We start from the raw sequence: 65326 nt of genomic DNA, 5'->3' as shown, positions 1-65326 counted from the left end.
TATAGCAGAATGACTGAGGTCTTTTACATGCCAAAGTGGTGACACAGGGGTGGTACATGGATACAGTCTCTGAGTCTGCACATAAAGTTAACCGGCGTGTACATCTTGGCCCACATAAGGTGTCATCCCCATACACTCCATTTAATTTTGCAATTGCTCCAGGATGACAAAATCAGGATGACATCACAAACTGAAAGTTGACCAGCTGTTTTGATGCTTTGCGGTTTAATGATGTATTTACACTCGTTGGGTTTTTTTTGACAAGTTATTCATTTGTTCACCTTTTGTTACAGTATCCGCTCTGCCAGGTAAAAAAGAACAGGTGAAGAACGAAGAACCCCCAGAAGACACCAAAACTACAATTCCTGCCCCTGCTGATTCGAAACAAGAGGGAGGCGATGACGATGATGATGATGACGACGATCCAACTAACGCTGCAGGTTCCTCTCGCAGCACCCACATCATCTCTGCCTGCACCGCTCTCGTCTACGTCTTTGCCAGTCTGACTCTGCCACTAGTGTAGAATGTCAACATCTTACCCCCACCCCCACTATCCCCAACCCCCCCCCCCCCCCTCAGCGTCCATCTGGTAGACTTTGGAATTAACCTCATTGAAGTGTCATCACAAACTGAAAGCTGATCCAGCTATCTTGAAGCTTTGTGGTTTAATGATGCATTTACATCAGATTAATTCCAGAGACTGCCAGAAAATTTAGTAGCAAAAAGATAATTCAGAAACAAACAAAGAAAAATCTATGACTGAAATTGCTTTGATTATGACAACAACATTAAAAAACTTAGAACACACACACAGTGTGATGTATTTCATATGACCATGACATTCTTTTTTCAAACTGTGCCTTGTAAAATAAAATTCATTTAGATAGAGTTACATGTACTTATACTTGTCTATACTATCCTTTTTTTTTTCTCTCTAATAAATGAATTTGATATCCATGTTCACATTTTTTTTTATGTGCTGTAAATGTACTCATTTTTGATCAATTTGCTCTCACATGTTTGCTCAGAAATCAAGAGATCAATCTGAACACAGCACATTATGTTCAAAACAGGCATTAGATCACCTTTGTGTGTCTTCAGTGTTTGACCAGGTTTTGCATTTCATGTACAGAGGGTCGCTAGCGCGACAGTAGAATCTGCAGTGAGCAGGCTGGGCGATGAACTACAGGTGGTTATAAAACAAGCTGATGTTTTTATAAAGTGCCAAAAACAAGGGGTCTCCCACTTTTCTGCAAACAAAATGACTGAAAATAAAATGATTTCAAGCTTTACATATATATTCAGTAACCATTCAAGTCTAATTATCACTGTTTTGCTTTAGGGCTTGGTTTTTTTTTCTTCCTTTAGCATATCACCCTTTTTGGCTCACGTAAGTGTAGCCTATGCGATGCTAACTTTTTGTCTGTCTGTGCGTGCGTGCGTGCGTGCGTATGTATGTATGTCTGTGGTAGAAACTTTAACATTTGACTGAACACCGAAATACTAATTTTATCTGGTTATTATTTAAGCAACAGCTTCAAAGTATTGAAGCAATGATCAACATTTCGTCGGCACGTATGTAGTTAAAGTGCCACTGTATCCAAAGAAAACGGGTGGTGGGGGGTTTTGGGGGCTACAGACAGACAGATCTAGAGTCTCGCACTCTTGCACCGTGTCACCTATGCTTACTGTGTGTGTGCATGTGTGACTGAGTGATTGAGTTTGTGTTACTGTTTGTTGATTTCTTACGTGAGCCTTGAAGGCTTCGCCTCTTGTCTGTTTTGAAGTCTCATTGTATTCTGCAATGTTTGAAATTCATAAAAATAAAAGTTTTTCTGATGACCAAAAGGAGGAGAAAGCTTGAAAAAAAACCAAGATTCAAGAAGCTCAGTACAGGTTCTACTGTACCACAAGTATTAATTATTTTGCTAGTCCTGCGTTTGTGGTGTCATTGTCTCAAGTCCAAATGTAAATATTTTGTGTTACTTATTTTGAAAGGGCTGTGCAACATCAACACAAACAAATTGTACAAATTCTCTTTCTTTAAAAAAAACCACAACAACAAATCATTATTAATTCTTTGTTTACCTTAAAAAAAAAACAAATCGCGTAAGGCGAAAATACAACATTTAGTCAAGTAGCTGTCGAACTCACAGAATGAAACTAAACGCAATGCAACGCAGCAAGACCGTATACTCGTAACATCGTCAGTCCACCGCTCACGGCAAAGGCAGTGAAATTGACAAGAAGAGCGGGGTAGTAGTTGCGCTCAGAACGATAGCACGCTTTTCTGTACCTCTCTTCGTTTTAACTTTCTGAGCGTGTTTTTAATCCAAACATATCATATCTATATGTTTTTGGAATCAGGAACCGACAAGGAATAAGATGAAAGTGTTTTTAAATTGATTTCGACAATTTAATTTTGATAATAATTTTTATATATTTAATTTTCAGAGCTTGTTTTTAATCCAAATATAACATATTTATATGTTTTTGGAATCAGCAAATGATGGAGAATAAGATGAACGTAAATTTGGATCGTTTTATAAAAGAAATATTTTTTTTACAATTTTCAGATTTTTAATGACCAAAGTCATTAATTAATTTTTAAGCCACCACGCTGAAATGCAATACCGAAGTCCCGGCTTCGTCGAACAATACTTGACCAAAATTTCAACCAATTTGGTTGAAAAATGAGGGCGTGACAGTGCCGCCTCAACTTTCACGAAAAGCTGGATATGACGTCATCAAAGACATTTATCAAAAAAATGAAAAAAACGTATGGGGATATCATACTCAGGAACTTTCATGTCAAATTTCATAAAGATCGGTCCAGTAGTTTGGTCTGAATCGCTCTACACGCACGCACACACACACACACACACACACACACATACACACACACATACACACACACATACACCACGACCCTCGTCTCGATTCCCCCCTCGATGTTAAAACATTTAGTCATAACTTGACTAAATATAAAAAAAGGAACTACTCTTTCAATGGAAAACCAAACAGCCAGTTGATGGTGTTGATGTTGCACGGTCTAATGTCCTGTGAAAACCTGCTTTACAGGTTGGAGGATAGCACTGAGAGCCTGTAAAATATCTCATTGTACAAATCTCTGTGTGTCCATTTCTTTGCTAAAATCATCTTCAGATAAAACCCTGCATCACAAACAGGTACTGTTTCTCAATCAGCCACCCGATGGAATCCAAAATCTTACAAAGAATCTCCCGGTGAATATTTCTTCATGGAAGCTTTCAACATATCAAGTGCAACATTTAAAAAATTTAAATCCTTCTCATCTGTTTAAAAAAACCCTGCCATTTGGAAAGTTGTTTCCCTGTTTTCCAGAACAAAAACTGTACCATACTGTATTGAGTACACTGTAAAAGTCTTAGTATTTAATTTCCAATAAAAACAGTTCTGCTAAGTCAATGTCTCTCACCAATTAACTATTCCAAATGAAAGGTGGTCTGAAATCAGGTACATTATCCTTCTAAAATAAAATACTATGCACATGCACTGGCCTTTCATTTTGGAAAATATTCTAATACGCACTGCACAAACAAGAATAAAAAGTACATGCAGAATGCTATGTGTTCATAAATCAAACGTGTTTCTTTTTGTCATGCCGATGTGCCGCACAGCAAAATAAAGTCACCCGCCAAAGAAAGTGTTGATTTTTCAGCGAGAGAGGGAGGAGAGAGAGAGGGGGAGTGGAAGAGAGAGGGGGGGACAGACTGACAGACAGACAGAGACAGACAGACAGACAGAGACAGACTGACAGACAGACAGACAGACAGAGAGACAGACAGACAGACAGACAGACAGAGAGAGAGACAGACAGACAGCACAGCAAAAAAAAGTCACCCTTCAAAAGAAATGTTGGTTTGTCATGGAGAGAGGGAGGAGAGGGGGAGTGGAAGAAGGGAAGAGAGAGAAAGAGAGAGAGAGAGACAGACAGACAGACAGACAGTGAGAGAGACAGACAGACAGCACAGCACAGCAAAATAAAGTCACCCTTCAAAAGAAATGTTGGTTTATCATGGAGAGAGGGAGGAGAGGGGGGGTGGAAGAAGGGAAGAGAGAGAGAGAGAGAGAGAGAGAGAGAGAGAGAGAGAGAGAGAGAGAGAGAGAGTGAGAAAGAGAGATGGAGAGAGAAAAAGATAGAGAGAGGGAGAGACAGACAAAGAGACAGACCGACAGACAGACACAGAGAGAGAGAGAAAAAACAGACAGACAAACAGACAGACAGACAGACAGACAGACAAAGAGGGTCCACCTGAATGTGGTAGTACACTGTTTGCATTAAGGTGGTCTTCAACCCAGTGTTTGAGACTGTTCACTCAGTCATGCAACCAGTCTGTGTTAGCATTATAGCGTACGAAATATCTTTCAAACTGAATACGAATTGATACAACCAGTGCTGGGGTATGCTTATAGTGTCTGTAGGCTGTAAACTAATAAAATGAGAAAAGCAAGGTTACATACACAACAAAGCAACCAGGAAAAATCAACCTGAAAATGACAGTCTGCCTCTCCAACACTTTCAGTTTTAGTTATAACCACTTAACACACACAGACACAGACACAGACAGACACAGACAGACACACATAGACACAGACACAGACACACACACAGACACAGACACAAAACCATCTATCTAGCAATCGTTCATTCAGAGTAGACCACCACACTGTAAAGGGATTACGTTTTAGATTCATTGTCTGCTTACAAAATTGATCAGATTTTACACCAGGATCACCTATGTCCCAAGCAATTTCTCTGTACGAAACAAATATGCCACCGAAAGCAATTTTTGTCCCATGACACTAACAGTCACACCCTGTAGCCAGATACTTTAGTGTCAGTTTTATCTTTTTATGCCTCAAAAATAATTTAACTGCTACCAGTCACTAGCTTTGCATGGTTAATCATTAGCCTCAGGCTAACCAGGTTTCACACCTGTGATCCATACAGTTTTATGTGAAATGACCTAGAGTCACATGTCTCACTTTGACACCTAGAATGTTTAAGGTAAGAGTGCACTAGCCCACATGCCAAAAGTGTGAACTGAATTTCAATATCATTTGCTATTTGGTATACCGTATATATATAAAAATCTTATTGTCCTTGGGGAATTCCTACAAGGAAATTTTGGCTGCTTTCGCTAGGGATAGCCTGCAGTGCCAGAATCGCGCTACCCATTTTTTATCTTTTTCTGCATGCGGATATTCGTGTTTTCCCCAAGGCATGAGACTTTCGCTGTGACCTTGGAATCTGTACTGTGCACATTCGTGCATATTGGGGTGTTCGGAAACCGAGAAGAGTCTGTGCAACGCTGACTCTGGGGAATAAATCCCTTGCCTAACTTTGGGGTCAAACCCATTCTGATAGCGACAACTGGTTTCAAAGCCAGCAACACTATTGACTGAGCTATCTCGTGAGTCTATGCCCACATGGCACGCTAATCGAAACAATCATTTTTTCTTTTCATGTTATCGTGATCAAACTCTTGGCATAAGCAGACCATGTTAAACTGTCATTATCACAACCTACTGTTCCAAAGACTGAATCTTATTGGGAGTATAACCACTCAAGCCATAGCAAATGTCTTCCGAATCACATCCACTTGCTTCCATTAAACTGACTTGTTCGTCTGTGCACTCTCTTTCCCTTTCAACGAATAGGTATATCATGTCATAGCTTTGGCATTGTAAACACAAAGCGACTTCATTCACTACCTGACTAAATGACTGGCCGGATCATTCACCTGAGCATAGACAGTGAATGCTGGAGGTTTTGCAAAGTAGTAAATGTATTAATTACCTAACAAGTGATATCAAAACATTTAGACAATCTGTCGGCCCAACCATCACAACAGAACTAAAAAGTCTTCACTGAGACTATCCTGGCTGATTGAAACCTGTTGTCTGTGACAGGATTGTCTTGGTATCACGTACACACAGGACCTAATTTGCATAAACAGATTTTCATTGTTTTTGGGCTTAACATTAATTCAAACATCACATATCTTTACATTTTTGGATTTTGAAAAAAATGAATTTTTTTATTAACAGTCAATTATCTGAACAGATAGCTGCTATCTGAACAGAGCTGGTACTATCTTTTTTTCTCTGAATTAATTCCGACGCGGACACCTCCAGCAGAGCGCATATGACCGATTTGATCATGTCACAAGTCATTGGGCTTCAGTAAAGGTAACAAACAACAGTGAAGTCTTGTGAAAATTTGACTTGTTGTCACACTGCCCAGCTCATAATGCTCTATGTCATCAACCCTGACCAGCGGCAAAGTTACAGCAGCAGCTATGGGTTACACGTCACCACCTGAAAAAAACCCTGGGATTCGTCTTAGCGACTGGACTGTAGATGTTACGCATTACTATTACCAGTTATATCAACCGCAGAAGAAGACATGAAAGACTTGTTGTCATACAATCTTCAGCTAATGAAATAACAGACAAAAAATGTGTTTTTTTGAGGATGAAAGTGGCATGTTCATTTCAATGCTTGTTATTCTCTCAGGTTCGGGCAGGGATGTAGCTCAGTCGGTTGCACGCTGGATTTGTATCCAGTTGGCCGCTGTCAGCGTGACTTTGTCCCCACGTTCGGCGAGAGATTTATTTCTCAGAGTCAACTTTGTGTGCAGACTTCTCCTCGGTGTCCGAACACCCCCGTGTGTACACGCAAGCACAAGACCAAGTGCGCACGAAAGAGATCCTGTAATCCATGTCAGAGTTCGGTGGGTTATAGAAACACGAAAATACCCAGCATGCTTCCTCCGAAAGCGGCGTATGACTGCCTAAATGGCGGGGTAAAAACGGTCATACACGTAAAAGCTGTGGGAGTTTCAGCCCATGAACAAACAAACAAACAAACAAAAATTCTCTCAGGTGCCAGGAGACTGGTTCCGAATAACTCTCAGTTACTCTACTACTCATGTTGTATGCAGTTAGAGCGCTTAATTCCCTTTGTTTATCAGAAGTTACAGACAGTTTTACCTGACTTGCAACCAGAAGGATAATTTTTGGAACAGGTGAGAAATCAGACACTACGTTATTTCAATCTGCAAAATGAATTCAGGAGTTGTTGTACTCACATTGTGTCTCAGGAGCGTGTTGAAGTGGTTGTTGCGGAAGAAGACACACAACTCCTGTTCTTTGACTGTAGATGACAGCTCGCACAGTCCATGGTACGTCAGTTGTGCTGCCGTTCGGTCCAGAAATTGCTCCGCTATCAAGGCTGAAATGCAACGACAGCTCTTTGTTAACTCTATTAAGCAGCAACTCAAACATGAAGAGTAGTCTGAGATTGAAATCAATCGTCTGAAATTGTACTCGATCGTCTGAAATTGTACTCAATCGTCTGAAATTTTACTCAATCGACAATCAGCACTCCTGTTTACTGTGTTTCATGCTGTTGAAGATGTAAGAACAACCTCACTTATATTCACTTCATCGTAATGGGATGATTACTGTCTTCCTCACCTGTTGGCTTTCCTGTTCTTTTTGTTGTTTTTTTAAGTAAATGAAACACAGCCACACGCACACATGCAAGCACGTACGCACACACACAACACAAACACACAAAGCAAAGCAAACAAGAGAAAATGTCCTGTTATAAAAACCCTAACAAATACTCAGATAGTGATTTTACCTGACTTTTTACAATGCATGTACCTAGATGGTATGCATTGTTGCTCTCACAGAAATCAGTAAGTCTGTTAAAGGCCGAGGGTCGGGTATAAAAGCAGAGCGGCGCGTGGCACTTCAGTCTAATGTCCACCTTTTCAGGAAACGAGCTCTCACTTGAAATATTATTTTCAAAAATACTCTGTCTATACCAAACTCAAAAGCACCATTTTTGTCAAGCAAACATTTGAAGGTGTACACCACACATGCACCCCAAAAAGTGTTTATAATAACCCCTGGATAACGTACTTTCAGAAAAAAAATTCACTCGCCAAATTTGAATTCAAAATCAAACGGCTGTCAGTCGTGGTGGACTGGGCGGAGCTAAAGACACGAGAAAGATAATGTCCACGCACCGCTCATTCCTTTTCGGCAGCACACACCCGCCACATAACGTTTACCAGATGTTGCCTGACCCCAAAGTTCCGGTCACTCCGCGCTATTGCAGCCGCCATGGATGCTACATGACACCACTGGTTAATCTGCCTGAGAGTGAAACACTTTCAATAATCGTTCTGTAATTAATAAATCGTTTCAAAGATAGTCTGCACTTTACGAATGTTAGTTTGGTATTTATTACTTTTTTTTTTTAAAGTGAAACATATTCAACCGAAAAAAAGGTTTTCTTCTTAGGCTGAAAAGGGAAGCTGAAGTTATTTGGTGGATGAATACGATCGTCAGTAAAGTACCAATGTCTTGAATTTATGGCAGACTTTTCCAGAGAAAATAATTGTATACGCGTTGCTTGATGTTTCCGGTAGAACACCGCGTCAGAGACTATAGAGTATACAGAGACGCTTCATCCTTCTTTGCGCTGCGGTGCGAAAGTGAGACCGGCCAGCCAGCGCGCGGGAAAAGAGCCACTCCCTGCCGCACAAGGAAGTTCGCGTATAGCGGCTGCTGTCGGCTGTGTTTATATCACGTTTATATTAACATACTGTCTGTTCTGTCCGGCTGACAGTGCTGCAAAAAGTAACTGAACGAAAAAATATGTTTGTTTGTGAACATCCTTTTTAAATGACCATAAAAACACAGCAGAAAATGGTGTAGTTTAATATTAAATCAAATTTACTTAGGCAATACCCGCTGCATCGCTGTAGTTATGCAAACATGATTCAAGTCAGTGTCTTTTCACGAACTAACCGTCGTTATTTTTGTGTGTTTTAGTCAAATACAAATACATACTGTATACATGGTCACTTAAGCCTGAGAAAATATGTCAGGAATAAATCGTTAACGAAATAGTTCCCGGTCAAATCGGTAACTAAGGCATTTAGTCAACTTGGCGTCGTCCCAGCACCTCTAAAGTGAAATGGGTAGTCAATTGCACGGTGCTAAGAAATTATCATGTAAGGAAAACTGTAAAATACAGCAACTTAAACAACATTATTGTGACCTAGCTGACTTTAATTAAAGAATCTTGATCGATCGATGATTGTCTTATTTCTTATCGGTTGCTTCTTTCTTGTTCAGAAAGCTCTCTCTCTCTCTCTCTCACTCTCACTCTCTCTCTCTCTCTCTCTCTCTCTCTCTCTCTCTCTCTCTCTTTTTTTTTTCCTAGTCATAGTTATAGTAAATTAGTTTAGTCCCTCTTTAGGGCGAGGGCCAGATGCAAAAAAGCATATCTATGCTTATTCTTGTCACTCTCGAAAAATAAAGATTTGTCATTGTCATTGTCTCTCTCTCTCTCTCTCTCTCTCTCTCTCTCTCTCTCTCTCTCTCTCTCTCTCTCTCTCTCTCTCTCTCTCTCTCTCTCTCTCTCTCTCTCTCTGAGTCAGTTACACACACACACACACACACGCACGCACGCACGCACACACACACACACACACACACACACACACACACACACACACACACACACACACACACACACACACACACACACACACACACACACACACACACACACACACACATGAATTGAGATGAATTAACGAGGTACGGACCGACTGGATGACACTTTGAACAGCATCGTCACAAGTATTCTAGTTTGAGAAGTTTTCGACTTTTGCGCTTGGACGAAGAATAGAATCAATTGTTCAGTTGTCCTTCAAAACAAAATTAAGCCTGATGTTAATTAAACAACTGCGCAATCACATTGTTGAGCTTGTGTACAGTGTGTGTTTTCTCTGTTCTGGTAGAATACACGCAGTTCGACGCTACACTTTTTACTGATTTTCCGACATTTAACGAGAGAAAAAAAACAAAAATACAATCCTCACTTGCTCTCTTCCTCAGGAAATTTGAACATCCTGAAGCCTTTGGCATGTGAGTTTGAGCAATTGATGGCCAAAGACCATGCCCCGCTGTGTTTTCTTTTTGGTGCGGCCATGGTGTGCTGCACGATATCGCTACTGCTGTGGAAAGGGAAAGTAGGTTTTTACATGTTTCCGCGTGGTGGCGCCACAGGGCTTCCTGTTTCAATTTTCAGCGCCGAATGAAGCGTCTCTGTGTACTCTACAGTCTCTGACCGCGTATCACAGTCATGCACGTTGGAACCAGGCACTCATGACTCATGAAAGACACTTTCTTCACTTTTTCACACACTAAAACACTATTATTCAGGCGACTCTGCAGCAAATGTTGTAATCCCTGTCCGTCACAGATATCATATTCATCCACATCCAGCAATAGTGATGCTCTGCTATCTAATTAAACATTTATTAGTCACAAAGCTGTTCTCCTCCGGACAGTGACGACGCGAGACCATGCCTTGACTGACTAAATGCAAGTTTTCCCACCAAATTTCTCCTCTTCCCGCAAATTTTGGTAACCTAAGACAAAACCAAACATGTGGGCTCGGGGAGCGAAATGCACGCTCACAGTGCCGTTATGTATCTGGATTTACTGGTCAACCTGAAGCCAACGGTCACATGCGTAATTTTTATTAACAACCGCAAACTATATCTTTTGTTCAAAATAAGGGTGTCTAACAAGTCAGTTTCAACTTGTTAGATTCACAGGCTTTACATTTGGCTTATTATGGCAAAGACAATGGTCAATATATTTTCTTTAGAGAATGCAGTCGGTTTTTTGTAACAAGGGTTCCACTGTTCCAAAAGCCGGTTAGACTGACCTACTCGTCTTGAAAACGGTACCGACCTTGATACCTTGGGAACTGTAAAACCAAGACACAGAGCTACATAGTGGCGCCAATGTCTTGGGTGAAACATTCAAACATGCATGTACAGAAAGCAGTGACACATTTAACTCTGTAGATGGTCCCTCAAGTTCTTGGCATCCGATTGTTGGTGCGAGTTTCCACTCAGCATCAGGTTCTGCACCAAGAGAGAGGGTATTTCTACTCTTCAGTCTACAACACGAAGTCAGGTTGACCGGTTGCGTTAGTGCATGGCACTGCATAACTTTCACCATGTGCTCAGTTGTATTGCACAAGTGTATAAATGCGCGCGCGCATGCGACGGCATGTGCGTGTGTGTGTATGTGTGTGCGTGTTATCTGCATTCAGAGGATTTATTGCTAGTGTGAATAAATTATTGCAACTAATAATGCTTCCAAATAACCGTCAGAAAAAAAGGTGAATACCACACACACACACACACACACACACACACACACATAACGGGACTTTACAGAGGTTCAGAAGAAAGGCACACACACCAAGGCGAGGTATGCAGTCTGCTGTTGGCTTGTTTAATCAAGCGGAATGCCTTGGCCACTGCATCCACCAGACTAGGTAACTTGAGACCTGTCGGTCACTGAAAATAGGCTCCGCCTATACCCATGGGTATTCTGGCCTGTTGGACCTCGGCCTTTAAGGCAAGCATTCTAACCAAGACACAGACACAGTTATTGAGTTAATATCCCAAGTAAGGAGCCCTTGACGGTTGACCAACGTTCGTACCGTCATTATAATACTGATGCATCACTGAGCGCTATGCTGTGTCCAGTGGTAATGTATTAGAGATTTACTGGTTGGAACCAAGCTGTTGAGGAAAAGTAAGCAGTTGTGGTTTTGGGTGGGGATGATCGATCATGTATGAACAGCAGAAGTCCTACGTGGTTCCGTACTGCAGTGGTTACCTCCTCACATGGCAGCCCAATAGTAATACATCCTTCTACCAAGATGCTTCATTTTAAAATCCTCGTAAATTGGAGTACCTGCCTACACATAAAGCGGTCGTGTTCATAATATTCCCATTTGGATGACAGCTAGAGTCACCTTCTCTGTACCACAGGGCCCCGCGAGTGTTAAGCACAAAAACAACAATTTATCACAGTAAAGAGAAGATGAAGTATGACTCCAGGTTTTCCTTTCAGTCTCTTTGTGTACTTAAACATCTAACAATAACCAGGAATTCAAGAAACAAACTGATTTAAGCTGTTCATAAGAGGATGGTAACTTCACTGAACAGCTTTCTGTAAGCAGGCCTGGGAACACCTGTTTTGCACTTGGAGTATTCTCAAGTAAACTTGGTGTATTTTCAGAAAAATGAGCGTACTCCACACAACATTTGAACATCCATGATTAAAATATGCTTCACACGCGTCCGTCACACTGTTAATTACATTTACCTATACATTGAAAACAAATGCTTTTTTCAATGTTTACTGACAAAAACTGTAATCATGTGTCAAAAACTGGATCAGCTTCGGGATGGGCTTGTAAAGAAAAGTAGTGAAGGAATTTTTCTCGTCGTATTGTTTTCCCACTGACCGTACTGATCGTATTCTCGACAATCATGCGTACAAAGTACGGCGAAATCGTATGGGTTCCCAGGTCTGTGTAAGAAGGGAGGTAATCTTGTACATGACCTTGCTCAAAGTGCGTTGTGCTTGTTGTTTTGGTTCAGGGGCTCACATCCACGTCGGACATCGGACAAACACGGATATTTTTTCCAAATGTCCAATACATTTTTCATACAAGAGGACATATGTCCTATTGTTTTTGTCACGAAGTGGTCATTGTCCGATTGTGCTTTTATTTGATCCGGACATTGTCAGTACTTTCCAATTTACAGTTGTTTGATTTGCTATTTTATCGATGTTTTGCGAAACGATGTGTCACTCTAAGCAGACAAAACTTTAGGAGACTTTATGAGCTTTTTATAGAGAAGAGCTTCCAAGGGTTGCAACGCTGAATGCTCCAAGCCGGTTGACAGTTGCATGCCTACCTTCGCGGTTTTTTTCTTCCGAAAAAGCAACATGCCGCCGAAAAAAATGTCCTATTGATTTATTTTTGTTCAGGACAAATGTCCTATCACTTTTGCATTGTCCAGGACATTTGTCCTATGCCACCTCCCATGGATGTGAGCCCCTGTTGGTTTTACTTGGTTTGTTTTTGTTTGGTTTGTTAGTTAGTCGTTGGTGTGTGTGTGCGTGTGTATGTGTCTGTCTGTGTGCGTAAAACAATTTTTTTTAAACGACCAACTGTTACCCTCCGGTGGGGGGGGGAAGAGGCACTGTATACTCAAAACATCTGAACAACACCCTTCAGTCTCACCTTCTCTGACCATCTCTTCTTTGTCAGACTGCTTGTACTGGATGATCTTCTCCACCAGCTGGTTGTAACTGCACTTGCCCACGGCCTTGACCTCTTCCTCGTTCTGCGGGTCAACCAGCCAGCCGTGGTAGAGGGCCAGTTGGAGCAAGTCAAAGATGATGCACTCCGATGTGTATTCAAAGTCAGACACCCTGTAATAATAAGGCAAATGTGATTGCATATATTAATGATATACAATATAATATTCTAATATTCATGCCTAAGAGGATAAAAAAAACACATTACGACCACCCATAAAGATCCTTCATGATTTTTTTGCTATACAATTCACATTTAATGTCTTTAGCTACCTCATTTGATTGGTCCCTCAGGCGGTCATTATCACATGTTCAACTATACTCGTAGACACAAGAAAACATTCACTTATAATGTTTTATTCCTTGTCAATTTTTCATTACTAGCGTAAAATCGACACCAACTAACCAAGATGGAAACACATTTAAAGGAGTTCAAACCCAGTAAACTTGACATTGACATCCAGTCCCGTCTGCAGTTTGTGCATCATGTCCATAGCATCCTGCATGTTCTGTTCATAGTTTGCTCTGTGTGTCTCATCTAGATTCTGAAAAATAAATGACACACCCTTGTTAATGTCACACTTCAAAAAACACAAGTGCAAGCTCCACTTTCAGTACCAAAGCATGTGGGGAATAAGTGAGGAAAAAAACAGCCCACCCGTGAAGTTGGAGACTTGCTTTCATTCAGGGAAAAGTGAAAAAAGGGAGCTAACTGCTCTAAAGCCACTCTGTTAAAACACAAACCCGTTGTGCATGCACTTCTTGAGGCAAAACTACATTCAAGATTATTGTTACTGTAATCATTCAGAAAGCACATTTCTTGCCATCTCAGCTAGCTCAGTCGGTAGTGGTGCTGGTTTTAAAGCCAGTTGTCACTAACGGCGTAGGTTTGATCCCCACGATCGGCGAGGGATTTATTTACCATAGTCAACTTTGTGCAGACTATCCAAGGTGTCCCAACACCTCCGTGTGCACGCATGCGCACGATACAGAACCCAAGTTCAAAGCGAAATTCTCAGGGGTTGGAAACATGAATATACGCACGCAGGACACCTCCCCCCCCCCCCCCCCCCAAAAAAAAAAGGGTAGCACAGTACTGTATGGCAGCTCGCTTTCCCCAGTGAGAAAGCAGCCCGAATTATCCTTATCTTTCAGGCAAATCATTCAAGGAAGAATGAGTTTGAAAGAAAGAAATAACGCCGGGGGTCCAGGCGGCATTTTGGCCTAGTAAATATGAATTGTACCTGCTCTGGTGAAAGATAAATTGTGCACATGTAAAGAAAAAACTTTCTTTTGTTTTTTTTTGTTTTCGCAGAAATCCACGAAATAGTGGAGATTTGGATTGCCCGTCTTTATAGTGTTTCACTCAGCTTGTTCGTACCTTTGGCTTGCTCTCCACCACACACTCGCCCAGGTGCGCCATCAGCTGCTCCGACGTGATCATCTCCACGATGGAGGCCAGCCGCACCTTGCCCTTGAGCAGCAAGACGTTCACGATGGCCAGCAGGGGGCACGGTCCGTTCTCGTTCTGCGTGATGACGGGCACCCGGCCGTTGTTGAAATTAATCCACTTCACGTAGTACACACTCTCCCCGTTTGCGGGGCTGGAATTCTTGCCCCCTACTGCCCCCTCCTCTGCTGCTGCTGAGGCTGCTGCAGTAACACCTTCAGATGCAGGTGCTTCTGCCTCCGCCCCATATTGAGATGTAGAGGGTAACGACTCTGGTGCTTCTGCTCCATCGGCTGCATTCTTCAGGGTGGACTGTGCTGATTCTGCCTCCGTCACAGGAGCGGCGGCTGGCAGTCTCTGAGATTCACTGATTTCCGCCTTTTCTCTTGACTCATCTTTTTTCAGAGATTCTGCAGAAGTGGAGTGTGCTGACTGTTCATCTGGCACCGACTCACTGCTCTTCTTCCCCTCAGGGAGAGAGCTAGCGTGACTGTTGTGGGCCTCTGTCTCAGATGATGCATTTGCCACTTGCTCTGTAATGGAGTCCAGGTCAGTCTTTGGAGTGACCTCTGATTCGTCTGAAAGAACTGGGTACAGGTTTGAGGCTGTGATAGTCTGCTGACTCTCTTGCTCAGTCTCTGCTTTGGTCTCTTCAGTTGGCATAAATGCTGGTGGCTTCTCTTCTGTTGTGTTCTCTGGAGACTTGGCAGGCTCTTCTGAATTCACAGTGTCTGGAAAAGAAGATCAGTTTTGAGGATGGGTGAGATGAGAAAATTAATTGCACCGATCTCAATTCTCATAGTCATGCAATGATGCACACATCATCACATGTGTGAGATAAAAGGCGGGTTCATGTGCTCTCACATGCTTCTATTCTTTTATTTCCTCACATGTTTACATCTATGAACTTTGCGTCCACCTATATAATAGACTCGGAGACATCGATAGATAGCTATGCAAGAACCAGTATAATAACAATGAATAAAAAAAAATTAAATGCTTTTAAAATGGTGTATACATCTTTTACCTTTATAATGCACAGTGTACAAACCGAAACAAGCCAAGAGCAACTTCAGATGCATTCTTTCCATTCCACAACATCATTCGGCAGTTTGCTCTTCTTGTAGACTATTTGAGGTAAAGCTAAAAGGGGAGCATCTCGTTACTCCCCCGTATCGTTACTCCCCCGTATCGCTACTCCCCCGGCTCGTTACTCCCCCGTGCCTTTTTATTACACTTAAGTAATGCAATTATTACTCAATTGAATTTTCAAGAGAGAGAGAGAGCATGTTTAAAGAACTTACAACTGCCAGATCTGCCTGTACATTCATGTACAGTACATCTTTGAAAAAAAAGTATATATATTTTAAGCAGAAGAGATACTATTTCAGAATGCATGACGGGGGAGTAGCGATACGGGGGAGTAACGAGCCGGGGGAGTAACGAGCGGTTACTCCCCCGATACGGTTACTCCCCCGGCTCGTTTCTCCCCCGTACACAGAAAATGACTGGATAACCCTGTGATAGTAAGTTGGCATGAAATATTGCTTTTCCGGAGAAATTTTCTGGATAAACAAACAAAGAAACAAACAAAACAGCGGGACAGGGGTGGGTGGGGGTGGGCGAACAATATTTCATGCCAACTTACTATCACAGGGTTATCCAGTCATTTTCTGTGTACGGGGGAGTAACGAGCCGGGGGAGTAGCGATAGGGGGGAGTAACGAGCTGATCCCAACCAAAAGAACCTCAACTACAACTGAATGTAATACAAAACTTCAACAATAAAGAAATACTCAATAACTTTTGTTTGGCAGATGGATAATCTGAAAAACGGCTGAAAACAGAAACTCGAAAGTAGTAGAATCTATCCCACCATGTCTAAAATTGTTTAAAAAAAATCCTTTGTCATAACGCAGCCAAACATTGGACATTCCATTCATTCCTGTGTAAAAAGGGGTCAATGCTAAAATTATGACAAGTATACATTTCACCAATGGATACGCCATACCTGATTGTGTTTTGGATGCACTTGAGCCATGAGCAGGGTTTTCTTCGCTTGTCTCCATTTGAGAAGACTCAAGTTTAGAGGTTGACTTGGAGTTGTTTTGATCCTGAACCGAGCCACTTGGCGCGGCAACTGGCGAGTTATCCATATTTGACACTTGGAAGACCTTCACCAAAGTGCGGTCATCGTTTCATTCCGTCCAGCTCTAGAAATCTTGTGACTTTTACACCAGAACAGGTCAGATCATTCCGAAAATAAGTCAAAAACCGCTTTCAAGTTGATCTTCATTTGCCAAGCCTCCAGTCCAGCCCACATCAGCTTCAAGAAAGCGGAAGTTACCTTTCTACCAAAACAAGCGCATGTGCAGTTGTTTAGTTCGCCATCTTGGCAACTTTGGGACTCGAGAGTACGGGTAAAGTTTACTTCTTTTGCATTCTTTGCTATTTTGATCAATAAGACTGTTGTGGCATGATCTTACTTTGTTAGTTGATACGCATCTCATTTACTTTCCGCTAATTGTTAACGCATCGTGCATATCTGATCGTTTCTAGCTGCGTCCGTAAAGTCGAAACGACACTCGAGTTTCACATTCGCAGTCCGAGAAAAGTTAGGCATTTTTCACTTTCTTGGTATTTTGATTTGGTATTAGGTACAGAGAGTCAGTATTTTTGCTTATACTGCCTCAACGTGTTCATTGGTTCATCACAAGATGACAGATCATGCAGATGTGCTGCTGGCACAGCTGCTGACTTAGCTATGTCAGCTTTTAGGCGATCGGAGGTGGTTGGGCATTCTTCACAATGGGCAATTTCTGCAGATGAATGAAAGTGCATGGGGGCGATTGGCAGCGGTTTTTGTCTCGCTCAGTCTGTTATTTTATGGATCCAAATCTCAGTAAATAACCCTGGGGCGTTTTGCATGCTGTGCACTTCTGTCGTGTAGTGCTTTTGATTTTTTCTACTTTGACCTCGATAACGCATGCACTGGGCCACAACACATCCCTGACGCCGACTTGTATGCCGTGGGAACACCTGCTTTCCGTATAAGGAAGTCACCAATGGGCTTTGCGAAGAGCTGGGAAAGTGGCTGTTACATTGATTAGACTCCCTATTCATCGCTGTTCCGTGATTACAAGAAAACGGGCATTATCTAATAGAAATTAGATCTTTTCCAATGAATGTAGATGAAATAAACATTTAGAAGCGTTTTTATCTAACTCTTGCACCAGTTGAGATTGATTGTACATGTGTCGTGGGTTATCTTATGTGATTGACGGCCTATTTTGGGTGACCCCACCTAGTGGAACAGCCTGTCCCCATATTGTTCTCACGATGTCGGATGCAAATGTTTTTTCCCACGAGTGTGCATTTCGAAGTGTGAACACTGACTGGTGGTGTGCATACTGAAATCGCTCGCGACTTGTCTAATAACCAAGTACTGTTTAATTCTGAAAGGATTACACGTCCAGCACTATGTGGAACTACTCTGAATAATTCAGTTCACTGTCTCGCGTGTTGTACAACTTTTGATGCTGAGGACAGTGAGGTTGTAACCAAGCGATTTTCACACTGTTTATCATCATGAATGAACAAATGTACACGCCGCAGGTGGGTTTGATTTAAATTTATTTTCTCCTTCGCGCTTAAAAAGAAAAAAGAGTCTTTTGCACAGTTTTGACCATTTATGTTTCATTCTTTTCCATACTACTACTAGGTTGTATGTTAGAACTTGAAGGTTTCTTTGTCGCTTGATTTTTCCCGGATCGTGATGTTGTCAACTGCTGAAGGGTCAGAAGCGTGGGAACTTTTCCCAGGCGCACCAGTGTGTCCTTTGTTTGAACTGCTGGCGGCTGGTGTTGGCTTATCAGCCGGAGATGAAAATTTCATTGTTCCCTTACATCAGTCACCCGTCACCAGGGCCTGACACACTCTAAACCGCCACAGTATTAGTACTGGACGCAAGACTGATAGTGATGGACTTACATTTTGACAACGTGAGATAATCAGGATTGAGATATATAATTATGGTCTCTGGGAATGTACAGACATGCTAAAATTTCTCTTTTTTATTTCTCAATATGTATGTGAATAAGTGAACTATACTTTTTTTTATAACCAGGAATAGTTTGTTCGTTGAATGAAAACAGAAGTTTGTTTAAAATGCTTTTTAAAAACAAGATGTAGACTTTAAACCAACAAATGAATTGACAAGATAAAGATAAATGAAACAGGGCTACCCAAACTGTGTGTATCCCTGCCAACTAAATACACTGGAAGCCAAAAAACTTACCCTGTACGTTGAGCATCTGTAGGGATTGTACGTTGAGCATCTGTAGGGATTGAGCACTGATGAAGACATGAAATTATATCAATTAGCATGCCATTTGTGAGATGTTTCATGAATGATTTAAATTTTCAATGTTAGATTTAATTTTTTTAAACTATTGTGAAGCAAGAAAAAGAAAATGTATTTAAGATTATATTGTTTTTGTATGTATACATGTATGAAAAGCAGAGAAACTTCACATTTGTTTTGAAATAAGCTGACTACGTGGTAGTGGCATGCAGTTGTGTCTAAAAAGTTGTAACCAGCAGTTGAATAATGTAGTCATCAGCTACTTTATGAACTTTAATTTGTCTGTGTTGGCAGGTTTACATAGTGTCATTTCTTTATCAACATCATTGTATATTTCATCATCTTGGAAGCATACATCATTTCATGTCTCCCTTTGTCAGGGTGGGACTATTTTTTTTAGCAGAATTAAGAATTAATCATGCAAAGAAAGCTTGTCTCTGTCATCAACTTATCAAGTTATCTTGACGCTCATCAGGTACAAATCACATTATCTTCCAGGGCAGGGTTAAAACCCGCCCACATAATGCTTTAAATCTTTACACTACAGGGGGACCTCCTCAAATTGCCAGATTTTTTAACAAGCATGTTGTAGTACTTGTACCAGGCTTCTGTCTGGGCCATTTTGAATTTTAGAAACAGTTTTTTTACAATCACTAATTAAATTATGCAGTGGTCTTTTTTAAAGGCACAGTAAGCCTCCGGTAAACCATCACAGACACTGTCAGGCTTTTTACTCAGTACAAACACCCTTTCATTTAAACACTCGCCGCTTGAGAACATCCTAGGTGCCTTCCGTAAAGAGCGAGCAATTTTCAAAGAATTTATTTTTGCGTGGTTCATCTTATCCCTGAGCCATCGTGAACCGGTGTGATCCAGTTTCCTTTTTTTCACAATTTAGTCATCAGTTTGTGATTTGAATGCGACTCGCTGTAAGCTTATCTGCAATATCACGTTATTGTGTACCTCTGAATCTAAAACGCAACAAACGGCTGCGAGTCACACAAACTAAAGGGGTGGCGGTTGACCATTCAGAGGAACTGGCGCTATGCAGAACCGTCGTCTGCTACGAAAAAGGCGTTTTGCGTGACACGTTTCCGGGCTTTTCTTTTTTCAAACTTTCAAAACTTCGAATTGTACTGATCTTGTCTTGATGAAAAAAGAATTCTTTTATGATTTAAGAATGTTTGTGTAACACTCTGTTAATTTATTATTTAGATTTTAAAAGTTAGGTCCAGCACCAAAACGAGGCGCCTGATTGTCCGTTCGGATAGTCCACGAAAATAAATTCTTTGAAAATGTCTCACTCTCGACAGAAAGCAGCCAGGATGTTCCCGTTCGGTGAGCGTTGAAATGGAAGTATGCTTGTACTGTATGTAGAGGCTCGGGGAGCTCAGTGATGGTTTACGGGAGGCTTACTGCGCTTTAAGTCTAGAAAAATAAATTCTGAAATTTCAGTCAAGAAAGGGATGAGATTTTTAAAGTTAAAAGCAGAAACAAATTGGCAATCTAAGTGAATAGAAATCTTGAGAAAAGAACGTCTTGAAAAGAAAGCAAATTTTACAAGGTAGAGTCTTCAAGCAGATGTTCCACTGTATCAAGTGAAAAAGTTAATGGCTACAAAGACGCACCTGTGTTTGTTTGTTTTTTCTCCCAGGATATTTTTTTAGCCAACTGTTAGGGGTCATTGGCATTAGGTTCTACTGTGTCCCTCTCAAATTTAAACCACTATTTATTTAATTTTTACTATATTACCGAAAGGGTCATTGGCATCAGTTGCAAATGTGCTGGGCTCAAATGTTAAAACCTCCTTTTTTGGTGGTTTTGTTTGTTTGTTTCAATGTTTAATTTATTCAAGTGTACCGCAGGGTTGACGAGGGTTCCACTGTGCACGGCTGAAATGTAAACCACTAGCACTCTGTCAGTGAACTAACTAGTGGCAGCAACATGGTGGGAATGATAAGGATGCTGGGGGTGAGGGGTCAAGGGTTGACTGCCTGTTTGAGGTCAGAGCGGTGTGAGAAAGGGGCCGAGTTGTTAGCGGCGCTACCGAGTCTCTCTCTCTCACTCTCTCTCTACTTCCTCTTCCTCTCTCTTCTCTCTCAACTTCCTCTCTCTCTGTCCTCTCTCTCCTCTCTCTCTCTTCCTCCCTCTCTCTCCCTCCCTCCCTCCCTCTCTCTCTCTCCCTCCCTCCCTCCCTCCCTCCCCCTCTCTCTCTCTCCCTCCCTCCCTCCCTCCCTCCCTTTCTCTCTCCCTCCCTCCATCTCTCTCTCTACTTCATCTTCCTCTCTCTCCCTCCCTCTCTCTCCCTCCCTCTCTCTCTCTACTTCTTCTCTCTCTCTCTCTCTCTCTTCTTCCTCTCTCTCTCTTCTTCCTCTCTCTCTCTTCTTCCCCTCTCTCTAATTATGTACCCTTCCGTCCCAGTGCATGTATACTGCAGGGCTGCTATAAAGCAGAGAAAGTCACAAAATGACAGGCACATGGCAATCGGCAACCTGTTAACAACCCCCCCCCCCCCCCCCCTCTCCTGCTCTGCTTCCCCATGTTCCCCACTTCCTCTCTGGCTTTCTCTTTTTCCTGCCTGGTGGGAAAATATTGTTTTTTTATTTTTCATACCCCTTTTTTTTCTGGAGTGAGTGGTCGGGGTTGAAGGCAGAGCTTTTGGCTTTTGTTTCTGCTTTCTTTTTGGACCCTTCTGCCTCACAGGTGACAATGTGGTCTGTGACTTGGGAACATTAGTTTCTGTTGATATGGTATGAAGAAGAAAACTACAAAGTCCTTTTGAAGGGGTAACTAAGGAACAGAATGTGCTCCTTGGTGTGTTATCTGTATATATTGCAGTAATTTCCAATGGTGTGTTTATTTGGCTGTGGGAGTATGTAACTATTAGTAGAAAAAGTTAAGAAATATCCTGATTTCAATTCAGTAAATGAATATCATTATTACTTCGCTTATCTTTTTTTTTAAATTTAAAATATATGTCCTCCCCAAAACTGTAGTGGTGAGTCGGGCTAGTTTTTTGTCAAAATTGTCTGGGTGTCTTTTTCTATAACGAGTTTTCGTTGACAGTAAAGTTTCATTTTTAACAGACTGGGAATGATGATGCTTCAATAAATTTATTTCTTATGAATGTCTTTGCAAAGGATTGAATGCGTGGTCCCAGGGCACTGATTGATGTGGTCCCAGGGCACTGATTGATGTGTGTAGGGGGGTGGTTACTGATAAGTGATATATTTGTGCCTGTAGTTTACCGATGTTGCCCTCTGGACCCCCCCCCCCCCCCCCCCGCGGTTAGGGGGAAGAATTTACCGGATGCTCCCCATCATGTCCTAAGAGGCGACTAACGGATTCTGTTTCTCCTTTTACCCTTGTTAAATGTTTCTTGTATAGAATATAGTCAATTTTTGTAAAGATTTTAGTCAAGCGGTATGTAAGAAATGTTAAGTCCTTTGTACTGGAAACTTGCATTCTCCCAGTAAGGTAATATATTGTACTACGTTGCAAGCCCCTGGAGCAAATTTTTGATAAGTGCTTTTGTGAACAAGAAACAATTGACAAGTGGCTCTATCCCATTTCCCCCCTTTCCCAGTCGCGATATAACCTTCGTGGTTGAAAACGACGTTAAACACCATATAAAGTAAAGTAAAGTTGCCCTCTGGTGTCTCTATTTTTTCCGCTGGATACATGAGAAGCCTTGATCAATCTTTGTCTTTGCTAAGGCCTAAAAAAAAAATAGGTGTGGTTACAGTAACCCGACCTACCCTATTTTTAGGGGCCGACCCTATAACATTTTTTTACATTTGTCAAAAAAACAAAAAACAAAAACAACAAGAAAACGAGTGCAGAAAACGCAATGAAAGCGAAAGCGCTCGAGTCGCACACTTATTTCCCTGTCAAGTAGGTTTAATTTGTACACATTAGAAGAAAAAAAGTTTAAAACAAAAAAGTGATTGCCTACCTTCCTACCCTATTTTTTTGGGCTATGTTACCTTAACCACACATATTTTTTTTTTTTTTTTTTGGCCTAACAGCCGTACAGTACTGCTGTAATTTGTTTTCCCTTGGTCAGTGATCAAGGATGAACACCCCTGCAGTCCTTGTTCCCCAAACAGGCCATCACTAAGGCCCCAACAAAAATAGGTCTGTTTACGGTAACATAGGGTGAAAAAATAGGGTCGGTAGGTCGGGTTTTTTTTGGTTTTTTGGTTTTTTCCTTTTTTAAATTTTTTTTTTTCTCCCCTCTCTATGATGTTTCACAGTTCATTTCTTCTCATCAATCCCTGTTTTTGCCCAACATAACTATAAACAGTACTTTGAGCTTACCTCCCTTCTGTCGTCTGCTGTTTGAGCGCAAACAGCTCTATTTTGGATGCGTTTTTTTTTTTTTTTTTTCAGACGATCCAAAAAAAAAGATTAGGGTCGGGCCTAAAAACTAGGGTCGGTCGGGTTACCGTAAACAGACCTTTTTTTTTTTGGCCTAACAGTAAGAGACAAACCTGGCTTGCCCAAGACTTTCCCACACCTCCCCATTTAGAAATTGGACAGTAAGTTGAAAGAGGCAAACACGGAAGACAATCTGTACTTGTTACAATCTGTACTTGTTACGGGGAGTTACGGTGAACTCAGTACAGTGTTCTCTTGCGTAGGTTTTAACGGTGAACTCAGTACAGTGTTCTCTTGCGTAGGTTTTAATGTTATGCAGGCCTGAAAGTGCATGGCGAGTAGAAACATGTAACTGGCGAGTAGAAATGTTATCTACTCGCCAAATGCGAGTAAAGTTGCTGAAACAAATTATTGTTGTTTTGGCTAGTAAAGTTTGCTCTCTGGCTAGTAGTAGTACATGTTTAGAATCACTAGCCAAAGGCGAGTACACTATTTGTTGGACTTTCAGCGCTGTAATGTTCTTGAAACATAATCTGTGTGCAGTCAAATCTGTGCATCAGTGATTTCCCACCGTTAATTTATGCCCAGCTGGAAACATAAAGACTAGATAAACTGGTTGTTGACGTTTTTCTATGCCCCCCCCCCCCCCCCCCCTTCTCTCTCCCTCCCTCCTCTATAGCCCCTCAGGCCCCTGCCCAACCTCCCAACCCACAAAGTGACAACAACAACAAACAACAAAACTCTGAACGTGTTCTCTTTGATACATTGAACTAGCTCTTTTGTCAACAGTACAGGGTAAGACTAAGAGCAGACTGTGCTACTGATTATTTTCACCGCTTTAAATTGCTTTAAATAAAATGTTATTCAGAATACATGACATGTTACAATTAACAAAAGGACAATATCACAGCGAGGACATGAACTCGAGCAAACAAGCTTTATGTATAATATTACTACTTTTATTTAGTTCAAATGAATGTTTTCTGATTGAATTTTTTGGGTCGGCTAAGGCCAAAAAGAAAAGTATGTCTGTTTCCGGTAAACCGACTGACCCTATTTTTAAGCGCCGACCCTAAAGGTTTTTTTCGCTTTTCGTAAAAAAAAAATATATATATATACTAGATGATTACCCGCTTCGCCGGGTACCGGCTTCGCCGGGAAGAAGTAGAGCCGAATACCAGGCTGCGCCTGGGACCGGGTGTACGCCGGCTTTGCCGGCGCACGAAGGAAAGGAGATAAACGCGCAAAACACTGGAGACCTTCTAAAAATAGTAACGTGCAGTGACCTTCTAAAAATAGTAACGTAGTAACGGGAATATGGATTGACGCCACACGGAGGAAGGGAGATAATCGCGGCTGAAAACACTGGAGAAGATAAGGAAGAGTTACTGGTAGTGGATCCCGACAACAAAACAAAAAAACAAAAACAAATCGGTTCAGCGCGCACAGCGCTGCGCGCTGAGAGCACGTGTTGAAATATCTCATCGATGAGGTTGTGTCCGGGGTGTAGCTGAATACGGTGTCCAAATTTCAAAAAGATCCACCGAGAACTTTGGCCGTGCATCGCGAACAGACAGACAGACAGACAGACACTTGTCGTATATATATATATAGATGAAGTCAAGTATACTTTATTTAGTTTCAATATATCTAGGTCAAAAACATGTGCTGAATAATTGTAAGTAAACTAAGGAAGCGTTTAAAAAATAAATAAATAAACACGTAAAAAGAAAAACGTAAAAAAAAAGGTTTAAAAAAAAAATTTAAAACACCGACCGACCCTATTTTTTTCGGCGATGTTACCGGAAACAGACATATTTTTATTTTTGGCCTAATAAGTGTCCAAACCATGAGTATGAAGTTGTGCTGGTATACTGGCTCAGTAGTGTCAGCTCAAGCCCTGAGTATAATGAAAGCCTGGGAGTGGGAGGGTAGACTGACTCCCTGCTCTTTGTGGCGCTGAAAAGGAGCAATTTTATCCAAGGTTGTAGTTCACGCCCCATTAAAACTGGTCCTGGGCTGAAAGAGGAGATCTGTGTGTGTGTGTTTTATTAGTTCTGAATGTGTCTTTGCTGGCAAACCACTTTGCTACTAGTCTGTGCTGGCTAAAAGTACTAGGCTAGAGTCCTCAAACTCGAAGAAGGTATCTGGCTATTTTCTGCGCCCTTGCTGTGGATCTGTGGCGTCACTAAAATGTAACCGTTCTTTTGTATTGGTATACATAAAGCCAGCAATACAGCTGTCATGTTTGTGCTGCTGTCACTAAAATGTAACCGTTCTTTTGTATTGGTATACATAAAGCCAGCAATACAGCTGTCATGTTTGTGCTGCTGTCACTAAAATGTAACCGTTCTTTTGTATTGGTATACATAAAGCCAGCAGTACAGCTGTCATGTTTGTGCTGCTGTGGTTGCTTATCTGAATTAGATTGTACTTATTTATTTATTTTATTTTTTTAAACAAATTACGCTGTGTCTCGTGAGAGTAAAATGTTAACTCTGAGAAAAAAAAAGATTTATGAGCAGAAATGTGATTTCGGACAGTTTCTAGGTTAGTAGGTATGCCTAGCATTTTGTTCTTGTAACCCTTACAGGGTTCAGCGCACTAAGGCTGCTTTATTGAAATTATTCCATTTGCATGTAATTGAATTATTGAGGTTTGCACACATCATAAAGAGAAAATAGTCATTGACCTAGTTCCTGATGTCTCATACTGGAGTCATACTCATACATGTCTAGTTCTGTATCCCCCCCCCCCCCCCCCGCCCCCCCCCCCCCCCCCCATCTTCACAAATGAAGTATGCACCTCACCAAATATTTTGTAGACATAATAATAATGTCACTCCAAACACATGCGCATGCTGGATAACATGTTATAACAATGTTACTGTGTTCTTCTGGGCCTGCATTCAAATCAAACATTGATTCAATCAAAGTACATACAGTGGAACCCCCCTTTTAAGACCCCCCAAATTAAGACTCCCTCCTTTTTAAGACTTTCTCTTCATAACCTCTGTAAAATTACCCCCATTTTAAGACTCCCTCCTTTTTAAGACCTGATTTTCTCAGATTTGTGGAGGTCTTAAAAGGGGGGTTCCACTGTAGTACGCACTTAATTCAGTGAATAAGTTTTTGCAAGGTCTGATTAACCAAGGTACAGTGGAACCCCCCTTTTCAGGCCTCCCAAAATCTAAGAAAATCAGGTCTTATAATACCCCCCGCGGGTTAGGGGGAGTCCCATATTGGTTGGGACGAGAAAGAATTTACCCGATGCTACCCAGCATGTCGTAAGAGGCGACTAACGGTTCTGTTTCTCCTTTTACCCTTGTTAAGTGTTTCTTGTATAGAATATAGTCAATGTTTGTAAAGATTTTAGTCAAGCAGTATGTAAGAAATGTTAAGTCCTTTGTACTGGAAACTTGCATTCTCCCAGTAAGGTCATATATTGTACTACGTTGCAAGCCCCTGGAGCAATTTTTTGATTAGTGCTTTAGTGAACAAGAAACAATTAACAAGTGGCTCTATCCCATCTCCCCCCTTTCCCCTATCCCATCTCCCCCCTTTCCCCGTCGCGATATAACCTTGAATGGTTGAAAACGACGTTAAACACCAAATAAAGAAAGAAAGGTCGTATAATGGAGGGAGTCTTAAAATGGGGGTCAATTCACATAGGTTATGTATAGAAAATGCGAGAAAACAAGGTCTTAACTAGGAGGGAGTCTTAAAAGGTTTTTTTTACTGTATATCATGTCTTGTCCACCTATGTTGCAAGTGTTTCCCACGCTCGCAGCTCGAGAGTGCATAGCGTTAGCCATCTCTCTATCGTGAAGAAGAATGCCAGAATTACCTAGACTTTCAATATTTGAGTGTGTGTTTGGATGAATTAGATGTGAGGTACGTATGGTTTGGTTGAAAACGACATTAAACAGCAAATAAAGTAAAGTACGTATGGTTACAAACGTAGCTTGTTGAAGTTATTGGTTTTAAAAAGTGAGTCAGTGTTCAAAGGGCAAGGTGTAGTTAATTGAACTAACCCTTTTGGTAATCGGAATATTTATAATTAGTGATAACTTCGTTTCAAGCATATACTGATATATAGTGAGTGGAATTGGTCAGAACGTTGAGCTGCTCGTTGCCTTTGTTTCTTTCAAAGACTACGGCTGATGATCTATCGGTGTCACCTGTCAGTGTCAGTCATATAAAGTTTGAATGGTTACATTTGAAATGTTGACAGATTTTTTTAACCAGAGTACCTCAGGCAGTCCAAATCTCCGTGATTTTGCGGATTTTCGTGAAAGCAACAACAAAACAAAAAGTGTTTTTCTTTACATGCATAATTTATCTTTCACCAGAGGGGGTTAAATTCATATCATCTACAAGGCCAACACGCTTAAGCTTCTGGGGGTGTTGCCCTCTGAACCTCCACAAGAGGCTGACTGCCCCTGAGGGCACCTACGCGGCCACCTAGACCCCTGGCGTTATTTATTTTCTTGAATGGATTGCCTGAAATCTCCTGTTAGTGTTACAGCAGTTTCATTGGTTGCTGCGACTAAATAACCAGTTTTTAATTATATGGCGTATATTATTTGTGTCTTTTCAATGATATTGGTCAAGACTGAGATCACTTAGCTCGATCACAAAATAATGTCAGGGCCGTCTGCTTTGAAAATTGATCTGAAATTAATTTTGGTTTAAACAATTTTATTCAGAAAAATTACAGATAACAAAGCCGTATACAATCAATTAGTAAATGGAGCACAACAAGCAAAGCTTATACACGTGCTCTTAAAAGCAATTACTTTTCATCTTTGCGGGTTTTTTTTCTTTTGTGTGGTTCCAGGTAGACTATGGCCTGAACAGCTATGGGGGGCCATCCTTGACGCACCATGCTCTGCCGTTCTCCATCCAAGGTGGGCCCAACTTTGTCGTCTCGCAGGCCGGTTGCTCCATGCACCGTGCCGATCTCGATCCTCCCCCGCACTACCACAGCCTTCCGCCCCAGGGACTCCCCCCTTCGGGCCTGAAAACGCTCCCGATCCAGGGGGGCGCCATGGCTCACGCCGGGATGGTGGACGCCTCCCCTGTGGATCTGTCAGGCCACAAGATGGCGCTGTCGCAGAAGGAGGATCACCACCACCACCACCACCGGCGGCACTACGCCTCACAGGCCGAGATGGTCGGCCGCCACTACCAGCGGGGGAGTGGTGTCACTGTGGGCATTCCGGACCAGTCGCATGGCAACCCCCTCGTGTGTGAGTTGAGCCCCTTTTTTTATTTACTTTATTTTGTTGTTTTTCCACTTTAACATTTAAATCATGTTTTGCACAAAAAAGCAACTTGATGGGTGTTGGCAGTTTCTTATCTTTTTTTCCCACTAAGAAATAATCAAATAAGCGAATAGTACCTGTTATCTCCTGAGCTTTGTCTCTTTTTTCTGGTCACCTACTTATGTTAGCTGACTACAATGTTTCCTCTATTTTTTTTTTTTTTTTTTTTAATCTGTACCACTACAAAGAGGGTGTACGTGTGAGGGGATCCTGCATTACATTTTTCTCTTATAAATTGACAGATTTGTTTAATGCATACGTTTGGTGAATTAAATTGAAATGCACAATTCTGTGCGTGAAGTTGATTGCAGATGTAAAAAGAGATGCAGAATACAAATGTACGAAGCAATTAATTGAAATTTAAAGAAACAAAAAATACCTGCCTACCTTCTTTTTGTGTGTGCATGAACTCCTTATGTTCCTGCATTTCTTGCAAGCAGGAAGTGGATCATGTTTGTAAAGTTAAAGTTAAAGTATTTTGTCAGTACATAAAGCACAACCGTGAAAAAATAAACCCTTTTTTTGAGGAGAAAATCCATTGTAAATGTTCAGTTTTTGTTTTTAATGTTTGGATTTATTTTGAGGAAGGATACATTACATGTATACATGTATTTAATCATGGGTGGTAGTTAGTACACTCCAGACATTTTCACAGGGATATGTTTTGTCCCATTAGCTAAGTCCCTCTTGATCCAACCCCACTTGCAAAAGTGGTCCTGTTAGGTTCAATTATCTTATAAAAATTATACATGCATAACCCGTGTGATTTTCACCCTCTTCTAATGTCCTCTTCTGGTGTGAAGTGGGGGAAAGTGAGACTGTGACATTCAGTCTGATACGTCTCTGCCGGAATCATTCTTCACCTTTTTTTATGATGAATATTTTCTGCTCTCCACATAATTGAAACAGCTCTTTTTCCCTTTTTATTTTTTTGTTCAAATTAAGTGCAAGTCACTAGTCAGTAAGAGCAAGAACATTTTCTAGTCCCTGCTCTCAGCAGGGTGCCCCCTTCAAAAGGGCAAAGGTTCCTGTAATTACCAAACTAATTGAACCATTATTCTGGAGCGGCTCTTTTTTCTCGCTGCCATTTGCAAATTGTTTCCTTCCATGGATGGTGGTGGCAGGGCTTGCCAAGCGAATATTGATTGGACTGGACCGTCTTACTGGCATGCTTTGGTTGGAATTGATAAATAATTGATTTGGCATCATGGGTTTGACAAATCACCAGCTTTTGCCCTTTCAATCGCTGATTTTGTTACCGTGAAGGTTTACAGTGTCAAAAAGATCAAGGGGCAGTTGTTAAACTGTCACAGAATCTGATAAATTAAAAAAAAAACGATTAAAAAAAAAAATCTATAATTGTTATTGAATTTTGACTCTCCCTTTCTGCTTGCTGTGTACAAGTTCTGCGGGAGATGTTTGACTTTCTGTGGCTCATTAGTTTCTTGTACATGTAGATGGTACTTTTCTCAGTTTTTTGTTAAGGCCAACAAAAAAAAATTGTCTGTTTCTGGTCACCCGACCAACCCGAAATTTTGGCGCCGACCCTAAACTTTTTTTTTCCAAACTCAAAAAAAATTTTTTTTTTTTGGTGGTAAAGGACAGGGTGAGAAAATGAACAACAAAAACGTGTGAAAACGAAAGTCCGCTGACGATTTCAGTCTTTGTCACAGATTTGTAAATGTGTTGAGTGTCTTGTCTCAATGTATAGTGAATCCAGTCTCTTTGCGCGATTTTTAAAGTTAGTTTTATTGGTCTACATTTGGGGGTAAAAAAACAAAAAAACAAAAAACAAAAAAACAAAAAATCCCCACCTACCTACCCTATTTTTTTTAGCCATGTTACCAGAAACAGACAATTTATTTTTTTTTGGCCTAAGCTCATGAAAGTGTCTTCTGTTTGAAGTCATTGTTTAAAGTATTATAATCTTTTCTTTTTTTTTCAGTGTCAGATAAATGTCTTTCATCTTTCGGTGACTCCTTTCTTGTATTTTTCATTAATTTATTTTGTCAAACTTTCACCGACAACAGAATCAACTTTTGACACGTTGCATTTCTATATTCATAACTTCTTTTTGATTTCTTCTTTCCCCTTTCTGTTTGCATTCAAAGAAAAATAATGTTTTCTTTCTTTTTGTGCAAAATCTCTTGGCTCAAAAGAAAAGCAAGATTTTCTTTGCTCCCAGTTGTCTCAGCAATCAATTTCCAGTCTGCTAGTGGCTGAAAGAGCGTGTGAGCCAGCTCATTGGCTGAGGCTCACTTCTCCTTAAGAGCCGTGGGAAAATTTGTGAATTCCAACATGTGGTCGCAGCAGTTATCAATAGTTGCTGATAAACCCAGGCCTCTCCAGTCCCACCAGCTAGCCTCTTCCAACAGATAAGGCCGTTCCCAGGATCTAAAATCGAAATTGCTGGCACACAATGGAAAAGAATTGGTTTGCCTGGTGAAACACTGGCCGTGATTGTTTTGAGGGAAAGAAAAAAGTCTGTGATTGCCTCGGCGAAAAATGATGTCTGAACATCATGACTTCACTCTGGGGCCTTTTGTTGCTTTTGTGGATGAAGGTAGATTTGGGAGATTCTGATTTGCTTTTCCATATGGAACAATTTATGGTAGATTATGTTTACTTTCAAGAACAGCTTTCTGCTGGGTTAGTTTTTCCTCTGAATTTTGAAGTCGCACCAAGTTTCGGCACGTTGTCCACAAAAATCACTTTTCCTCCTTCCACCTTTTTTGAATTTGTTGTTAATTGCATTGTCTGAAAGAAAACAAAAGGCTCAGAACTCACATCTTGCAAGAAATGACAGCCCTTTTTGTTTCATGTGAAGTAGAACAGAGTGGTCCCTCGACAGCATTAGCAAGGTGGTGGTTCTCACGGGTTGTTCATGGCGTTCACTGCTTGGAGGCAGTATCGATCGTAGTTGAAGAAAGCATCAGATGGTCTGGTTCCCACTTTCAAATCTGTGGCAGCCTTTACTTCTTGGACGTGGTCGTATTGACTTGGGTCCCGCTCTCCACCAAAACACAAAACTGCGACAGCCGTTTACAATCACCCACAAACTTTGAAGAAGCATCGGCAGTATTTACCACCGCTATTGTTTGAGGAACCCTTTAAGACAGATTTGTGTGTGTGTGTGTCACGTTGGGGTTTCCATGGTTAGGAGCATCTTGCCGCCGTGTATCACGATGAACATACATGTAGTACGGTGTCAGTGTAGGATTTGCTGTCCCTCTTTGACAACTAGCTTTGCTGGCCTTAGGACATGGAGGGTGCAGATTTCTCAGTTTGGGACTATTTTCATGGGCCATCTGTTCAGTGCATGGGTATTTATTTTTGACATTTTTGAAAACTTGCTTTTTGAAGTAATTCAGTTCCAGTTTTGTGTACAGTTACAGATCACCTCCAGAGTTGAAGTCAAGTTGTGATGTTTTTGGTGACAAGAATGTTAAACTTTGAGGGAAGTTAATCGGGGTTTAGAATTATAAGTATTGATGTTAAGGCCCGGTCACACAGCCCAAAAGTCGCGTAAACACATGAATCGCGCACGAAATTCGATCCTTACGCGATACATGCGCGATTTGCCTGACGTGGAACCTCAGTAGATGTTCGCCGGATCGGCGCTTTACGCAATTCCAGGTTTTGAGCAGCTGAAAACTCGGCTTCGCTTAAGAATTTATGCAGTATTGCGCTGTTTTACGTAATTTCTGCGTAGTTTGCGTAGTACTTACGCGAACAATGCGCGAAATATGCGTGGAATATCGGTGATCGTTCGCAAAAATGTTGCCGCTATCGCGTTCATTGACGACTTTCCACTGACGATTAGCAGACATATGACGCATGTTTTGCGCTTGTAACACATACGTATCACTGAAAATCAGTTCATGCGCGATTCATACGCAGTTCATTAGTGATAGTGCACAGATTATACGTGGTTTCCTGTGGACCTATGCGCTGTAGTGCGTGGTTTGTTAGTGATTTTTGCGTGATCTTTCCGTAGTTCTTGCGCAATTCATCGGTGATTGTCATCGCGTAAATCAGCAAAAATGGTCAAATTCTCGACCGACAAGCACGCACAACCAAATTTTATGCGTGATTCGTGCGTTTACGCGACTATTGGGTTGTGTGACCGGGCCTTTAGGTTGTGTGTTTTAAAAAAAAGAAAGAATAGTTTTATCCTAATTTCAGTTTTACAATTTTGCGGTTTGAATGTTCAATGCTAAAAAGACAACGTTTGACATTAAATTACATTCTTATCCCAACTCACATCAAGCAATTTACTCCAGTTTAGTGCTAGGACGCTGAATAGCATCGCCTTGGTAACAAGGGGAGGTCACCCTAAAAAAGAGCTACCTTGACCCCTTATCATGACAAAGTCACGCGTGACTTCCTGACCTTGCCGCCATCTTTGAATCATTCACTCTCCAGCGATCTGTGTCTACAGACGTGTTTTGATTTTGCTCCGGCTTTCAGCCGGTTTGTCTGACTTCTGCCTTTGTCAGACCCTGCCTTGGTACTTGCACACGGTCCCTCTGCTCCTACTGTGTGTTTGGGTGAGCTTTTTTGTCGTTTGTTATCGTTTTGTGACTTAGGTTTGGTCGAATACTTAGCTTTGTTTACATTTTTTCCGTTCGCCATGTCGGATAAGGAAAGAATAAAAATGCTAAGTTGGTGGCCGAGCCTTCTCCCACAAAGAAGCCTTCTCGTAAGTCGTAGAGTTCGGCATGTTAAGCTTTGATTAAAGTCACAGATCCTTGACTAAATCCTCGTTTGATGTGCGATAGACTTACCTAATTCTCCGGCTATGCCTAGTTTGCCTTCAGCTGCTTCACCGGTCTTGTCCGGTTCAGGCTCTGTTAGCGAGAAGCAGGATGTTTATGCTATTTTGCACTCCTTGAGTGCTTAGATATCCTCTCTTTCAGCCGAGTTTTCGTCTACCAAGGCTGAGATGTGTCTTTGCCTTCCGGTGTGGGAGGTGTGCGTTCCCTTGCCAGGGTGTGTGTTCCGCCTTCCTCCACTTTTACGTCCGCCGACGTTCACGCCTCGTTTGAGGGCATCCGTGGTGTTTCCCTGCTGCGTTCCCAGGCCTCTTGGACTGACGACGATCAAGGTATTTATACTTCGCCAGTAACCGGGTTCTCCGGCCAAAACGAAGTGCGTGTTTGGAGAGAGTAGCCACACCGGTTCGTGTGCGCGAAAGCTTAGGCCCTAGGTCTACGTCGTTCCGATTGAGTGAACGTCTAGATCGAGGGAAAAGCCCAGACACGCGTTCGGTCTCTGACCGAACAGGGGAAGTGCGTCCTCCTACACTCCCTAGAGGAACAGTGGGTGCGGCAGCACAGCTTTCATAGCTTTCCCCGCTTCCGCCTTTCAGGCAGGAAGCAGTCCCTAGGGACGTACCGCTTGGGTATAAAATCCCTCGTGGGCGTCTCTTCCGGGCGACACTTCGTCGGACTATGGTAGTCACGGCGGAAGTGTCTTGCCTGACTTCACGGAAGTGAGGGACTACGAGTCGGATTTTGGCACTTCCGTCCAGGGTGACGAAGATGTCAACTTCCGCATACCGACTAAGCTTCCGCAAGCTCTGGCTTTAGCGGAGGAAGTGGCTTCACGGTATTTTGAGGAGGGGGTGACATTCCCCGCTTCCGCCCTCTGGGCAGGAAAGCAGTCCCTAGGGACACACTGCTTGGGTATCACATCCCTCGTGTGTCGTCTCTTCTGGGTGACGCTTCGCCTGACTATTGTAGTCAGGGCGGAAGTTCGTTGCCTTGTTGCACGGATGTGCGGGATTCAGTATGAGTCGGATTTTGGTGCTTCTGTTCAGGTTGACAAAGATGCCAACTTCCGTGTACTGGTTGAACTTCCGCTAGCACTGGCTTTGGCGGCGGAAGTTACTTCAAGGTAGTTCGAGGAGGGTGCGGCAACACTTGTAGGCTTGTTGCCCAACCTCCTTCCGCTTTGGGGGATTCCCGTTCTGCGAAGGACGGAAACAGCAGTTCAGTTTTCGGAAATTCCCGTTTTCGGAAATTCCCGTTGGTAGCGTTTGAGCTGTCTATGCTACTGACTACTGGGCAGTATGGTGGTGCGTTTCACGCTGTACCGTGGTTAACAGCACAAGGTCTGGCTCCTGATTCAGCGCAGCCTTACCGTGCTTCTTTGTTTTTAGCCTCAGCTTTGTACCTGCTGGTTTGGCTAAGAGGTTTTCACTGCTGCATAATTCAGTCAATTTGATTGGCTCGTTTGCCTTGCCTCGTTCCACTTTTCCGGAACTTGCAGTCCTTAGGCAAGATGATACAGCAGAGACAGAGTAGTCCCGTTTTCGGAGAATTCTCTTTTGTCTTTGGAGTAACTGGCTTACGCTTGAGTTATCGTCTCTCTCTGAGACTTTGCAGAGATCTCTGTCGAGATTGATCGCGTCGTCATTAGACCAATTCAGGTTTCGTGACGATGCGGTAGAGAAAGTTGTCACTATTCTGGTAGGGAAGACGGCTACAGTAGAACAGTATGTTATACTGAGTCCTCTTTCTTGTCTCTGGGGGAATAAGCACATGATCTTTTCAAGTTATCCTCTGTTTAGGAAACTTTGCAAGATTTTTTTATAGAGCATAGACTTCTCTGCTCTTGTTAACTTCGAGTTTCGTCGTGACGCACGGGAGAAGGATGTCATGTCGCTTCTAGCTGCTTTGGCTAAAGTCTTTTGAACAGCGGAGCCTCCCAGCGCTTTTCTTGGCACTTTGCTTGGCTCAGTTTGCAAACAAGAGGCGGATCTACTCCGCTCTTTGCTTTTTGTGGTTCATCTTCTGGGAGAAGCTGTGATCTGCGTCGGCTGGCCACATTTGGCCTTTATTTAGGCAAGATACGGAGCTAAGCAAACACACATTGGGTTAAACCCTCTGCCTTAGGCAGCTTCGCGGTATGTACGCCCATCTTTGGTGCGGCATACCTCTTATTTTTCACCTTCTAGGGTGAAGTTGCTAAGGCCTCAATTTTTGTTTTTTGCCTCTGTGGTGAAAAACAAGGCAAGCTGTTAAAACTTTCTCGGCTTTTACGGCTTACGGAATTGCGCTTTCTCATCAGGGTCATAAGCTTTGGTTGCTGACAAGTCGCCAGAACATGTCCAAATTATGGGCTCACATTCTGACTAAATTTTTAGGCTCACTGAGCCATTGCTCGTAACCTCTCAGTCGGAACTTTTCCGGCTAAGCCTACCTCTTGAGGCAGTGGCTTCTGTCAGCGACTTTCGCTGCGCAGCACAAAGGACTCGCTGGAATTCCTTAGTTTCAGCTTTTCTTTCTAGGAGGTTACGGAAAGAACTAAACACCATCATGTGGCTATGCCTAGGGTTGGCACAGACGTTTTTAGCATTGGGGTTGTTTTTCTTCCACACGCAAAGACATACACCGTCGATTGGCGGGTACGCCCTTCACAGAGAAGGGTGGACAGGTTGCAAAGTATGGTTCGTACTCTGTCCTTGATAAAGAGAGCGGCTGTACGTGTTCTGACCTCTCTTTTTGGCCAAATGGAATCGATGGCCACTCTTGTGCCCTTAGGCAGAGTCCACAAGCGGCCATTTCAGGCTGCCCTGAGTTCGCTGTGGAAGCCTTCTCTTCAGGGCTGGGAGACAGTAGTCTCTCTTGAAAGCTGGTTTCGGCACACAACGAGGCAGTGGCTGCTCCCTGGGATTTCACAGGGAGTGCCAATCTCGTTTGCCCCCCCCCGGACGAGTTTCTGTTCACAGACGCGTCTATGGAGGGCTGGGGTGCCCATCTTTCTGTTCACACTGCGTCAGGTCTGTGGAACGAGACGCAGAGTGGGGGGCACATTAATGCCCTAGAGTTAGAGGCTGTTTTCCTGGGACTCCAATCGTTTCTGTCTATGGTCAGGAACGAATAAATTGGGGTTCGCACAGACAACACGACCATGGCGGCCTATTTCAACAAACAGGGAGGCACTTTGTCTCTCGCTCTTTCTGTCAGGTCAGGTCAGATTCTTGCCTGGGGCAGCCAGCACCTTATTCTGTTGTCAGCGAAGGACGTCCCAGGCATACTCAACGTTCTTGCGGACTACTTCAGTCGCCCGTAGTGTACGATGCACACGGAGTAGACTCTGACTCATCAGGTCCTACAACGTCTGGGTGGCATTTCAGCAAGCCTACAGTCGATCTGTTTGTGACAAGATTCTCCTGCAGGCTTCAGGTCTTTATCTCCCCCTTTCCAGACCCAGAGGGGAGGGAAACAGACGCCCTCGAAGTAAACTGGTCGCGTCTGAGCCTATGCTTTCCCCCCGTTTCATCTCTTGGGAAAGGTTCTCAGGAAGGCGGAGCGGGGACAGCCTTGCTTGGTGTTGGTGGCCCCTTGGTGGCCCAGCCAACGTTGGTTCCCCGTCCTCCTTCGCCTCGCAGACGGCCCTCCATTCTTTCTAGGTCGCTGCGCCGTTCTGGCTCCTCAGACGCTACTTTAGGCTTTGTCCAAAAGGCCCACAGGGAATCGACCAGCACTGTTTATGCGTCACACTGGTCAGCTTGGACAAAGTGGTGCTCGGAGAATGGAGTTACTGCTACTTCACCTCGCTCTATGCATGTAGCAAATCATCTCTCGTGTTTGGCTGCTCAGGGCTTGGCTCCTTCTTTTTTTGAGAGTCAGGCGCTCAGCCATTTCTTCTACTCTGAAGCAATTAGGGCATAGCATTAACCTGGGCGGTGTAATTGCTAGTGTTCTTAAGGGGGCAGCGATTGGTTTTACGAAGGCTAAGTCCCCTCTTCCCGCGTGGGACTTATTTTTTGGTACTCAAGTTTCTAGCCTCTTCGGATTTCGAACCTTTAGCTTCAGCGAGCTTAGCTAACTTGACTCGTAAAGCCTTGTTCCTCGTTTTGTTAGCCTCTGCCAGTGGAGGCGGTGAGGTGCACGCTCTTTCAGGCCTGGCTAAGGATATTTCTTTTGAGAGCTATGGCTCTTTTGTTTTAAGATTTCGGCCGGAGTTCCTTGCCAAAACCAAAAACAAGGTCTGTCCTCCTCTGTTATTCGCATTCCTCCTTTAAGTAGGATTCTTGCGTCTGGTGACCCTGATATGGTCAATTGTCCTGTTCGTACTCTTACCAGCTACTTATCCCGTACCACGCCCATTAGGTCTAGGGACCATAAACTGCTCTTCATCTCAGTTGACACTGAAAGGAGCAAGGACTTGTCGCGGGTCACTTTGGTAAGATGGGTCTCTACGCTTATTAAACAAGCGTATGCGTGGTGGCACAGACAAGTTGGGATTGGGCATTCTGTCCTTCCTATGAAGTTGTCAAGAACTCATGAAGCCAGAGCCTGGGCTACTTCTCTGGCAGTCCTCCGCTCAGGCGTGCTGGCAGAGGTCTTAGGCGCTGCCTACTGGAAATCGCAGGGTGTTTTCATCAACTTTTACCTGCGAGATGTGGCCAGCACTCGTCATGGTGGCAGTAGCTCCCTACCAGCCATTGTCGGCTGGACAAGTGGAATTTTGTTTCCCCACCTCCTTCATTAGCATTCTGCTTGATGTGAGTTGGGATAAGAATGTAATTTAATTGAAAATTTTCATCTAAATTTTAATTTGATTATATACTTACCCAACTCACATAGTTGATACCCGCCCGCCTGCCCCGCTTTTGGGGTTTTTATGGGGGTTTTTTCCTAAAAAAGAGGGAAATTTTTCTATGTTCGCTTTCGATTGAATGATTCAAAGATGGCGGCAAGGTCAGGAAGTCACGCGTGACTTTGTCATGATAAGGGGTCAAGGTAGCTCTTTTTTAGGGTGACCTCCCCTTGTTACCAAGGCGATGCTATTCAGCGTCCTAGCACTAAACTGGAGTAAATTGCTTGATGTGAGTTGGGTAAGTATATAATCAAATTAAAATTTAGATGAAAATTTTCAATTTAAATCTCTCTGTCAACAGACGTTGGGCCACCCAATCATCTGATGCACGGGTCGCTGACCCCGCCAGACAAGATCAACGGGGAGATGGTTGCCATGCCGACCACCAGCCCGCTGGGTCTGGGATCGCTGGCCCCCACCATGCAGACACCGCCCAGCCCCCTCCCCACCCCCTCACCCCCCATGCGCCACATGGCAGAACTGGAGCAGGCCAGCTTGCGGCAGGCTAATGGCTATGAGGCGGCGCATAGCGAGTAAGTGACTTTGTAGGGCCATATCAGTGATCATAATAATATTAATAATAATAATTAAATTACATATTCTTACTCCGAATAACATATAACATTGACGCAGTCTAGGATGCTAAGGTCTGAAAAGGCTACCCGTCACAATTTTAAAGGGAAGCAACCCAACCACAAAAAGTGTAAACGTAGCCATGGTAATGACCATACACCTGGGGAGTTACCTCCCATTGGTGTATGCTACGTCACTACCGCTACTCAACACGTGGTCAATATCATACGACTTTTTCAGCTCTGAGGATAAGGTTGTGGATTTTTTGGCTCTCTCGTGGCTGTGCTGTTTGGTGTTTGTTTTGACACCCACCGGCCACTTACCCGTCTTACTTTCCTCCTGCTTCGTAGTTGGTGAGCTCTTTCCGTTTTGGTCATTATTTTGACAAGAATGTTGATTTAGTTGCTGACTTTTCGTCCGTTTTTGGACTTGTAAATTTTTCAGTAACTTTTTGTTGGGCCGCCATATTTGTTGGTCAGCATGGCTGACAGCGATAAAATGTGGCAAGGCCGATGTAATGGTGAGGTAAACCTTGTATTACCTCCTTACTTGCCTTCTGCTTTGTTAGTAGGTAAGCTCTTTCCTTTTTGGTCATTAGTTTGACAGGAATTTCGTTGTAGTTGCTGACTTTTCGTCTGTTTGGACTTGTAAATTTCCAGTAACTTATTGCTTGGCCACCATTTTTGTGGGTCAGCATGGCTGACAGTGATAAACATGGCAAGGCTTATGTCATGGATCAACCAGACCATTGGTAATTGTTGTTGTTTCGGACTAAGCATGTAATACCGCTATGTCCGTTACTTATTCTGCCCCAAATGAACATGTGTTTTGGGGGCAGTTGAGCATGTCTTTGACTTTTTTTCTTCTTGCTTTCCCTCTTTTAGGCATCGGAGCATGGCTCTGGTGTCTATACTGCTCAGCTCTTTATTTCCAGAGTTCCGCAGTTTGGGAGAGAAGAATTGCAGCGTCCCACGCTGCCTGCCGGTGGTGTTTTCCCTCCCTTCATTGGGTGACGCTCGCTTTTTGGCGTCGTTGATGGCGTCGGCGACGATTTCCGGGGAGGATCTCCTTGCTTCTTTGTCTTCTGCCTCCGTGGTTGACACTGCGGTAAGTCGAACTGGTCCACCGGCCCTCGTGAGGCTGCCGGACTTTCCCTGCTGGGAAACAGTTCTTTGGCGCGGGATCACAACCCGCAAATTTCTGTTCTGAACTCCCCTATTGTCACGTAGAGGGCATAGGTGTTTTCAGAGCAAGGGCGGCTTCCGTTTCCGGTAGTCGCGCTTCCGGGTTTTCCCGGAAGCGGAAGTCCTCCATCTCATGTACACGCAGAGGTCTTGACTGGAGTTGACCGCGGACTGGCCTACGGGCGCTCGGGCTTCCGGCCCCAGTCCACTTCTGTTCTGACCTCACCTTTGCCCCGTCGCGGGCATTGGCGTTTTCAGAGCAAGGGCGGTAGCCGTTTCCGGCGCTGCCCTTCCGGTTTACAGGAAGCATAGGTCCTCCATTGCAAGTACACGTTGTGGTCTTTACTGGAGTTGACCGCGGACTGGCCTACGGGCGTTCGGGCTTCCGGCCCCAGTCCATGCAACCTTTACTTCCGCATTGTGCGGCTTTGTCTGTTGCGTTTTCCGGCTCTGTCTGGATACACTGTTCCTCTTCCTGACGCTTCCTCTCGGATGTCAGTGAGTGAGGAACAGCGGCTGGCCTATGGGCATTCAGGCTTTCAGCCTCGGCCGGGACAGTCGTCACTTCACCTGTTGGGTGTTGCGGCTACTGCCTATTCAGTTCTGGTGGCTTCGGATGTTACCTCCTCTTACTCTTACCCTCTTACGGGAGGGGTTGAGACAGGACGGTTTCCGGGTGGACGGGTTTCCGGTTTCCGGTCATCCCGTTCATTAGTCTTCCACTGGCAACTGTGACTTAGGTCCGTGTCCGTTCGCTTGGCTATTCTGATGTACAGTCTTTAGCCAGCAATCAGGCATGTTCTGGATTTCCGTCGAAGCTCTTGGCTGCTCTCGAAGCTGCGACGGAGGTTACTTCCAGATACTTTCCGGAGGGTACATCGGCTTCGGCGGCTTCCGCTTTGGTTGCTCAGTCGACGATGTCGGACTTTCGTTCCGCGAAGGAGGAGGATTCCTACTTCCGGTTCGAGAGTCACCTTTGGCGTGTACCACCTTTCGTAGGTTTTGGCTAGACCATCTCCTCCCGGAAGTGGTATCCCTAATGTTCCGGTTCTGCTGCTCGTTCCTCATGGTTCAGTTCCGGAACACGCTCAGCCTTGGCTGGCTTCGGCTACACAGGCTTCGACTTTTGTTCCTTCTTGTCATAAGAAGTTCACTTTGCCGAAGCCGGGCGGAACTTGTTGGCGTCCTTTGCTCCTCTGCGTACACCTTTCCGGTGACGCAGGAACTTCTTCCTCTGCTGGTGAAGCAGGTTTTAGAGGGACTTGGGTGTTGCGTTCCCGTTCTTCGAAGGAATTTGGACGTCAGCTTTTGGAACTTGCCTCTTTCTCGGAGATGATCGTCAGAGCGCTCTCTCGCTCTCTCTCGGAGTCACTGAATCCTTTCACACTTACTGTGGATCAGGACGCTGATGACATCTCTACTCTTTTGGTCAGCCCTTGCTAGGGTGAATGAAGAGCAAATGAGGCTGTCCTCCCTTCACTACGCTTATACAGTCATGTGTCGGAGGGACGTGTTTTCTCTCGCATTCTCAGTTTACTGAGCAGACTAAGAGAGATACCTTGAGAGCGTTTGCCCGTGGTAGAGGGATCTCTTTTGGACATCTGGTGTTTGATACCAGAATGAAGGAGATCCAGTTGGTTTAAGCGTGTTTATTCAAATTCTCATACACACGTTTCAAACAATAACAACATTAAGAACGTTAACAAGCAGATTGCTTATCCAGTTGAACAGAGATCAGCAGTTCTCCGACTTCTCTCTGCAAGGGTTGAAGCAGAGCTGGCCTCCTCAGGAGAAGCAGGCTCAGGCCTCTGGCCAAGCTAAACCTGCAACCATTAGGCTGTCTCTGACTGGTTCTCGAGTTTCGAGGAAAAGATCAGTGTCGGGCAGGGGGAGGGGCAGCTCTAGCAGCAAGCCTTACCCCCAATGAAGTGCTCCCGATCTCACACCCCCCCCTCCGCCCTCCACTTTCGTGATGGCGGGGGTCCCCTCCCTGCACTTTCTCATTGGATGGTCTCTGTACACAGCCAATGGATGGTGGGAGTGGTGAGGTCGGGCGTCTTCAATCGATCTAACGGATGCATATTTTCACATTTTTATGCATCAGTCCGATCTTAACACAGCGAACAAGGTCTATCAGCTCGAGCACCCGCCGAGGTCTCTTCTGGTTGGATCTAGGGCTGGCCTTCGGGCATAATGGCTTCCGGCCTCAGTCAGTGTAACAGTCGTTTCAGCCACGGGCTGCTTTTTCTGTCGCACTTCCAGTTTTAACCGGAGAGGTTGTTCCTCTCACCGACGGTCAAGGAGGTACGTCAGGTTTTTTTTTTAACAACGGCAGACCTAAGGGCATCTAGGCTTTTAGCCTCAGCCTGCGCAACAGCCATTCCACCTGTTGGTGGTGGTGGTTGCTTCCTCTGTTCTTGTGGCTTCGAATTTCGACTATTCTTTCCTTATTTCTCTTCCTATGCAGGAGATAAGGCAGGACGATTTCCGTTTGGGTGGGGTTTCTGTCTTCACGTTACCCCATTCACCCTTTTTTGCCACAAGCATCTGGACTTTGGTCCTTGTTTGTCTTTTGCCGAGTCGGACTCTGTCTTTCTCTAGCGAGCGGACGCGTTCTGGTGTTTCGTCCAAACTTAAGCTGCGCTTGAGTTGGCCTCGGAGGTAACATACACTCTCGTACAGATTTTCCTGAGGGGGCATTGTCTTTGGCAATGTATGTTTGAGGAGTCATCCTTTGTGGCTTACCACCTCTCTCAGGTTTGGCTAGTCCTCTCCTTCGGGCAGAGGGTTAGCTAATGTTCCGGTTTCTTTGCTGTGGGCTCATAGCCCAGCATCTCATTTGGCAACCGAAACTTTCGTTTCGTACTTTTACCTGCGTACTGTGGGTACTTCGGTACAATGGCTGTCCTACGGGCATCACGGCTCTCAGCCTTGGCCTGTGCAATAGTCTCCTGTCTGTCGCTGTTTGAATATGGCGTTTTCGGTTCCCGTGACTTCGGATTTCGACTCTTTCTTTCTTCACCTTCATCCTGGATGGGGTGAGTCAGGACGACTTCCGTTTAGGTCGGGTTTCTTTTTACAGTCACCCTTCTACCACAGGCAACTTTGACTACGGCGTTTGCGCGTTTTTGGTTTTTCGCCCAAACTCAGGAAGGCTCTTGATTTGGCCGCGAAGGCTGAACTGCGGACACTATGGCTTTTAGCCATTTTGTTCATGGTCACCGGTCACACCAGGCTTCGGCCACTGTGACTTCCGCACTTCCGGTTGCTTACGCACAATCGTAAGTCGCTACTTCCTCGTACTATCTCTCTCTGCTTTCGCAGGGACTGGTAGAGGTTAACTGGCGACCATCTCTTTGAGGGCAGCTAGACTGCTGGTTACGGCACCCTTCTCAAGCATGCTTTATGGGTGACGATGTCAAAGATAGCAGTCAAGTCTCTTTCTTTGGCGTTTTTTCTGTTACTTCCCAGGAGTACTATGTTTCTTGTCTTGGTTAGACTTGTACTCTAACGCAGGGAAGCAGTACAGCGTGCATTGGAGGGTGAGCGTTTCTTCACGTTCTTGGAATTTTAGGAAGGTTTTTTTGCTCTTTTTTGAGCTTTTCCCATCGAGTTGGACTCTGGTATCTTGTACTCAGGTGTCTCTCTCGCTCATTGTGTGGAGATCGGTCACTCTTCTCTTGAGCTGACTTTTATCTCACAGGCCTTTTCGGTCTTCACTCCATCCCAAGGTTTGCATACTTTGGCATGATTGTCTTACGGTCACCTCGAGGGTTTGTCCTACTCAGCACTGAGTGGACAACGTTATGCACGGATCGTTCCAGGGCATTGGCATTTCCTTCCACTAGAAAGGAGATTGGAAGAAGTGCTGGGCACAGCTTACTGGCTCTCTGAAGTTGTCTTTCGCAACTTTTGCCTGCTCGCTGTCTCTCAGGATGGTTCTGGGGTCCTTTCCTGCCTTGTTGGCAGTGGGCCAGTTCCTGGTAAGGGTTTTGGAGTGGGTTAGATTTTTCTTTCCCACCGGGCCCTTCCTGACTTGTTGGCAGCGGGCCAGTTTATGGCAAGGATTTGAGTGAGTTGGATTTTTCTTTCCCACCGCCTTGTTGTAGCAATCTGCTATAATTATGTGATTCGGAGTAAGAATATGTAATTTATTCAAAAATGTTATAAGTAAATGTTCATTTGATTAATATACTTACCCGAATCACATAGTGAATCCCCTCCCGCCAACCCCCCTTATGGTTTTTTAGTTTTCTTTAAAGCCGTATGATATTGACCACGTGTTGAGTAACGGTAGTGACGTAGCATACACCAATGGGAGGTAACTCCCCGGGTGTATGGTCATTACCATGGCTACGTTTACACGTTTGTGGTGGGGTTGCTTCCCTTTAAAATTGTTTAAGACGGGTAGCCTTTTCAGACCTTAGCATCCTAGACTGCGTCAATGCTACATATGTGATTCGGGTAAGTATATTAATCAAATGAAAATTTACTTATAAAATTTTCGATAATAAAACATTAACAGCTATTGTGTTTTCAGCGTAGCAATAGGGCCCGATATTTAGACGAGACAAGTATAATGCCGACGAGTCGAAGACGAGTCGCATTATACTTGTTCGAGTCTAAATATCGGACCCTATTGCTACGATGAAAACACAATAGCGTTTATATAGCTATTCTGACATTAAATTCTGTGTTAAAATCATGTTTTTGTCGGCAACAAGTACCAGAATGGTCCATGTCGTTGATTGCAGACGACGGTTCCCTTTCCGCATGAAGCCACGGAAATAACCGAACATTGAAAAACCCACGGACATGTATTACGGAGAAAACTCGAGATAACCGGATGCTTAGCATTACGTCAATATGTTAGGAATCATATGACGTCATGACGTATCATGCTTGCCTACGTAGATTGTATGTTCGAAAGTCTGACTTCTGTTGGGAATTCGCGTGGTGAAGACTGCGGTAAATCTGTAGATGATAAGAGAACAAGGATTGTCTCAGAAGAAACGACGAAATGTTTCAGACCGGTAACTTCATTTCAACATTGCACTATACAATGGACGTTCTATGTGACAGGAGAGTTTGCTGATTTTGTGTTAAACATTGGAGAGATCGTCTGCTAGAATCAGAGATAGGTCTCTTCAGATTGCAGCTTCTGGAAATGTGCAAGGTTTGTTGCCTGTTAAAGAACTGGATTTTACACGTAATGTATGTCATGTAGTCTACAGTAAGCAACAACAAAAACACACACAAAGCAAATGGCATCGTCTGTTGACTAGTCACAGGAACAAACCTGGCGAGGTATGCGTGTACTTTATACACGTGGAAGAAACCGGAACCATGCGTCTTTGTTTTTGCCGATATCGTTTGGATATCGGCAAAAATGGCCGACTTTCGTAGCGTTATGCTTTGATGATCGGAAAAGGGATGTGTGAGACCATCCAATCACAGCCCCCGAATTCCCCCACGTGTCCATCAGAATAGCTATATTCTTCTATAGCGCTGTTCACCGCCAGATAACAGTCTCATAATGATGATCAAAATATTGTTTCCAGGACAACGGGTTAGTTGAATCTGTATTCAAAATATAGAAGCGTCAAAGCTATTGGACATTCGACCGGCCTGGGGTCAGAACAATGTATATGATTAAGAAAAAGTATGCGTAAATGACCGAAGACTGAGGCCAGGGAACAACTTTGTTATCACAGTATTTGTTGGGTGCAAATCCTAATACAGTTTTGTAATTGGCTTACTTTACTGAAAATTAGAATTATGAATACCTATAAATCACAACACAAGTGTGTGTGTGTGTGTATGTGTGTTTATATATTATATGGCTAGTATTTCAATGATGACCCAGCAGATGAACATTTTGCGGACAATCAAGCCTCCAACATCAGCCAGTATTTGGTACAAGAAATTCACAATTAGCACCATTACTAGATGATAGCAGATCATTTCATTTTGAAGCTTTCTTTTGCAATGTTAATTGTTTTGGGAGAGCTGATTAGGAGTGCTGGGATGATGCATTCTGAGCATAAGTCTCACTTTAAAAGTTATACTTAATGTTGTAAACTTATTTGGATTTGCCTGCTATGGCCGTCGACAGTTGGTTGACTTGTCCCTGTCGTCACATTGAAAATCAAATTAATCAGAATGTGACTGTTGGGAAGGTAGTTGCTTGTAAAAATGCTTGACCTGGAAGGAGATGATTCTTGTTTTGGTTTATTATGAAATTGTTCAGTTCTAATTATCCCCAATTTTATTTTTTCAGGTTGTTCCAGGAAAAGAAATTAACAAGGTAATTGTTTTGCATTTTATACTCTTCTTTCTGTAAAAAAAAAAAAAGAAAAAAAAATGCTCATGGAAACAAAATTATACTGACAACTAGTACTAAACTTCTGTGTTTCACACACATTGTAGTGGATTATTATGCAAAGAACAGAGGCTTTGTTTAATTTTGAAGGACAGTGAATGGCATAGTGGTAAGCAGAAATTGAAGTGTCTTTATTTTTACCAAGGCTCGCTTTGATACAGTATGTTTGATCTGCTACTGTTTTGGATGTTTTCTTTTTGTTTGAATCAGAGTTTAGTCTCTTTTTAGAACTTCGAGACTTTGAACAGCCCCAATGAAATCGGGGACAAGTTTATTGCCATAATGATAGTGTCCATGCTTTTGTTTCAGAGAAGCAATGAAGAAATATTTACGTGATCGAGGAGACCAAGTACTTGTGATACTACATGCCAAAGTCGCTCAGAAATCCTACGGCAATGAAAAAAGGTGAGCTGCCCCTATTCAGGACTAATTGATAAGATAGAAGAATAGATACTGACACTAATTAAGAAGATAAAAGCACAGATGGCTATGATGACACTAGTACAACTGTGCAAGCATGCATAGTTGTCTTAGGTCAGTCAGGCATTGCTTGCTTTTGTGTGTGATGCTTTGCTCTTGTGATTTTTTTGTAAAAAAAATGTTGTTGCTCGTGTGTTGTTTTGTTGTTGTTCTTCTTGTTGTTTTTTCTGCTCTTGTGAGTTGAATTTTTGCGGTTACTCCTTGGATCAGTTTAATCTTAAAGCATTCCATGCAGTAGCATTTAATCCAGGTTGACATCATCAAGTGATATCTTCCTTTTACAAAATCTGAGCAATTGGAATTATTCTGTGCCAAATGTTAGAGGGTATTGAAGATAACCTTTTTACTCCATGCGTCAAGGTGTTTTCGTGTGTGCATATCTTCAATTCAAATCACTTCATTCACTTTATTCCATGATTGGAATTGTAGCCCGAATCACAGAAAACTCCATATTAATCAGCTACTAAAATCTGTGGTCTTTTATTTGTAGGTTTTTCTGTCCACCCCCCGTGTATCTACCCGTTTGGCAAATCTGTGATCTTTTGTTTGTAGGTTTTTCTGTCCACCCCCGTGTATCTACCTGTTTGGCAACGGGTGGAAGAGGAAGCGGGAGCAGATGGAGGAGGAGGGGGCCACGGAGCAGGACACTCAGGTGTGTGCGTTCATGGGCATCGGCAACTCGGACCAGGAGATGGTGCAGCTCAACCTGGAGGGCAAGGTGTGTGTGTGTGTGTGTGTGTGTGTGTGTGTGTGTGTGTTGGGTTTTTGTGTGTGTATGTGATGTTGCAGTTAAATCTGGAGGGAAAGGTGAGAGAGAGTGTGTGTTGGTGGGTGGGCGTTGTGTTGTTGTGTATGTGTGCATGTTGGTGTGTGTATGTGTGCATGTTGGTGTGTGTATGTGTGCATGTTGGTGTGTGTGTGTGTGTGCATGTTGGTGTGTGTGTGTGTGCATGTTTGTGTGTGTCAGTGTGTAAAAAGGTTATGGAAGAGAAAGGTGTGTTGCAATAGGGAAAAGCTCATGTTTGTCTTGAAAGGAATGTCGTGTTCTATTGGTGGGAATTAAAAGGGGGTTCCACTGTAATGGAACATGACGAAGGGGAGTTGTAAAAGCATTTGCTTTTCTTGTCTTCCTAATCTTATGTTGCTAGCCCAACTACATCAACACAGTCCACTGATAGAACATTCGCATTTTGCAGAACTACTGCGCAGCAAAGACGTTGTATATTTCTGACTCCGACAAGCGGAAGCACTTCATGCTGTCGGTGAAGATGTTTTACGGAAGGGGACAGGACATTGGAATCTTCCACAGCAAACGCATCAAGGTCATCTCTAAACCTTCCAAGAAGAAACAGTCCTTGAAGAATGCAGATTGTGAGTATCTGTCTTGTCTGTCTGCGTGTGCTGCATTTATGTCGGTGATGTTTGGGCAACGTCAAACCAGGTGTATGGGGATGGAGATAAAATCCTTAATTTAGATATCACAGAATAAAGGGAAGACAGCGTGTTCTTCAGTGTTTTCAGGTGTTGTTGGTTGTCGGATGTGATCCTCATGGGAACTCTTTCCCTTTGTGGATCTTCTTCTTCTGCATTTGTGGGCTGAAACTCCCACGTACACTCGTGTTTTTGCACGAGTGGAATTTTACGTGTATGACTGTTTTTACCCTGCCATTTAGGCAGCCATACGCCGCTTTCGGAGGAAGCATGCTGGGTATGTTTGTGTTTCTATAACCCACCGAACTCTGACATGGATTACAGGATCTTTTCCGTGCGCACTTGGTCTTGTGCTTGCGTGTACACACGAAGGGGGATAAGCCACTAGCAGGTCTGCACATAAGTTGACCTGGGAGATCGGAAAAATCTCCACACTTAACCCACCAGGCGGCCGCAGCCGGGATTCGAACCCTCGACCTTCCGATTAAGAGGCCGACGTCTTACCACCCCGCCACAGCGCCCGTCTATTTTTTTTTTTTTTTCTGGATCTAATTTAAGTTATGCCTGACATTTTGTTCCAAGGAAAATTCTTGTATGTTTACCTTTAATCATGCTTTAACAGCTGGCAATAAGAACAAGGTCATTATGAAACGAAAGAGATAATGATCACTACGGAAGTTTGAAATACAATAGCCTTTTAAAGGCCAACATAGGAACGCGGCAGATGTAGCTCTAGTTTCTCATGCTGGCAATGCTAAATTTAGCTGTGTGGCCTTCTTCTATAACAAGGCTTGGTCTCCTGGAGACAGATGTTTGCCAATGTTCTTACTGTTGTGTGTTTGTCTCTGCAGTGTGCATATAAAGTCGCAGCGAACACCATGGAAGATTTAAATACGATAGCCTTTTAAAGGCCAACATCGGAACGTGCTTGCATTGCTAAATTTAGCTGTGTGGCCTTCTATCATAACAAGGCTTGGTCTCCTGGAGACCCTTCGTGGTTGAAAACGACGTTAAACACAAAATAAAGTAAAGTAAAGAAAGTCTCCTGGAGACGGTTGTTTGCCTTCGAGCAAAACTTCTTAAACTGTTCTAAGCGCTCTAAATGCATACGACATATATGTAATAGAGTAAATTAGAGTTATTCGGATAATTAGAGGATAAAAGCCGGTTCATTTCAATGCTTGTTATTCTCTCAGGTGCCAGGAGAATGGTTGGGAATAACTCTCACTTACTCTATTACACATGTCGTCTGCATTGAGAGCGCTTACTTCCCTTTGATTATCAGACCTCGAAACATGGCTCTGCCTCATTTGTTAAAGATTCTTACTGTTGTGTGTTTGTGTGTGCAGTGTGCATCGCCTCGGGCACCAAGGTGGCGCTGTTCAACCGACTGCGGTCACAGACGGTCAGCACTCGCTACCTCCACGTGGAGAACAACAACTTCCACGCCAGCTCCACGCAGTGGGGAGCATTCACCATCCACTTGTGTATGTATTTATCACTGAAAGGGTTGTGGGAAACGGGGAAAGCAATTTATGCTAAAAGACAGAAACGCTGCTTGCGCAAAGATAGACACATTTCGAAGTCGTCATTGAATTTTGGCGCAACTCATTCTAGGCAGCTTTTCAGCTGAAGGCTCATATGCCTATTTGAATGAAAATTGCGACAGAAATCAAGTTCTTCAGAATGGCCAGTTCTACGATTTGTTTTTGGTGTCGGCCAACAGAATTTCTTTTCGTGGAGATCAGAAGTCGGATGTGAAGTTTTGCAACCGAAAATAAAAAGAAAACATAGTTTGTAGCGTTTCTTAATCACTCCAACATCTCTGTTATTAAGCTTATTGGCCTTATTTTTTTCTGTCATTGTATAATTTGTTTAGGAGTTTATGCGTGCATGAATAATACCTACACCAAGACAAATACCAAGTTATGCTGCATGACGAAATATATTCTTCTTGTACAGTAAAACCTGAGTCTAGCGGACCCTTGTTGTAACGGCCACCTGCTACATACGGACAGTTTATCATGGAACGAACACGATTTCAACAATAACTAACCTTTAACGGACGGACACCTGCCACTTACGGACGCGGACACGATTTTTCGGACCGTAGGAAGTGTAAACACTGTCACAAACGGACACTACGTACATGAAAACGCAACTTCGAAAAGACGAAAACAATACATGGCGGCTCTTGCTCCTCGAACTATCGCGAGATGAAAAAAAAATTAAATCTCGCGCACGATAGAATCCGCGGCGACTTCCTTAGGAGTCGGGAAGACGCAAATCCTGTGTATCGTCAAGGATAATGACCCAAAACGCGACTTACGACCGAGCTTTTTGGGATGATTTACGACTTTTGCGCATATTTCGAGCAGACAAAAGCACAACATGGCGGCTCTCGCTCCTCCAACTATCGCGAGAAGAAATAAAAATGAAATCTCGCGCGCGCGAGATCCTGATACATCCGGTTTTTTTCTGCATGCTATCTTGTTACGACGACTGTCTTGTTGACAAACGAAGATTCGCGAAAGAAAAAAGAAAAGCGGCGACTCTTGAGTAGAGAGCTAATAAAGTAATCGCTAATCGAGCGAAGTGGCAATCCGCGGCGACTTCCTTGGGAGTCGGGAATACAAAAATCCTGTGTGTCGTCAAGGATAATGACTCGGTGTTATCTAGATGGTGAGAAGGATAGCGAAGCGAAAGTACGCAAAGAGAGGAGCCTGTACGAAGACCTCAACGATCGTGGTCAAGTTTAGCGATGCAAGGCGACGAATCATTCATATGAGCGGAAAGATGATTCGGGAGAAAAGTCGTTATGCTTTCTATCGAGTTAGGACATTCGGATTTTACTGGTTGCGCCACAATGTCAAATGGGCTTCACTCAGCGGGGAGCGAGTATTACGCCATGAGTAAATTTTCTTTGAAATTTGAGTTCAAGTTGTTATGCTGTAATGTGTTAGGGTGTGTGTGTGTGTGTGTGTGTGTGTGTGTGTGTGTGTGTGTGTGTGTGTGTGTGTGTGTGTGTGTGTGTGTGTGTGTGTGTGTGTGTGTGTGTGTGTGTGTGTGTGTGTGTGTGTGTGTGTGTGTGTGTGTGTGTGTGTGTGTGTGTGTGTGTGTGTGTGTGTGTGTGTGTGTGTGTGTGTGTGTGTGTGTGTGTGTGTGTGTGTGTGTGTGTGTGTGTGTGTGTGTGTGTGTGTGTGTGTGTGTGTGTGTGTGTGTGTGTGTGTGTGTGTGTGTGTGTGTGTGTGTGTGTGTGTGTGTGTGTGTGTGTGTGTGTGTGTGTGTGTGTGTGTGTGTGTGTGTGTGTGTGTGTGTGTGTGTGTGTGTGTGTGTGTGTGTGTGTGTGTGTGTGTGTGTGTGTGTGTGTGTGTGTGTGTGTGTGTGTGTGTGTGTGTGTGTGTGTGTGTGTGTGTGTGTGAGTGTGTGTGTGTGTGGTGTGTTTGTGCGTGTGTGTGTCCCAGTGTATGTGTGTGTTAGTGTGTGTGTTAGTGTGTGTGTGTGTGTGTGTGTGTGTGTGTGTGTGTGTGTGTGTGTGTGTGTGTGTGTGTGTGTGTGTGTGTGTGTGTGTGTGTGTGTGTGTGTGTGTGTGTGTGTGTGTGTGTGTGTGTGTGTGTGTAGGTGGTTTTACCGACAAATGGGGACGATTGTCACTGGAGAGCAGTCAAATGGGGACGCTTCCGACAAACGGGGACGTCCCCATTTGTCGGCCCGTGCGACCCCATTTGACTGGATTTGAGCAGATTGAGCGACCCCATTTGACTGCTTCCTAGCATCCCTGTGGACAAACGGACTGGATTTTCACACAGATTCATACACATATTTTAGCTCTGCACTTTGTGGTCTGCTCAACTAAACCATGTGATTTTTATCATGTGACTTCAAATGACTTTACAGTAACTGCTTTCATCAGAATTCAGTTTTTATTCAAATGCAGTCAAACTAAAACATTTATTTGAATTAAAAAAAAAAAGTTATTGCATTTAATATATTTTATTAAGAGTATTTTGAAAGAGTTCTAATTATTTGATCACGGGTTTTTTTGTATTAAAACAAAAACAAACACAGAAACATATACATTCCTGTAAAAAAAAAAATGATTACAATTATTTTGTTATGAGATTTATTTTAGGTTAATTCGAAGTGTTGTGTCTCATTATTACATCTTTTTTGTCGTGTTTATTGCAATTTTTATTTATTTTATTCATGTAACCCTAGGGGGGTTTTGAAATAAATATTGACTTGACTTGACTTATTGCGAAGTATGAACCGCGTAGGGGGAGCAAAGGAGGGAGGGAGAGAGAGAGGTACGGATGAAGGGAGGGAGAGAGAGAGGTACGGATGAAGGGAGGGAGAGAGAGAGGTACGGAGAAAGAGAGTGAGAGAGAGATAGAGGGAGCAAAGGAGGGAGGGAGAGAGAGGTATGGCGGAAGGGAGACAGAGAGAGGGGGCAAAGAAGGGAAGGAGAGAGAGAGGTACGGAGGAAGGGAGAGAGAGAGAGAGGGAGCAAAGGAGGGAGGGAGATAGAGAGGTATGGAGGAAGGGAGAGAGAGGCAGCAAAGGAGGGAGGGAGAGAGAGAGAGGTACGGAGGGAGGGAGAGAGAGAGAGAGGTACGGAGGGAGGGAGAGAGAGAGGGAGCAAAGGAAAGACAGATAGAGAGAGAGGTAAGGAGGGAGGGATAGAGAGATGGAGCAAAGAAGGGAGGGAGAGAGAGAGTTACGGAGGAAGGAAGAGAGAGAGAGGCAGCAAAGGAGGGAGGGAGAGAGAGAGGTAAGGAGGGAGGGAGAGAGAGAGGGAGCAAAGGAGAGAGGAAGAGAGAGAGGTACGGAGGGAGGGAGAGAGAGAGGGAGCACATAAGGGAGGGAGAGAGAGAGAGGGAGAGAGGGAGAGAGAGAGAGAGACAGACAGACAGACAGACAGACAGACAGACAGACAGACAGACAGACAGACAGACAGTTTTTACGCAAAAATGTTGTAAGGGTTGTGGCGTGGTGGAAAGGCGTTTGCCTCCGAAGCCGATTTTTCTTCACAACGCAGAAGACAGAAACTGCAGAGCCGCTCTTCACTAAACTTTAAGTCTCTGTCTGACTGTTTGTAAACCAAATGTGGCTCTGATTGTATAACTTTTAACATCATTGGGATGAAATAAACACTCGATTTTATCGTCCCATCCCCCCAGATTACGTATGTGGACGGCCACTTATACCAAGGTGATACAAAGTACTCAATTTTATCCAATCTTAACAGATATTTTTAAATATCTTATCACCCCCACTCCCGTCATCCTTCTGTTTTTAACCAGCTCCCGATTTTTTTTTTAATTTTTTTAATTTTTTTGTAACTATCGTATAAACCAATAATAATAATAATAATAATAATGGAAACTTATAGAGCGCTTACCTAGAAGCTCTAAGCGCTTTACAATGACATTGCTATACACATGTACAAAACCAAAATACAGCATTAAGACACAAAAAGAACAGGAGTACAAAAGCAAATTCATCGTTGAAGTCCATGCAGTCACAATAATACAAACCCACGCAATTTGACCAATAATAGGCAATTTAGACCTTAATTTAAACCCCTTAATTTTCGCTCGTTCGGTGTTTTTTTTCCTATAACCCAGATCATGTTCTTAAAAGGCTAACAATACATGCCTATAGGACATGAATATATTTTGTCTGGTAGTAAGGAGTTTGAGATGAAAAGTGTTGTTTGACGCCAGCGCGGTAAAACTAGTATAGACATGTGCCTGGGTGTTACGATGACATCAGAGTTTAAACTGTTCTTTTTCTAAATTATTGTGGTTATCATTCTTAATTAGCGAGCCAATCCATCAGAGAAAAATGAAAAAAAAGAAGTCATTTTCTCATGTCTCAAGGGAAAACCAGTGCCTTGCCTGTCTAAAATCACCTCCCGTTTGAGGAATTTTGCAGCCAGCGCAGTTACTTACAAGATATATTAACGTCCTACAGGCATAGATTGTTGGCCTCGGACAGGACTGGGGTAATATGATATTAAAAAAAAAATAGAGGAGGAAAAGAAAAGGGCAAGATCAAGCAAGCCCGACCGTGATAGGACCCAGGACCCACTCTCCATGAGTACGGGAGGGGGGAGGGGGGGCAATAAGAGATATATGTTAAGGTCCTTGTAAGAGGAGTATTAATAATATTTCCTTTATATACGTTGACTTCCTAAGGGAAGGACCATTAAAAACATGGACTTTAATTCAATTATAGTTTCGTTAAAAAATGATAAAACTCGGGACCACCTGTTAAAAGGTTTAAAAGTGACAACATTGTAAGAAAAAATATAAAGAACATGCGCAAACACGTAATACTGACCTATAGGGAAGTAAAATTGAGAGAAAACAGCTATCCTCTCGTTAATGTAATCATGTTTTAATGTAGAGACCAAAAAGCAATGTACTCACGTTAAAATGACGAACACGGAACGAATAACAGCGACGTTTCGACCTAAGGGTCTTCTTCAGGCACAAAAACACAAAAATACACACACAAAAAAGAAGAAAGACGATAGAACAAATGAAGAGAAGAATAACTGACAAAACAACTGCACTGCGATAGGTTAGGAAAGGGGGGAGAAAATTGCTGACGCCCTGACCCAGGGTCGAACTCGCAACCTCTCGCTTCCGAGCGCAAGTGCGTTACCACTCGGCCACCCAGTCCACGTGATGTGGGGGCGGAGCCAAACATTGGTTGATACTTACTGTGTTGACATTAGTTCATTGGCCCCGCCCCAACATCATATGACTTACTAATCCATGGGCTATCATTGGTTCATGTTTTTGGCGCTAAACTATCTGACAGGTAAAGAACTATTTTGATGTGACACGTTATTACTTGGTGCAAATACGCGCAGTGTTTAAAACCACTTGGCGGACAGAACTGTGCATTCTCACAATTCGACACTTACTACATCCATAATAACCACACCGTTGATCAATCGCTGAGAAATGGCACAAATGACAGTTGGGGAAAACATTCAGAAGTTGGAATGATCTTACCGAACGGCTGGCAGACTTTTCCAGAAAGAACGATTTGGTGTACGTGGTCAAATACAGTCGTGCTGTTCAACTTGCGAACAAGAATTCAAAACAGCCTTTTCCAGACGAACTGAAGTATGCATACGCAAAACTTGTGTGCAAGTACTCAGGAAAAGGACGACTCACAGGCCGAGGTGCGAAGAGGAGCAATGGGTAAGCGGATTAATATTTAGTTGCTATACTTCTTATGCGTCCTTGTCACAGATAGTAAGTCGTATGAATGTTTAATTTTAATATTATTATTATTTTTTTAGGTTTACAATGTTTCAACATTCATTCCAGTATCGACTGACATTTTAACGAGTGCGGAAAGTCTGTCTGTCTGTCTGTCTGTCTGTCTGTCTGTCTGTCTGTCTGTCTCTCTGTCTCTCTCTCTCTGTCTCTCTCTCTCTCTCTCTCTCTCTCTCTCTCTCTCTCTCTCTCTCTCTCTCTCTCTCTCTGCGCGCACTTCTTCTTCTTCTTCTTTGTCGGACAGATTTTTCCCACAAATGACCAGGAAACCAGATTACGTAAGCCGTGTCAGCTGTACCCTTTGTAAAAGTCAGCGTAGCTCGAGAACGGCATTGAAGTATTTTCGGTGTTCTTTACCTTGCCCAGGAAGCAGCGCACACTCGAGTCAAGGACGTCGTAAAATGGCCCTCGGTCAAGTTTTCACCGAGAACCATTTTATGATGTCCTTAACAATTAAAAGGATAAGGATAAGATTTTATATAGTCCATGAGGGTAACCTCACAGAAATTCGGGCTGCTTTCTCCCTGGGGAAAGCGAGCTGCCATACAGTATACGGCGCTACCCATTTTTTTTCCTGCATGCGTGTATTCATGTTTCCAAGCCCTGAGACTTAATGCAGTGTGAGATGGAATTTTTTATACTTTATTCCAAGTCACACGGGTATTTGGTGGACATTTTTATCTATGCCTATACAATTTTGCCAGGAAAGACCCTTTTGTCAATCGTGGGATCTTTAACGTGCACACCCCCAATGTAGTGTACACGAAGGGACCTCGGTTTTTCGTCTCATCCGAAAGACTAGCACTTGAACCCACCACCTAGGTTAGGAAAGGGGGGAGAAAATTGCGGCCTGACCCAGGCCTGAACACGCAACCTCTCGCTTCCGAGCGCAAGTGCGTTACCACTCGGCCACCCGGCCGGCCACCCATGTGTTAGTCGGCTTAGAATATGCGCGCAGGTTTCAAAGTTTTGATCCATTCGATTATCTCAACAGACATCCTTTGATTGTAAAGTTGAATGCGGGCACATGATGGTTGAAAATACTTAACTTGAAAGTTTCCCGCTGTGGTAGATTTTTATGGTGGTTGTCACACAGGCAGCGACGGCTTTACTGGTCGGACCCAGTTGTGCGTTACCTCGCTTTTGCCTTTAATGACTGACTGACTGGCTGACTTTGGGGATTAACGTCCTCTTAGGTAACTAGGATCTATTTGGGAACATTTACTGTGATACTGTAAGAGGAGCAAGAAAAGAAAAGAAAAAAGATTTTTTTTAAAAATAGGGTATGAGGGGGGGGGGGGGGTAGATGGGGGGAGGGATGAGACCATGGAACTAGTTTTTAGAAGTTATGCAATAAAACATTTAAACATTGTAGGATCAGACCACCTCGCCGTATCTAATCTTAGACACCGTACGTTATTAAACGCGAAAGTGCAATACTTAATGATCCGCTCAAAGCACTGTTGAAGCAACAATTTGTCTTTTGGTCGCAGATAAGGACATACTCTATCAAAACATGTGAATATACGTCTCAAGCATGACTAAACGCCCCGAAGGGCTCCGTCTAGTAACTCTATTTTTGATATTGTTTTTTAAATGTCAGCAATTTGCAATGAGGTCACCCATCATAAAATAAGGTTATTAATTATTTCCATACGCCATCTAAGTGAAACGGAGGCATTTTGAATCGCTGATTTTATTTACAAACTGCTCTTGCAGCGGATCATTTGATCGGAACTAAATAAGTAAAGTGAAAATAGGTAAATAAATATATAGATGGATAAATCAGAAAACAAGATTGCAAAACATAAACACGTTCATAAAACATGTTAGTTTCCACTATTGCCGTAAACAAGTTATCTGCAAAAACATTGAAAGTCAAATACTGTTTTCGCCTCTGTTTCTTCTTGTTGTTGATTTTTTACATTAATTTTAGTCAAGTCTTGTAGATTTTATCTTTGAAATATTTGCTTTGTGTTTCGTAACAGAATTAACTATGGTATTGTGTTGCTTAGTACTTGATGCATGAATTGGCGTCTCGCAGAATTAAACGCCGCTGAGGAAGGCCTGGCAACAGGTCGAAAATTTGGGCTGCCACTTGAAATTCTTTGTTAGGCTTTTCTTTTCCTTGATTTTGTTGACATCTCTCTCTCTCTCTTTCTCTGTGTATGTGTGTGTGTGTGTCTCTCTCTCTATCTCTCTCTCTTTCTCTCTCTCTTTCTCTCTCTCTCTCCCTTTCTCTCTCTCCCCCCTCTCTCTCTCTCTTTCTCTCTCTCTCTATTTTCTCTCTCTCTCTTTCTCTCTCTCTCTCAGTCACTCTCTCTCTCTCTCTCTCTCTCTCTCTCTCTCTCTCTCTCTCTCTCTCTCTCTCTCTCTCTCTTTCCCTGCCTCACAAACACAAATACACACGCACTAACACACACAAAGCAGCAGGCCGGGATGCGGCAAATTGGGTAAGGCAGACTGGGATACGGCAAGTTGGGAGAGGCAGGATGGGATGCCGCCAACGCATCTAGCAGTGCAAATTCTACAGGGGGGGGGGGGGGGGGGTCGTTCTTTTAAATCAAGTTTTGCCCAGTTTTGATTTTGCCGGTTTTGGTAATCCTACATTCCTCCGTGCGACAGCGGACTAAATGCGCATTTAAAACTATTTAGATGTTTTGCTTAAATTTTGACTTGGAGCGAATTAAATTAAAACATCTTGTTCGTTGTGCTTTTGTTTTAAATTAAAGAGTATTCCATTTCTAAATTAAATATCACTTGCCTGTTAGCTCTTTATTGTTGTTGCAATAGTTGTATATACTTGGAAGAAAAAAAAGGCATACAACGAGACAGTTATGGTAGCCAAAGAAGCAAATATGAATAAGAGACCTTCCTCCGTTTTTACGTTTTACTGACAGATGACTCAATTCGTCATCAATGACTTGTTATTGGCGCCACAAAGCCAAGAACTCACCCTTTTTCCTCCGGCGAGTATGACTCCAGGGCGTAACTCCACACACTCAGATTTGTTCAAGTGGTCTGTATTCCCAATGGGTAGGGAGGGGGGGCATGAAACCTGCTTAAGTGTGCCAGGTAACGTGTCACTATTTCAAGAAAACAAAACACCACAAAAGCTTCTTGTGTGATTAAAGAATTACTCAAGCGAGCGATAAGTGTGTGATCACATCCGTTCTGTACCCCAGGACAGCTTTAGAGAATGCGTCATACTCATTCAGCTATTTCCTTGTTCATGATCGAAAAGAATGGAAAGCTCCAAAACAAAAACAATCTTTGGAACTTTAAGCAAAGGGTTCTCTGAAGTTTCAACAATCATTTCAAGATATTGCCTTGACCGGGGAAAGATAACATAGATGGGTAAAAGCCGGCAAATATTTCATGAACTGATACACGTAAAATTGACGGGTGTAAGCCAGCAAATATTGTATGGACTATAAAAGCCTAAAAAGGAAGAACAGTGTTCTTGTTACGGCGATGACCTTAAAGGTTATCTCACAGAATGTTGTTTGAAACCCAACAGAAACAAATAAAAACAAAAACAAAAAGGTCAGACATTTAACGTAAGAGTTTAGAATAGGATGCTTCGAAAAACTTATTGAATTAGTTATACATGTATACATCTGTTGAAGGCTTCTCGGTACCGTAAATATAAAAGAAGGCGAACATTCAAAGAACTATTGAGGTAGGGGTCCAAATCAAAAGTAACGAAATTGCCTTACTTTTGTTCTTAACCAATATACATTCAACATTTAATATACATGCCAAGCGTTTCAAGGGTGCTGCCAATTGTTTCTTTCAGCATTTGTTGAACATTTATTAACACTGTTTCTACAAGTAGACCCAAATTGATTTAGTCTTAAATTCCAACACAACGGGTTTTTTCTATACTGCATTTTACGTTTGACAAGAAACCTGATTTAGACCACCCAGATACGGTATTTGCAAAATATTTATCTCTTTTATATCATTTTTCAAAATTGTTGTTTATGAAATCGAAAATCACATCGAAAAATGTCACTATTCGATGTTCCCTCACTAATCTGGGTGTGAAGGGTTTTCTTGAAGCAGACACCGGGGCTTGCTAAACGATTGCCGCTTAAGCGGAGGGGAGTCAAGCGTGATTAAGTGCCTGGCCTGCCAATTGACACCTACCGGCGAAAACACACAATAGGCCACAAGGAAGTTTTCTTTTGTCGGAGAACAAGGAAGAGGCATGCTGGCTGTCTCTGGATCATAATTATGTAGACTATCTTTGAATATGTCCGAGTTTGTTTATGTTTGAGAAGGAGTACGCACAAGACAGACAGACAAGCAAATAACATATAGACACTAAACAATCTAAGTAGTAAATGGATTTATGCTGATCTGTATGTGAGCAGCACACGTCTTCAGATGTCTATAAAAAGATGTATGAGCAACTGCAGAACTAAAACATGCAGAATATTATGAAGCATCGATTGGAGATAACTATTGCGAGCATGACCAAAATGTGAAATCATGTTTTTGACAGTTTTGAACTGCCAAAATGAAGTGAGGAAATGGAGTTTATCTTGTAAGCATTGCAAGGGGTTCTAGAACTGTCCGAGGGGGTATTGGGAGATAAGTGTTACCATACATGGTGTACCTCAATCAACATTAGACATTCAGTGACTTTAAAACAGCCCTTACAGGCATGATCAGCGCGTTTTCCATGGATGATTGCGTTCATGTCTTTGATGAATTTGTCTCGACATTGCGCGTGTGTAACTTCACAACGAAGGGGTTAATTTGTCCAGTACTTTGAGTTTCAGAAATAATTGTTATGGTCATATTTGTTGTGCAAAAACTTCAGTTCGACCATTTTACACAGTTTTGAGTGTTTATTTATTTATTTATTTATTTATTTATTTATTAAGGAGATTTGTATAGCGCATAACGAAAAGCACTATGCGCTTTACAATATCACTAAGTATAAGCACACGCAAACATACTCTGATTAAATAGAACTTAGTTTAGCAAGACATACTAAGAACACTAAACATTTGAGTTCATACAAAAATTGAGAACTAAATTAAATACTGGACAAGCGATTTAAATAAGCTTAAGGCCTACACCAACTGCAATGGGCTAATTCAAATACAAAAGTTTAGTTAACTATAAAAGGCAGTGCATAAAACTCCATAATCCTAAGAGGGTCAAACAAATAAGAAACATAAGACTAGATAGTGTCTGTTAAAGAAGCCGACATTTACCCTTTTCTCCAACATTTGTTCCAAAACACACCTCCGAATGATTGTCGATGACTCGAAAGCTTTCCTATCTTGTGATTGCCTTGAACCTAGCTACAACTGTTTTGTGTTTAATAACTATCATCATGTAATGAATCCCGTGCTCTTTCTTCGGCGGAGGTGGGAGGGGGGGGGGGGGGGTAGATATTTTGCTGGTAGTATTTTTTCGACCGAGTTATCTATATTCGTTGGGCAGTTTTCTTTGTCGGACAGATTTTTCACACAAATGACCAGGAAACCAGATTACGTAAGCCGTGTCAGCTGTACCCTTTGTAAAAGTCAACGTAGCTCGAGAACGGCATTGAAGTATTGGTGTTCTTTACCTTGCCCAAGAAGCAGCGCATATGAGAATACGTCACACACTCGAGTCAAGGACGTCGTAAAATGGCCCTCGGTCAAGTTTTCACCGAGAACCATTTTATGATGTCCTTAACAATTATGTGTTAGTCGGCTTAGAATTTGCGCGCAGGTTTCAAAGTTTTGATCCATTCGATTATCTCAACAGACATCCTTTGATTGTAAAGTTGAATGTGGGCACATGATGGTTGAAAATACTTAACTTGAAAGTTTCCCGCTGTGGTAGATTTTTATGGTGGTTGTCACACAGGCAGCGACGGCTTTACTGGTCGGACCCAGTTGTGCGTTACCTCGCTTTTGCCTTTAATGACTGACTGACTGGCTGACTTTGGGGATTAACGTCCTCTGAGGTAACTAGGATCTATTTGGGAACATTTACCGTGATACTGTAAGAGGAGCAAGAAAAGAAAAGAAAAAAGATTTAAAACAAAATAGGGGATGAGGGGGGGGGGGGGGTAGATGGGGGGAGGGATGAGACCATGGAACTAGTTTTTAGAAGTTATGCAATCAAATATTTCAATGAATCAATGAGTCTTATATCGCGCATATTCCGTGGGTACAGTTCTACGCGCTCTGCAGTGATGCCGTGTGAGATGAAATTTTATACGGCCAGTAGATTGCAGCCATTTCGGCGCATATCTACCTTTCACGGCCTATTATTCCAAGTCACACGGGTATAGGTAGACAATTATTAACTGTGCCTAAGCAATTTTGCCAGGAAAGACCCTTTTGTCAATCGTGGGATCTTTAACGTGCACACCCAATGTAGTGTACACATTTAAACATTGTAGGCTCAGACCACTTCGCCGTATTTAATTTTAGACACCGTACGTTATTAGACGCGAAAGTGCAATACTTAATGATCCGCTCAAAGCACTGTTGAAGCAACAATTTGTCTTTTGGTCGCAGATAAGGACATACTCTATCAAAACATGTGAATATATGTCTCAAGCATGACTAAACGCCCCGAAGGGCTCCGTCTAGTAACTCTATTTTTGATATCGTTTTTTAAATTTCAGCAATTTGCAATGAGGTCACCCATCATAAAATAAGGTTATTAATTATTTCCATACGCCATCTAAGTGAAACGGAGGCATTTTGTATCGCTGATTTTATTTACAAACTGCTCTTGCAGCGGATCATTTGATCGGAACTAAATAAGTAAAGTGAAAATAGGTAAATAAATATATAGATGGATAAATCAGAAAACAAGATTGCAAAACATAAACACGTTCATAAAACATGTTAGTTTCCACTATTGCCGTAAACAAGTTCTCTGCAAAAACATTGAAAGTCAAATACTGTTTTGGCCTCTGTTTCTTCTTCTTGTTGATTTTTTACATTAATTTTAGTCAAGTCTTGTAGATTTTATCTTTGAAATATTTGCTTTGTGTTTCGTAACAGAATTAACTATGGTATTGTGTTGCTTAGTACTTGATGCATGAATTGGCGTCTCGCAGAATTAAACGCCGCTGAGGAAGGCCTGGCAACAGGTCGAAAATTTGGGCTGCCACTTGAAATTCTTTGTTAGGCTTTTCTTTTCCTTGATTTTGTTGACATCTCTCTCTCTCTCTCTTTCTCTGTGTATGTGTGTGTGTGTGTCTCTCTCTCTCTCTCTCTCTCTCTCTCTCTCTCTCTATTTCTCTCTTTCTCTCTCTCTCCCCCTTTCTCTCTCTCCCCCCTCTCTCTCTCTCTTTCTCTCTCTCTCCCCCTCTCTCTCTATTTTCTCTCTCTCTCTCTCTCTCTCTCTCTCTCAGTCACTCTCTCTCTCTCTCTCTCTCTCTCTCTCTCTTTCCCTGCCTCACAAACACAAATACACACGCACTAACACACACAAAGCAGCAGGCCGGGATGCGGCAAATTGGGTAAGGCAGACTGGGATACGGCAAGTTGGGAGAGGCAGGATGGGATGCCGCCAACGCATCTAGCAGTGCAAATTCTACAGGGGGGGGGGGGGGGGGGGGGCGTTCTTTTAAATCAAGTTTTGCCCAGTTTTGATTTTGCCGGTTTTGGTAATCCTACATTCCTCCGTGCGACAGCGGACTAAATGCGCATTTAAAACTATTTAGATGTTTTGCTTAAATTTTGACTTGGAGCGAATTAAATTAAAACATCTTGTTCGTTGTGCTTTTGTTTTAAATCAAAGAGTATTCCATTTCTAAATTAAATATCACTTGCCTGTTAGTTCTTTATTGTTGTTGCAATAGTTGTATATACTTGGAAGAAAAAAAAAGGCATACAACGAGACAGTTATGGTAGCCAAAGAAGCAAATATGAATAAGAGACCTTCCTCCGTTTTTACATTTAGTCAAGTTATGACTAAATGTTTTAACATCGAGGGGGGAATCGAGACGAGGGTCGTGGTGTATGTGTGTGTGTATGTGTGTGTGTGTGTGCGTGCGTGTAGAGCGATTCAGACCAAACTACTGGACCGATCTTTATGAAATTTGACATGAAAGTTCCTGGGTATGATCTCCCCATACGTTTTTTTCATTTTTTTGATAAATGTCTTTGATGACGTCATATCCGGCTTTTCGTGAAAGTTGAGGCGGCACTGTCACGCCCTCATTTTTCAACCAAATTGGTTGAAATTTTGGTCAAGTATTCTTCGACGAAGCCCGGACTTCGGTATTGCATTTCAGCGTGGTGGCTTAAAAATGAATTAATGACTTTGGTCATTAAAAATCTGAAAATTGTAAAAAAAATATTTCTTTTATAAAACGATCCAAATTTACATTCATTTTATTCTCCATCATTTGCTGATTCCAAAAACATATAAATATGTTATATTTGGATTAAAAACAAGCTCTGAAAATTAAATATATAAAAATTATTATCAAAATTAAATTGTCGAAATCAATTTAAAAACACTTTCATCTTATTCCTTGTCGGTTCCTAAATCCATAAACATATAGATATGATATGTTTGCATTAAAAACACGCTCAGAAAGTTAAAACGAAGAGAGGTACAGAAAAGTGTGCTATCCTTCTTAGCGCAACTACTACCCCGCTCTTCTTGTCAATTTCACTGCCTTTGCCGTGAGCGGTGGACTGACGATGTTACGAGTATACGGTCTTGCTGCGTTGCATTGCGTTTAGTTTCATTCTGTGAGTTCGACAGCTACTTGACTAAATGTTGTATTTTCGCCTTACGCGACTTGTTACGTTTTACTGACAGACGACTCAATTCGTCATAACAGACTTGTTATTGGCGCCACAAAGCCAAGAACTCATCCTTTTTCCTCCGGCGAGTATGACTCCAGGGCGTAACTCCACACACTCAGATTTGTTCAAGTGGTCTGTATTCCCAATGGGTAGGGAGGGGGGGCATGAAACCTGCTTAAGTGTGCCAGGTAACGTGTCACTATTTCAAGAAAACAAAACACCACAAAAGCTTCTTGTGTGATTAAAGAATTACTCAAGCGAGCGATAAGTGTGTGATCACATCCGTTCTGTACCCCAGGACAGCTTTAGAGAATGCGTCATACTCATTTAATATCATATTCTTACTCCGAATCACATTAGCATTGAGTCACCTGAGATGCTTATCACTGAAAAACGCTTACCCGGCTAAAGAATTTAAAGGGAAGCAACCCCATCACCAAAACGAAAGTGAAAGTAGCTTTGGTAATGGGCCAGTACACCGGGAGTTACCTCCCATACGGGTGTATGCCACGTCACTTCCTCTAGGAACACGTGCCTATTATCATACGTCTTTTTCACCTCGGAGAGGACGGTTCACTTTTTGACGCTCTGTGGCTGACCTTGTGTGTTTGAGTGACACCCGCCGGCCACGTTACCCAGCTTGTCTGCTCGCCTTGCCTACAGTTTGGTGAGCTCGTTCCCGTTTGTTGTTGGTTGTTTGCGCTGTTTCGTTACTGTACGTTGTCCGTTTTTTACGGACTTGTGTGTCAGTGACTTGCGTGTTTCGCCATTTTTGTTGTGTGAGTTAG

General features: G+C 42.8%; 2 protein-coding genes across 2 annotated transcripts; one reads left to right on the top strand and one right to left on the bottom strand.

Annotated features, from left to right (window-relative positions):
- Positions 1–4972: 4972 nt before the first annotated feature.
- Positions 4973–17059, bottom strand: LOC138957813 (ubiquitin carboxyl-terminal hydrolase MINDY-2-like). The gene is made up of 6 exons (XM_070328866.1): positions 16732–17059; positions 14653–15452; positions 13710–13816; positions 13195–13385; positions 7136–7278; positions 4973–4978 (listed from the first exon to the last, which is right to left on the bottom strand). Exons 1-6 carry the CDS (start codon positions 16874–16876, stop codon positions 4973–4975), a joined length of 1392 nt encoding a protein of 463 aa, XP_070184967.1. The 5' UTR covers positions 16877–17059.
- Positions 16969–49938, top strand: LOC138957814 (recombining binding protein suppressor of hairless-like; the record flags this gene model as incomplete). The annotated part of the gene is made up of 8 exons (XM_070328868.1): positions 16969–17140; positions 28303–28714; positions 38703–38934; positions 46439–46465; positions 46850–46945; positions 47573–47738; positions 48217–48391; positions 49801–49938. Coding segments are annotated over exons 2-8 (1138 nt in total), but the record flags the coding sequence as incomplete, so codon positions are not given.
- Between the last annotated feature and the right edge of the window lie 15388 nt (positions 49939–65326).

Source organism: Littorina saxatilis, unplaced genomic scaffold (genome assembly GCF_037325665.1).
Source record: "Littorina saxatilis isolate snail1 unplaced genomic scaffold, US_GU_Lsax_2.0 scaffold_597, whole genome shotgun sequence".
NCBI classification, from domain to species: Eukaryota; Metazoa; Mollusca; class Gastropoda; order Littorinimorpha; family Littorinidae; genus Littorina; species Littorina saxatilis.
This window is presented reverse-complemented; position numbering and strand designations above follow the sequence as displayed.

What these genes read in the sequence shown, in the direction of transcription:
- LOC138957813 (XM_070328866.1), bottom strand. Translation starts at nt 16,876, where the DNA reads ATGGATAACTCGCCAGTTGCCGCGCCAAGTGGCTCGGTTCAGGATCAA. An exon ending in TGCATCCAAAACACAATCAG is followed by an intron (nt 15,453 to 16,731) that starts GTATGGCGTATC and finishes CTTCTTTTCCAG; the next exon opens with ACACTGTGAATTCAGAAGAG. An exon ending in TGGTGGAGAGCAAGCCAAAG is followed by an intron (nt 13,817 to 14,652) that starts GTACGAACAAGC and finishes TTTATTTTTCAG; the next exon opens with AATCTAGATGAGACACACAG.